Source organism: Cyrtonyx montezumae, unplaced genomic scaffold (genome assembly GCF_038088225.1).
Source record: "Cyrtonyx montezumae isolate F1298 unplaced genomic scaffold, pur_monq_1.0 scaffold_8, whole genome shotgun sequence".
Taxonomy (NCBI): Eukaryota; Metazoa; Chordata; class Aves; order Galliformes; family Odontophoridae; genus Cyrtonyx; species Cyrtonyx montezumae.
In genome coordinates this window covers 67,333,258-67,384,531 of record NW_027072089.1, presented here as the reverse complement: position 1 = coordinate 67,384,531, position 51,274 = coordinate 67,333,258, and the positions used below count along the sequence as shown (strand labels likewise).

The window sequence follows — 51,274 nt, the reverse complement described above, 5'->3', positions numbered from 1 at the left end:
GATAGGGTCTCCTCTGAGACCCCGCTCCTCCAGACTGAACAATCCCAGTTCTCTCAGCATCTCCCCATAAGACTTGTGTCCCATTGCCCTCACACCTTCCTCATCCCTCCATGCCCCAGATGCCCACAGCCGGTGTGTGACCTGTTCCCCATCTGTGGCTGGCTGCCCTCATTCGCCCCTCCTCTGTGCACATGGATGGAGCTTACTTCTCTCCAGGTCTTCAAAAACTTAGGCTGGGCTCCTCATCCCTGCAGGACAGGGAGGAATAGACCCGAGATAAAGGACGTGCTTTCAGATCCCGGCCGCTCAGCCCAGACACAAATCCCTCGCACAAGTGAGACCCGATGCTGACGGCTACTGGCTTTCCAGCGCTGCTTTACGAACACTGCGGCTGCAACAGCCGTGTTTACTCCAGGAAACGTCCACGAGATGGGGCTCCTCTCCGTGGTTGTCATCGTGGAGACCTAGAGAGGTTTGGCTCAGCCTGTGATAGCCAACACTGAGAACGGCTGTGTTCAAACACTGCATTAACAGCGTGTTGCTCTCACAGGCGATCTGGCTTATCAGTAAGAGGGAGCCGAGCTGCTGAGCACTGCCTGTGAATGCAACAAGGCGCTGTAGGCTGCTGGATTTGTGTAAAGTGTGGATTTTCACCTCCTCAAGACTCTATAAGAGGGAGCCCCGGTAGTGTTACAACATCATTACATCTTGTATTACATTTTATGTTGCTGACTGTTTGTTATCTGAAAGATTAGCTTATCTTCAGTACACAACAAAATTAAATTGTCTTGGGACATCATTAAAACTTGATAAGCCAATGAGCTGGAGGAAGCGTGCTTTTGAATGTGCCCTGAGGGCATTCTGTTTGTAATTGCTCATCCTGAGTGTGAGCTTTCTTCTCATACAAACAAGTACAGGTAGCAGTATACTGAGCCACTGAAGGGAACTGTAACCATGTTAAATGGTATGATTTTCAGTAGTTGAGTTTGTCTTATAATTCTCTGTTATATAAACTTGTTTGGCCATATAATGAAAAATCACACTAAAATTACTTGGCAAACTGAAAAGGAGGGAGGATAGACCTTAGGCAACCCAGATACATTTCTTTGACAAAGCAGCTTTGAAAAAACAGCAACCAGTAAATCCAAACCATCACAAGAAAGACACAGAGCTCCTGGAACAGGTGCAGAGGAGGGCCACTAAAATGACCAGAGGGCTGGAGCATCTCCTATGAGGAAAGGTTGAGGGAACTGGGCCTGTTTATCTTGGGGAAGAGAAGGCTCCAGGGAGACCTCATTGTGGCCTTCCAGTACTTGAAGGGAGTATATAAACAGGAGGGGGAATGATTGTTTACATGGGTTGATAGAGATAGGACAAGGGGGAATGGTTTTAAACTAAGACAGGGCAGATTCACGTTAGATGTTAGGAGGAAGTTTTTCACCCAGAGGGTGGTGAAGCACTGGAACAGGTTGCCCAGAGAGGTTGTGGATGCCCCATCCCTGGATGTGGCCCTGGGAAGCCTGTTCTAGTGGCTGGCAACCCTGCCCGTTGCAGGGGAGTTAGATGATCTTTGATGTCCTTTTTCAACCCAGACCATTCTATGATTCTATGATTCTGTGATTCTCTTCCATCCGGCACTATCAAAAGGTAAGAGGAACCTCAGCTACAACCAGCAATTCTGCAAACCACTCTTCCCAATTTCATCTCTGATGTTCTTACCTTTTGGGATAAGAGCTTACTGGGTGAGGAGATGGAGAGGTGCCACCTTGACACCGTGCCATGGAGGAAGCAGGAAAAAATCTGGTGAGTTGTTTCTGAGCAATGGGAAAAATAAATAAAGGGATGAACAGGCTGCTGGGAGATAGAATGGGAGCTGTTAAGAGTCTGTTTCTGTGTCAATACTTGTGTAGATACTGTAGCTCAGGCCCCCCAACAGGTAGCATAACAGCCTAGGTGTTGTGCAGTGGTCTCAGAACTAAAAGTAAACAGATCAGTTGGTTAGCCTAAACTGAGTCTTACCAAAACTGTTATATTGTTTTGTTGTGTCTTTAAAGGGGGCCAGTGTGATATCTTAACTCCTGTATCTGGGTAGGGTGAATCAAGACAATGGAAATGCCAGATCTGGGCTGTAAATATGTCATGTGTGATCTCGATGAAAGTGTGATGAAGTTTCTAAAACTGTGAGACTGTACAGTATTACTGCTTAAATAAGAGTGAGGCACATTGTACTGTAAAGTCATGACAAAATTCACAACTTACAAAGCTTTGAAAGAAAAGTCAAAGAGAGATGCCAATTCAACTGATTTCTTAGGTGGAGATCAAGTTGGTACTTGATAGTACAGAACCACAGAATGGTAGGGGTTGGAAGGAACCTCTGGAGGCCATCTAATCCAGCCCCACTGACAAAGCAGGTTCCCTACAGTGGGTTGCTCAGGAATGCACCAAGGAGAATTTTGAATGTCTCCAGGGAAGGAGACTTCACAGCCTTTCTGAGCAGCCTGTTCTATATGCATCAAGCCATAGACACCTGTTAACTATTTTATATGCAGTTTCAGAAAGAACAGATCTCAACTACAGATGGAAAGAGCTGACCTAAACTGCAGATACAGTTAGCTTCCCTGACCAACAACATCCTTCTTGTTAGACTTGTGGTAGTAGAAATACATATGGAAAATCATAATTCAGTTATAATACAGTGTCAATAATTCTGTGTTCCTAAATTTTGATTTAAATGCATTTTTTCTTATCAGTGCCAGATAAATTCTACACTGATGGTGGTGTGGAGGAAACTTTATATTGTGGTCTAATCAATATATCTATAAATCCCTTGTTCTTACTTGCTTTAAAAATCTACGTCTATGTCAGTATAATTAACAATTCATAGCATACCTTCACTCTTCTCAAAGGAGTGTCAAGCATTTTGGCAAGTTTCCGGTTGAGAATTTTGTCCTGTGAAAAGAGCATAACTGATGTAAAGAATGGGATTTGAGGTAGTTTTGATGTTCACTGTACTTTCCTCATCTGGTCTAATACTATTTTTATTATGTTAAAGAGATGTGTAGCAGAGGAATTGAAGAGGGGAGGGTGTACTGGAAGCATATGAAAGGTCTTATCTGACATATGTTGGAATTAATTAAAAGAATCTAAAGTGGGATACTCAATTAAGATATTTGCCTTGCAATGAGTTAGACATTGAAGAGTGCATTTCGTTTCTGCCTGCACACTGCAGAGAACAAGGAATGTTATTACAGTGCATGCTGTAATAATCTCTCTTCACACGGGAAGAGAGATTAGCTCTTGTTAATAAGCAACCAGTGCCATTTTGATTTGCTAAGAGTGGCGGCAGAATCACGATAAACAGAGGGTGGTGAAGCCAGAGAAGCTGTGTGTGCCCCATCCCTGGAGGCGCTCAAGGTCAGGTTGGATGGGGCCCTGGGAAGCCTGAGCTGGTGTGTGGCAGCCCGACCCATGGCACAGGGCTGGGGCTGGCTGGGCTTTGAGGTCCCTTCCAACTCAAGCCATTCTATGATTCTACAATTCTATAATTTTATGAAACAGATTCCCAAAGGGTTGTGGGCAAGAAGTACAAGTTGAGCATATCAGGGCATATATCTGTAAACCACCTGCCAGCATAGACAAAGCTCTGATTGCGATTCCAGATATATTTGGATAGCTTCAAGCCTAAAGAGGGTATATGTAGGATATAAGGAAAAAATCTTTAACACACTGGAAGAAATTGCCCAGTGTTGTGTTTGATGCCCTGTCCCTCAAGACTTTTAAGGTGAGGATGCATCAGGCCCTGGGCAACCTGATCTTGCTGTGGTATCCCTGTTCGTTGCAGGGGACTAGATGGCCTTCAGAGGTCCCTTCCAACTCTAAGGATTTTATGATTTTGTGATTCTATGATTCTATATATCTTGAATATGATTTTGAATGTACATATGAGTGAGATGTATGTACACATCCCTTTCAGCCTTTCAAAACTTCCATGCTCATCTTTGGTGCTCTACAGGAGTTAAATTCTAAATGCAGCAGCATCTTGTGTTAACTGAGTATGCTACAAGCTTCTCTGCTTGCATTGTGCAATACATTCACGTAGAATTGGGACTGGCCTCCAGCTCCAAAGAGCAAGGCTCTACCTAATTGTGTAGCCATTAGTTTCATAAGATGTTGCCTTTAGTGGTTCCAACCTTTGGAGCATAACAGAAGTAAGATCTCAGTGGACAGTTTCCATGCGATTAAGATCTCTTTGTGGAGCTGAAAAGATCTGAAAAAAAACCAAAACAAAACAAAAGAACATGCTTTCAACATACTTCATTTTGCCATAAGCAAAACTGATGCAATCATTTCTTCATGATCCTTGAGGTACATACTGTGTTTCTGAGCAGGGAAGTGAGCCAAAGGCACTCAGTAAGTGAAAGATAACTGTGGTTTCCCAAGGATCCCATTGCTACCCTGTGGTCTGGGCTTGGCAGAACACACACAAGTATCTGAGGGTGATCCAGTGACGGCAGAGTCCCTGCTTGTTTCCTTTTGCATTCCAAGACTGTGCAATCCCCTGGTGACTGCATCTTTCTGATTCTGCTGCTGGTCATGCAATACATCTCAGCTGAGGTCATCCTGAGTCAGAGTTTGGCTTCCCTCATGGTGCAGGAACTATGTAGTACTGAGTGGACTCTTACTGTACTTCTCTTTTTCCAGTCACCAAATAATGTTCACAGATAAACACTCAGACCATAGTTATTATTTTTTTAAACTTGTAAGTAAGGCTCACAATGTGCTCTGTAGTAAATATTTTCCATGAACGCTTTTCTTTAATAGAGTCTATTAATGATTGATTTGTATGAAATGCTATAATGCAAAAATTTAATGTTTTATGCAAAATATTAAATTATAATCAAGGCCTTGTTTTATCATCTCACATGGAAACACTGAAAAAATCATATATAGGTGCTTAGAAATGTTTTATAAAGCATATAGATGTTTCTGTAGAATAATTAATGTGGTATTTAAACATTATTTTCTCAGGGAAGAAGAAATGAAAATAATATTATGACTTAATAAAGGTGTCTCGTTGAATAAAAGGACCAAAAATTTGGGGCTTTTTTGATTCTGTTTGTGTATGTTTGCAGAGCCATCTGCCCAGACTTCTTTACAACAGAAGATGCTTGGAAGCCTTCTGATGCTTGATCCAAGACTGATGATTGACTGAAAACTCAAGATGCCAGAAAAATAAACAAGATGTTAGGGAGGTGGATATCACATTGCCGTACATTATCTCATTGCCTGCTACTGTCAGATACTGCTTTTTCTTTCTTTCCTTTTTTCTTTTTCTGTTTTGCTTTAAGAACAGATGCATTTAAACTGCTGATGAAGGTGGACTTTTTAATGATTTCTCAAAAGTGAATGGCATCTGTGACTTTTTATTTGGCTTTGAAGTGGGTCCAAGAACAATTGTCTCAACAGTGGCTTGGTGAAAATTTACATCATACTATGTTGATATCATAAACTACTAATTGCTTCACTTGCCTCAAAAACCATGGTTTATAATGGCCAATGACACAAGTGAGAAAGCATAGTATGTAATCGATACTTTAAGTTGTGTAGAAAGAAGATAAGAGTAGTTGATCCCAGCTCTGAATGGTGTCCCTGCCTGGCCCCAGGCAGCTGACATCTGGTTCATCTGTTCTCAGTATCTCTTAATCTCACATTGCTCCTGCAACAGGGACAGGGCAGGCCTCTCAGAACTGATTTGGGCAGGTCTGAAGTCAGGGTGGGAATGCAAATCAGAGGTGTTAGCCACTCCAGGGACAACCAAGCAGGTCCATAGTGATGTAGCAGAGCTGAGACTTATCTGGGAGGACAGTTTGTGGGTTTGTTACCCAGGGGCAACCATGGCTTGGCACAGGAATGACTGCAGCACCAGGAGAGCTGTAGCTCAAGCAAGGCCAAGTGGCAGAGTCTCAGCTGAAAAGCAGGTCCCATGCGAGACAGGGTCTGAGGTCACCACATAGTGCTGCCCAGGAGCCTGTTCCCTTGGTCAGTGAGGGATCAGAGCAACCCACAGCTGTGATGCTTCCAGGTCAGTCCTCAGCACTCCAGCAAGCCCCTCAGGGGAGAGAAGGTATGTGTCCAGGTTCCTGACTTCAGATTTGGCATGCAGTCTTCTTTCACTGTGAGGAGCTTTTAAGACCACATTTGCTGTAATTTCAGTCCATGGTGTATTGACTGAAAAAATGCTAACTTCAGACAGTACATCCGAAGAGTCCTCTGCTGATGCCTTAGAGTCAAACTCTTGGACAAGGCAAAGGTACAAGGCTGTACACACATGCAGACTGTTTGTCCTTGCAGTTAGTGGGATTAAGGGTATCTTCATTAGCTCCTAAAGATATTGTCTTGGTACTGCTGCTGAAGAAACACTGTTAGTTCCAGTTCTGACCAGCTGGAACAGTTAAAATAATAGGCAACTGCTGCTAACTTCATTGAAAAGGTTTTGCCACTGTTTATATGCCAGGTATTGTGTAGTGAACCCAGGCTGCTATAGGATACTGAGGTCTTTCCCAAGCAAAGGTGTTTCTGTCTCTGCAACTTGGACAAGAATCTTTAAACCTTTAAACCCTGGTGTAGGCATAGTGCCTCACAGTCATTTGGCTGTTCCTATGGTAGATGACTGTCATGTCCTCAGGGAATCAGTTCACACTGGGACCACTGCAAAACAGAAGCTGGTGCATAACACTTGAAGGAGTCCTTGAACACAGCATAAGCAGTTGTGTCTACCTGCCCTGGCTTCTGTTAGCTTGGAATTTAACCCGTTCTTTGATTTTAACTTAGCATGTGAAGTGTCCTGTTATCGTGATCTCCTGAGGAGGTCAGGCCTATTCCTCTCACATTTTCAGCACTGTCCAAACATTTCACAGAATCACAGAATTGCAGGGTGTCCAGGCAGGTCTTGAATATCCCCATAGAAGGAGACTCTACAACCAATCTGGCCAACCTGTTCCAGTGCTCCGTCAGCCTTACTGTAAAGAAGTTCTTTTGCATGATATTACAGAACTTCCTATGTACAAATTTTAGGCCATTGCTCCTTGTCTTATCACTCCACACCCCTGAGAAGACCCTCATGCATTTGCCTCTCACCTCTCTTTAGATAATTATAAACATTTATGAACTCCCCTCTCAGTCTTCTTTTCTCTAGGCCAAACGGTGACAGGTTACTCAGTCTTTCCTCATACAGGAGATGCTGCAGGCCCTTTATCATAACCAGCCCTCTGCTGGACTCCTAGTAATTCCCTGTCTTATTTGAACTGAGGAGCCCAGAACCAGACACAGTAAACTAAATGTGGCCTCCCCAGGGCAGAGTAGATGGTGAGGATCAGCTCCCTCAACCTGCTGGCCACGCTCTTTTTAACACACCCCAGCATACCATCGGTGTTCTTGTCCACCAGAGCACACTGCTGGCTCATTACCAACCTGTTGTCCACCAAGACCCCCAGGTCCTTTTCTGCAGAGCTTATCTCCAGCAGGTCAGCCCCTCACCTGCACTGATGCATGTGGTTATTCCTCCCCAGGTGCAAGACTCCACACTTGCTCTTGCTAAACTTCATCAGGTTCCTCCCTGTCTAACTCTCCTGTCTGTCCATGTCTTGTTGAATGGCAGCACGGGCTTCTGGTCTGTCAGCCACTCCTCCTAGCTTTGTCATCAACAAACTTGCTGAGGGTGGGCTCTATCCCTTCATCCAGGACACTGATGAAGATGTTGAACAAGACCAGACCCAGCACCAACCTCTGGGGAACACCGCTAGTCACAGGTCTCCAACCAGACTGCACCACTGATCACAATCCACTGAGCTCTGCCAGTCAGCCACTTCTCAGCCCATCTCACCATCTACTCATCTATCCCATACTTTATAAGTTGCAAAACAAGAATGTTATGGGAGATGGTGTCAAATGCCTTGCTGAAATCAAGGTACACAAAATCCACTGCTCTCCTCCCATCCACTCAACCAGTGATGGAAGGCTAGCAGGTTGGTCAAGCATGATTTCCCCTTGGTGAATCCATGTTGACTACTCCTGATAACCTTCTTTTCCAATTGCTTGGGGAGGCTATCTGTTCCATCACCTTTTCAGGGGTGGAGGTGAGGCTGACTGGCCTGTAGTTTACCAGATTCTCCTTCTAGCCCTTTTTGAAGACTGGATGACATTGGCTATCAAAGACCTTCTGTCTCTAGCTGAGATTCTGCTGCTAAAATAACACTGAAGGGCAAGACATTAGCAAGACAATACCATGAAGGGGCCAAATTAATTAGAAACCAGGCTAACTGACTCACTGGGAGAGAAAATATCTTTCTTAATCTGTTAGGAATAGCTATATTGAAAGTTGCTGGGTTTAGGTATTTAGTGAGAAGGCTGTGGGAGATGTAATTGAGTCATATCCAGAGAACTTCTGTCTCAGAGGGGTCAGTTGTTGTGGAAACTTCTTAGTTTGTAATCTTTACCCACTCTGATGCAATGGGAAAGAAGGGTTGGACTTTGGCTGGCATTTCTTACTGGTAGTTCACATGTTTCAAATGTCAGCTCCAGTGAACAAAACGCTTTGCCATTTAATTTGTATGTATGTGTTGGCATGTGAGGTGGAGTTTGCAAGGCTAACGTGTTGTGATTGTAAAGAGAGTGCATGACCAGGAAAAAGGGGCTGAAAACAGTCTCGAGGTGATATAAAACACTCCTGTGATACTCCTCTCCCACCAGTACTTTCTCTTTACTCTGGCTACATGTTGAAACCTACTTGAGGGGTAAATACTTTCTGAGTACAGTGACTGGGCAAGATGTTTTTCAAATGACACTGTGAATTCTCAAAGCATCTTCCATATCTGTTATGTTGATTTTCCTGCAGTAATATTCCAATAATATCTCAATTTCCAATAATATCTCAGATGCTAACTTCGAGTTACTGTCAACATTTTGACTTTCTAATAAGTAATGTTCACCTGAGAGGCTTTTATTACTTTTTCTGTCTACATGTATAAAACAAAAATTCATTCAAGTCCTCAGAGAATTTCAAGTTTGTTTACCTCTTGGGCAAGTAGTAATCAATAATCCATTCCATCCACTTAGGTTTCCTTCAGCATGTGTTATTCATGTTGTGTTTTTATTTAATTCCATTCATTTTTTTTTTTCTCTATTTGACGATTTCATGTTAGCAACCCTTAATATTTACCTTAAGTAATGATTTACTGTTTTGCTGTGGGTGATTAACTTGCGTTTGTATACATGTTCCAGATGCTGACCCAAGCTGATGCTGTCCTGAGGTATTTAAAGGAATAGTGTGGTGAAAAAAATTAGGGATTGATTTTTTTTTGCTGGTGTGGTATTTCTGTACATTACATAATGATGATATACCCCGAACTATCCCATATCTCTCTATTGCAGGTAAATGCAAGGATATAATACAAGCAGGCACACGTACGTATACATCTCTTGTAGCTTAAGTACTTGATCTATCATTATTTCTTCTAGTTAGATTCTCAGTTGATGGTGAGAGATATTTCCAGTAAAGAAATAAAGCTCTTATGCAAATAAGATGGTGATAAGGAAATTTGTTCCTAGTTTCAGAATGAATCATAGGAGCTGTGTCTTTATTTCAGGTTTGGACAGACATACTTTTCATTGGGTCATCTTCCCAACTCAGCTCCCTTTTCCTGTTACCTAATGTTTTGCAACTGCCTACTGCAGAGCTAGGATGTCACTCTCATGCAAGACAGTGTTATTTTTGATCCAGTTACTCTGTACAGCTAGATTGTAGTTACTTAACATTAGTTTTCCTTTTATGCACTTCTCAAGAAGCTGAGATAGTTCAGCTGTTCTTTGCTACTGTACTCGGAATGTAAACTTTGGACTACTTGTTAAAGAATTAACTTTCCCCATCAATTCAAAAGAACTCCACAGTCAGATATTCAGTCAGTAGCTTAACAGAAACTGACTTAAAACAAGTTTCAATCCTGGGAGGTGTCTTACTTGAAGCCGTGTTTACAGTAGCTTGACAAAAAGCTGATATTTTTGGCTATGTACTGCATGAGACATCCAAACTTTTCATTGCAAAAACAGAGTGATGCACTTGAATCTGAATTTTACCTTAAAAGTTAATTGAAGATTTATTTTTTTAATACTTCCTAAGATTAATCAAGGGTTCTGATATTGAATCCATTCTGCTGAAACCTATGTTTTTCATTTTTGCTGAAAAAGATGGCTTCACGAAGTATGCTGACAACTTCCATCTTCTTTCATTTGCATGTTTAAATTTCTCTCCTGAATTATCAGTTAATGTTCAGCTTCATAATTCTTGAATATACATTAAAAACAAACAAACAAACAAACAAACAAACAAACAAACAAGAAGAAACCATAGAAAAATGTAGCCAAACATAGAAGGACTAATGTAACTTAGGATAATAATGTTTTTTTAAGTCTCTTTCTTTTGTCAAAGTATTGCCAGCAACTCAGGTAGCAAAGTTGTAAAAAATCCTGTTGCTGTGTACTCAGGGAGCAACTCTGTGCAGGATTTTTTTTCTATTGGTCTAGACATGGTTATTTTTTCAGACTTCACACTGAAGAAAATATGTAAAAGTGAGAAGTTGGTGGAGTGAATAAAGTCAAGAATGAGATGAGGAACAGCCTTTTTTTTTTTTTTTATTGCAGCTAACTCTGCTCTAGTCCATATGCTGGAGACATGATACTTACAGAATGAAAAACTCAGTTGTTTTTTTTTTTCTGTGTCTTTGCCTGGTCCTGCATTCACAAATTCTGTTCACGTTGCAATTTTTTTTTCTTTTGTTAAATTTGAGTGATTAATAGAGTGATGGACTTATAGATGAAAGAAGCCATCCTAAGAGTAGCATTATGAAATATAACACAAAGGAAAGAATTAGGGTTGCTGAGGAAACTTTTGGCCTGGGATTTTTGAGCATTTAGTCATTCCATTTTCCAACATTACCAGCAGTGATTTTCTGAGAAGTCTTAATGAATGTCCATACAATTATGATTAATAAGCCTTACTTGTAGATGTCTCCACATATCCTGTGAGCTGAGATCATCACGTGGAATGAATTTCTAGAGAGCTGTACTTGTTCATGTGTGGATTTATCTATGAGTTCATAATTTCTTATGCCACCCATAGAAGTCCAGATTTATAAATGGAGATCTGGTCTACAGAAAATGCAACTTGAATTACTCACAGTTTGCATGCATAGTCTGAAGTAGAGAAAGAAAGATTTTTTCATATAAATTGACTTACGTTCATGATTGATTAGCTGTACCCCAAAATTAACTTCAGAAATCTCAGTGAAGTCAAACTGTACATGGTTTTCACAGTACTACTTAAAGTCAGAGGTGATGCAGAAATGGGTAAAGCAGATAGAGGCAGACACTTTTCAGTGGTATTCAGTGAAAGGAGAAGAGGCAACTGGGGCAAACTAGAAAACAAGAAATTTCAATTACTCATAAGATAAAGCTTTTTTACTGTGAAGGTGCTCTAATATTGGAATGTTGGAGAGGTAGTGAAGCTTTGGTTGTTGGAGATACTCCACTTGGACAAGGCTTTGAGCAACCCACCGCAACTGACTTTTAAGAGTTAAACTAAACAATCCCCAGAGGTCCCTCAATAATTCTATGGCTGTATGAAATATGGAAGTGGCACAATCCTTATTTTCAACAATTTTTACTAAAATTTGGAAAAAAAAAGAAAAAAAGCAAACAACCAAAAAGTCTTGCCATCGTTTATGTGCATTTATGTGTAAACAGTGCATAACAAATTTGTTTGAATTTTTTCTGAACATACACTTACAGAATGTGTAGTATAAGCCAATTTGTATTTACTGTTGTCTATTTGAGGCTTTTAATTCAGTTTCACTGTATTTAGCATTGTGATATGTTTCAAATGTACTTCTCTTGTATCTATATCTTTTCAGGTTGTTGGATCTGCCTTTATATTCTAACAGATTTTCTAGACCATCAGTGCAAGTGTTTCTTCTTAATATAATTTTATGTTTTTTAGTTTCTAGTCTGATTATAAATCAGCTTAATATAATTCAGCTTAATACTTGAAACAAGTTATAGTAAGAAGTTATAGTAGAAGAACTTGTTTGTTTATTATGGCCACTGTTCATCTAAGTCCCATGTAAATCACAGGCCCAAAATATAGAGACACAAATTGATTTTTTGGTGGAGTTCATTTTGAGACACTAGGTTTCTTTGACTGGTACATATTTAACAAGTGACACAACTGTGTGTATTTTATCTTGTTTCAAAATCTGAGGACTGGGATTATTCAGCTGGGGTACTGCTTACTCACGTTACCTTTGGTCCTGTGAAATCCATCAGACAATTTCCTGATATATTTAGAAATTAAAAAGTATAACACAAAGTTCAAACATTGCATTACATTGTGTCTTACAAACACTGACTGCTACTTAAAGAAGGAATGTTCAGTGTTTTTGCATAATGCATCTTGTTATGTAATTGTCCCTTAATGCAACAAAAATCCCTGCATTGCAGCAGCTCAAAATTGCATCTATCTCATTACCCAGCCTCCAGCAGGGCCTGCTCATGGAATTTTCTGTCTTGCTCCATGTCCTGGTAAGCAGCAATGCAGGGGCTTCCAAAGCTTAATTTTGCCACTGGGTCATTGTGTTGAACAATCACCCTCGGTGAATTTGCCAGTCCTGTTTTAAATCTGCTTATAATGTTGAATTCTAGTGCATCCCATGATGGGGACTTCCACAGTTTAATTATGCCTCATGGGGAGAGAGGCATGTGTTCATTACTCTGAAGCCAGCTGCCTAAGATCTTCACCGGATATCATCCCTTTTCACGTTCTCAGTGCTATTGACATAAACTGTTGTATGATTTAAGGGGAAGAGAATGCAATTTAGGAAAGTTTTAATTTTTATAATGTTAATCTCTCACATTAAACATATATCAGAGAAATACATAGTGTATCTCTCTTAAAAAGAAACAGCAATATTGATTAACCATCTCTCAAAGGGTTTTCAATTTCTTTTTCTTGTTTTCACAAAGATTTTTCCCCTTTACTTGCTGCTGGTGCCCCTTCGTCTTTCTCGAAGGGAATACTGTAAAGTTGGCTTGGAGACTTCAAGGAGAACACTAATTTTGGTCTGCAACTGCTGCTTTAGCATTGCTTTTGATAAGATACCATCTGTATGTAATATATTAATAACATATTTTTTTCTAGAACAAGAATGTAGAACAGCAGTTTATCATGTCTTAATTACCCTAGAGTGAAAATTGAGTAACTCCAAATTCATCGGACTTCCATTAACATTACAAGATTATCTATTGTTTAAGAGGATGATCAGGTCATGTATTTAGAGAACTGCAGTCATTCATAAATATTGACTTAGGAAGTAAAACTAACACTGACTAAGCTGTAGAGGAAAAAAAACACAAACCCTAAGACACAGCATTTGCTGGAAGTTGAGAGTGTAAATGCAAGTTGCTGCAAGTACAGCCAAATCTTCATGATAGAACTGCAGCTCACTGGAATTTCAAGATCCAGAACTGATATGTATATAATATAGTACAAAGTGCAAACAACTGCACATACAGAGATCATGAGTTGTAAGTAAAAAAAGTAGAATGGATTGTCCAGCAAGGAACTCAGAAGCAACAGAAATCAAAATAAAACCCATTAAAATTCTAAGGTTTGGTGTTAATACTAAGGTAGTGGAGAACAGTCTTACATACAGAGTTTCCACAGGCACAGTGCTGCAGTTCAGGGGCTAAGCAGCTCCAATGGAGAGGAGGTTCTGTAAAACATTGCTCCAATGGCTCTTCTAGGAATGATATCGACTGCCCATTTCCCTCACATTTGGAGGGAAGTGTTCTTTGAAGTAGCTGGGGAGAATCCAACACTCTATGCAGTATAATTCTATGTGGGGACACTCCACCCCAAAGACTTCCCAAATAACTGGCTTTTGAGTCTTATGACTTCATTGTAGAATTCTTCGGTAGATTTTTGTTTTGTTTTGATCTTTTTTTTCCCCTTCATTTACCTTAATTGTAAGAATTGTAAACAAATAATAATGATAAAATTATTTAGAGCATGGGAAAACAGCTTATGCATGAGTTCTAAATGGCCTCACCCTGCTGATGACTTAGCATTTCTCTATAACGAACACATAAATAATCTGAGGGAATAAAAATGCCAGTATAGTATTTGTAAGTGATACTAGCCCAATCTTTAAAAACAAAGGAACACCCTTAAAGAAAAAAAATATCTAAATGGATTACTCAGATAAGTAAATATTTCCTAAGTTTGAAAGGTCACTTTGCCAAGAAAAAGTGAATTTAGTGCCTTTTTTCAGATGTGCCTCTGAGAAAACAGAGACTTCTGATCATGAATATTCTAAGAAAAAGCTCTTAGAGAATAAACCAAATTATCCAATAAAAGAAGATCAGAATATTCCAGCTTCTCATAAAGGTGTTCAAGAATGGGGAAGGAGGTCACTTTAATTCAAACTGATAAGTCTGTTTGGACATGGTGCTCAGGGACATGATTGTTAGGTGGGTTGTAGGTGATGATTGTAGGTGTTGTTGGGTGGGTTGTTAGGGTAGTCTGGTTAGGTTGCAGTTGATGATCTTTAGGGTCTTACCCAAGCTGAGCAATTCTGTGATTCTACGATTCTATAACACGTCCAATGATATGGTAAGAATGTATCAGCATTTTAAACGTTTGTTATAATGATTGGTAGAACAATCTACAAAAGAGTAACCTTTGTACACTTTACTTGTTCTCATGCTTTTCCACTACTGTGCTCTGTCTCGTATAGAGCTTTGAAATTATTTCTCTGTGTCACTGCCGCACCCTGCTGATGACTTAGCATTTCTCTATCACGAACACTTAATCTGAGGGAATATAAATGCTAGCATAGTACTTCTAAGTGATACTAGCCCAGTCTTTAAAAACAAAGGAACACCCTTCAAGAAAAAAATTGTCTAAATGGATTGCTCAGATAAGTAAATGTTTCCTAAGTTTGGAAGGTCCCATTCTTAATGCTATTTTGTACAAGCTACAAGGAACATTTCATATTCAGACATAGCACAACTTGCCACAGTAGCACCTCATTCTTGTCCTTACAATACAATGAAAGGCCTTAAAAAAGTGAACTTTTGACTTTATGGCTCTGTGTTGCATGCAGATAAAGGCAGTGACTGACGTAACTCCTGTCTGAAGAAACCTGATCCTGGCTCTCACTCCTTCCACTCTGAGTTAGCACTTTCTCTGTGCTCCCATCCAGTGCCTGCCGTCCCTGCTGTGCTCTGCTGTTTGGCTCTGACACCTCATATCTTGGTTGTGCTTCAGGTAGGCATGGCTGGTTGTTTTTTTCTTTAACTTTCACTGCTTTTTCTTGTGAGAATAGTAAAGCCAGTGCACAGTGAGGGCAGACTTAGCATATCTGGGGAACCTGCACGTTGTCCATGTGCCTTTGCACAGAGTTCACACTCATTGAAATGCCACCAGGGTGCTACTTCCCTAACTATTCCAGACAGTGGTTCAGGAAGGCATTACTTTCCTTCTCAAGGCGATGAAGACTATTCAGACTCAGGACAGCAGAAGAGCTTCACAGCACTACCTTTATATTTTTATAATTGTAGGTTCAGGTTGCTGAGAACTGAAGTGGCTGTTTGGCCTTCAGGTGCTCAAGTGCTTGGAAGTGGAGATGGGGGAGCAGAAAGAGCACAGTGGCAGCAGTGGAGTCACAGCTCCTCCCAAACTGCCTCTGTTGGATATAAAGCAGGGGGATTTGTTTTTAAGAAAAGTTTCAATAGCATCTTAGAAATGCAGAAGGATAATACTTGTATACAGCACCAACTGGAGCAAGTGTAGTAACACTGATCTGCTACAAGGCTCACAGGCCTGTGTGGCTGACACACCTTAGAAGCCCCCACAGCACTGCACAGACTTGTGCTTGAAGCTCTTCTACCCACACCTGCACCCTTAAATATTTAATATTTTACATTTTGCAATAAATTCATCAGGCAAGTTCATTAAAAATGTATGCAATTAAAGCCTTTCAGGATATACTGAACTGTAGGGCATAGCACTCACATTTCTGAAGTCTCAAAATATGTTTCTTTAATAATTCAATTGATATTGTTTTGTTTTCTGATTTTAGTCTAATCAAGAAACAGTTTGTGGAATAGTTTTCTATTATATGTTTATACTGTGTTTTGGCTTATAAGCCTGTCTATTAATTCATTTTTTTCCTGGCATATGTATTTTAAATGAGGATTTGTATCTATCAGAATACAGCATGTGAACAAAAAAACACCTCTGGGCGGGTGTGGCTTAGACTAGCACATGTGCCAAGGGCTTATGCAGCTTTAAAATAGAATGTAACTAGTCTTGACATATTCATCAGTGAAAACGAAATCTCACAAGATGTACTAACTCATCTGAGATTTCTGGATCTCTGAAAGTTCTGGATCACTGTGCAGATCTGGCTGTAAGGTTGGTTGGCTGCTGACAGCTGTCCCACACATGCCACAGTGCTTGAAGTCATGCTAGTTCAGGGAGAGGCTGGGAACCTACTTTTCCCATTTCTACTTGTGAGCATATTTGGCATAGTCAGGATCAACTGTTACTGTTTCTATACCAAGCAGAATTTTCTTACACAGTGCTCACAGGCTTTGCAGCTTGTCTGGGGAGAGTTCAGGCAAAGCTTAATCTACATTCTCTCAAAATTCTTGAACAGTTTAGAGATGCTCTTTGCAACTTATTTGAATCATTTTGCAGCAATATGGAGTCAGTTCACCCAGCTGGTTAAGCTAAGGTCAGCGTCGTAAAATCATTAACTTGTGGCAGAAAGAAGCTACACAAACATTGTTAATTTCTGTTGCTGTTTTTTGATCTTTGTGACTTACTTGTTTATTTTCATCTAAGCAATAACTTGTAAAGAATTAATAGTAAAATTTAACCATAACCTTACTGTTCCTTTGTTTGTAAAATATTTGTCTCAATTTCAAGATTTTTCCCTTACATTCAGTTTTCTTTTTTCCTAACTTGGAGTTCATTTTTTAGTACAAACTAAATACAATTTGACACTGGCTACCACTGAGTATATTTTTATTGGCAAATTTCTTAGGTACCCTTCTTCAAAATCTGCAACATTTGAGGCTGAAGCTGTTTTAGAGAATGGATTGTTTGACACTGAAAGGGTTTGCTATGGAACACTGAGTTTTCTAGAGGAAAATACTGCATTTAATATAAATCTAATTGTGTTTTTCGATACACTATTTGTTTCATTTTCTCTCTTTTTTTTAATGCATTCTTAAATGCATTATGCACATTTTAATGCATTTTTATGCATTATGCATTACTGGCAAGGACATACACATGATGAAGGGTAAAAGATTTGCCTTCATCCGTATTTTAATAGCCTTCCTGGTTGCTCTTTGCTGGATTACTGTAGAGCACAAGTTCTAGCTACATACCATAAAATGGCCTAATTTGCTGACTGGCTCACATTGCATTTTTGATCTGACAGCAATGAATATGTTTACAATATTAGTGGAGTGATTCATGAATTCAGCAGTCTATGACACCGCTGTATTTGGTCTTTTTCAGTGTGCTGTGCTGTGATACTCACCAGTGAGTACTCTCTGCTCTTTCCAGGGCGACACTCCAGATGGCGAACGAGTTAAAGCCCTGCCCGTGTGATATTGGAGACAAGTTTGATTATGGTGGCCGTGGGCAGGAAGTACAAGTTGGGCACATCATGGCATATGTCTCCAAACCCTCCGCCAGCACAGACAAAGCAGTGATTGTGATTCATGACATATTTGGATGGCAACTCCCAAACACGAGATACATAGCCGATATGCTAACAGCCAATGGATATGTGTAAGAAGTCCTGTTCTTTGCAAAGTGCCTTTTTAATAAGAAAGCCAAATTACATTTCCCTTTCCTTTTGTTTATAAGCCATAAAAACATTAACAATTTCATAGGTTTCACTTAAAGATTTTTTTAAATAGTCTCCTGTTTGGTAAAGCAGTGTGAGAATGTTGTTCAGTAGTCCTACCATAGTGAGACATTATGCAAGTACTGAGAAGAAGAGGAAAAAACAAGAAACGCCTTATTCTGCATCTTTAAGTGCAAGTTTGGTGTTTTGGCAAAAATTTCAGGGAACTTGAAGGTGATTCTATGGACATGAAGTGTACAAGCTTGTAGCAGACAAGAAACAAGGTCTCAGATATGTGAAAAGCATGGTGGATATCCTCCTCCCAGTATTATTGCATTACCATTTCTTCTAGCCCTAATGAAATGAACCATGTAAATTGTAGTTGGCTTTCTCTCTTTTCTTTTTTTCTAATATGGTAGGATATCACTAAAGATTTTCAATTGCAATTAATAATGTGTCAAATTAATTAATGGGTTTTAGCAGAGAAAAATGTATCTGCAAGTTATGCTGTCTCTGTTTATCAGACATAGAAAAATAATGAAGGTTGTTCGTGTCATGTTTTGAAGGAGATCAAATTCTATGTGTATTCAACAAAACAAATTTGTTGTAGTACACACAGACTTCCCTTTAATCCCTCCTTAGTGTTATGTCATGGGCATAAAATGTTTTCATTTTTCCTACAGAGCCATCTGCCCAGATTTTTTTGTGGGACAAGAAGCGTGGAAACCTTCAAATGAATGGGCTTCCTTCGACGATTGGTTGAAAACACGACAAGCCGGCAAAATAGACAAGTACAATGGTTGTTCATGGTTCAGCTTGTGGACGTGCTCATTTAGTAGAAATTTTTGCCTCAGTAAAGATGCAGGATTAGGTCCTAAATTATTATTGTTTCAAATACAGCTGGAGATCCAGAAACAAAAATTTAATGCAGTTCAGGTGTCAAGCTTACGCTTATATGAGTAGTGCTTTTTGGAGAGCAAAAGTGAAAGTGACCGTTATGTGCTTGTACAGAGAGTAGAAGGAAGATGAATAACTCCAAAGAAAAGAATAAACAAAAGCTGGGGGAAATATCAGGCTTGTTTCACTTCCATTTGGTTCAGTTCCTACAGGCAAGCACAACTTCCTTAGGCTTCAGGCAAGGTGTAGTTGTAGTTCTAACAAAATTTAATTAAGGAACATTAGTCCTGCTCCCCGTCAGATCCCAGCTACTTCACAGCATACTACTTTACCAGTTTTCCTAGTCATATTGTTTACATTTTTATCTGAAATCTCTTCACTCATATATTATTTTATTAATGTTGTGCTATATAGCAAGTATTGCCATTTGTGGAATTAATTGGTTTATTGTTAGTAAAATCCCCTTGGGTTCTAATTACAGTGGCCTGGGAAGAATGAATTTATTTGCTTTCTCCTTGGTTTTCTCACCTACAGTTCATCCTATAATTCAGAAATGAGTAATTGTAGCGCTGTGGGACTTCAGACAGCACCAAGCTCTCACACAACCATTTGCTCCCAAGCAGGACAAAGGAGAGAATAGAAGGAAAAATGTGAGAAAGCTCATGGGCTAGTTTAATAAGTGAAGGAAGGAGTAAAAGCACAAGTGAGGGAAAGGCAGACACCCACCCTCTCCCACAGGCAACAGTTACGCAGCATACTCTTGGCAGTAGCCACCATGGAAACCAGGGGAGCAGAGCTCAAGCCTTAATTCTCTTTCATGTATGTTTCTTAGAGAAGTTGATGTTGTCCTGAAGTATCTAAAGGAACATTGTGGTGCAAAGAAGATTGGTGTAATTGGGTTCTGCTGGGGTGGAGCAGCAGTACAACACCTGATGCTGAAAAATCCTGATTTAAAGACAGGAGTGTCTCTCTATGGTAAGTGTCAGATGGCTGTTGTGTTGTGGGAGGACACAGCCAGAGCAGGAAGCTGTTCTGTAGGAGCACTCCTGTAATAATACTCAGTGTGACAGCTTACTGAAGAAGAAGGTGATGTGATTACAAAATACCATTATGTAATTTGACTACTTAAATTGAGAGTGGGGCAAACCAGTAATGATTCTTCCGTGAACTTTTCAGACAGAGCTGTTCTTTTCATCTTTAATGGCAACCCAAAACATGGGAAGTTCTCAAAACAAAAGGAACTTTCAAACAAAGTGCATTTAATTCCTTTATAATCTGAGCAGCTCTAACTTCTTATGTCTTTTATTTTACTGGATAGCTTTAGTAGTAGTAGTTTAACCTCTAGCTAACATGAGTCACTTCACATGCCTTTCCTTTTCCCCTAGGAGTGATCAAGTTCTTTGATGACAAATGCAGTTTGCTCCACCCAACCTTCTTCATTTTTGCTGAAAAAGATGAAATTATCCCTCTGGAGCAAGTGAGTTTCCCATTGCAGATATCCATCTCCATGCTTTTCATGCTTGTTTTTTAATTTCTTATTTAATTAAGAGAAACCAGAAGATGAATTTGCACTTTTTTACCCTTTCTACACAAATTCATGTTGCATATCTTCTACCCAAAAAGTTTTACAGACACTAAAAATGTTTTCTGCCTCACTTGCAAAATATGGACCTTTTATATGTGAGAACTGCTAGTCCTGCAGAGCTTCTGCTTTCTGCTACACTTGTCAGAAGTCTTCCTTGGGAGAAAGGGTGGAGAATATCTGGAGAATGATCTACAATGATCTACAAAGATGATCTACAAAGGGGACCAAACAGGAGGATGTGTTTTCTTTGAGTGGTGTTTTCCTGGCAAAAATCCCAGTAACTTTGATCTGCCAGTTTTGCATCTGTTCCTCTCCTCCCTCAATTTCAAATGGATTCAAAATATTGCCAGGTTTTATTTCTTGGAGCCTATCCACAGTTACCTGTAGCAATGACTGCATGTTATCCTTCACATGACAATGAGTGATACCTGCTTCTATCTTTACAGGTATTACTAGAGTAACTTACACACTTATTTTGCAGTTTTGTACAATTGCATGCTTTCATTTTACTGGAGAAAAAACAAAAACAAATGAACAAAAAATTAAAAACCTAGTTAAAAAAAGGCTGTAAATACCTACTAAATGCTAACTCTGTGTTTAGCCAAGATGGTATGTTCTCTGTTACAGGTCACCCTGCTGGAGCAGAAGCTTAAACAAAATTGTAAAGTTGAATATGAAGTTAAAATTTACCCTGGACAGACTCATGGCTTTGTGCACCGCAAAAAAGAAAACATCAATCCTCAGGATAAACCTTATATTGAGGAAGGACGGAGGGATATGATCAACTGGCTGAATAAATACATGTAGCAGAAATCATGTGCCCATAAAACAAACCAATGGCATATGAAATCAGAAATAAATATTATATTGACTAAAATGTTCTTAAAATCATCAAAATATTTTGTAAATGCCTCTTAGAATAGCACTACTTATATACACTTATTTTCTAAGGAGATGTATACATTTTTACAAATGCTGAAAGCTGTAACTGTGAAGTTTGTTTTTTTTTTTTAATTCAACTTCTTGTACCTTAAAATGATTAGAATATGATGTAGGGTATTTTCTAGAATCTGAAAGATTCCATTTCTTGTATTCCTATCAGTGTAATAAAAAATTGTTGAAACTCTTTGTCCACACTGATAATGTTCTCATAAAAGCTGTTTAAAGTTGTTGGGCTGTGAGATTTTCAGCTTTGAGCTAAATACAGTGGTGCTTGGCTGCTCTTGAGATGGTGTGGGCCTCAGGAAAATGAGTGCTGTCTATAATTTTACAAATGGCATCTCATCTGAATTGCTTTGCAGAGTTATAGTCTACCATTTTCAAGAAAGATGAATTCAAATGGGAATAGGTATACATTCCCCTGGAGCTAGCATGGTGTTCAGGCCAGGAGCACATATGGTATTGAAACTGAATTGGTTGAATTCTTTGTTTCTTCCTCGTTAATAAATAGGGACAGTTCTGATACTCTTCTGCAAGGAATTTTTATGCCACATACTGAGAGAAGGGGAAGGCAGCTGTGTGTGTCCCAGTCGTCAGACCCTTCCACTAAAAATCTGCAGAACGTCACAGGAAATGCTCCTGGAGGCCCTTGCAGCACAGAAGCTCTTATGCACAACTTGGGAAAAGCTTGTCTCCAAGAGCAAAGAAAACAAGCTTGGTTAGTCTTGCAAAATGAAGGCTGACAAAGATGTACTAATTCAGCCTGTAAATGCATCATGGAGGGAAAGCTCCATCAACAAAGATGGTCTATTTAAGTTTAAATAGCAACAATACCCATTGATTTGAAAAAAGCTACCAATTTTTTTTTCTATCTTTGAAAATGTGAATGCATGCTCTTTTTTTCCCATCTGGAGAGAGTCAAGGACAGGGTGAACTAAAAACAGGATAGGATATTATTTATATAGCAGAGCAGGGACTTCTCAAGGCTGGGCAGTTTTGTTGGAAGAAATGCTACATTAAGAACTCCTAAGTTCTGACTATCATCAGCTATATGTAGAACATGTCACCTCCTCTTGATCTCCTTCACATGCCTTGCAAAGACGTAATGGCCATTGTTTTGGAGAGTTGCTTCAGCACCTCAAGTGAGCTGCAAACCTGCCCACATCTAATTGCTCTAATTTATCTTTCCCCTTCTTACATCTGTAATTCTGCTTTTTTGAAAAAACTAATTTCTTCCAGAATACAGCCAAAAATGACTTATTCTGTGAATGCTGAATGAAATGTGGTTCTGGATACTTCCATTTTTGCCAGAGTTTGTGGGATTAGTTCTTCTTCCAGGTGATAGCCAGCACTTTGCAATTCTTATTTTTGAGGGATTTACAGATTCTAGTTACTAGTAGACACTAGATACTAGATTACAGTTCTCTGTCACTAGATAGCAGTTAGCTACCCTTATGCCTCAGCCTTTCTACAGGGCACATGGTTCTCTTGTCCCAGTAACATGCTGCTATCTCCCCCCTATATGCCTGCTTCTTGATTCTGGAACACTTGCAGGCATATGGATGCAGCTGCAATGATCTCTTGGTACATATATCAGCCTGTCTTCCACATCAGGATCATGTGACATTTAATAACGTCTTTTCCACAAAGCACCAGTGTCCTTCACTGATTCCTCCTTTGCATTATCTCCATAAAAAAGCCCCAGTACCAGCTGAGCTTCTGATGCTGATCCTTCCTTTTCCCACTCTGCCCGCCCCCCCCCTCAAGGAAAACGCATTGCGTGATTTTGTAGTCAACTTGATGCAAATACGCTGTCATCTCACATGATCTCAGGCAGTTGCTCTCCTTCTTCCTCAGTCAGAATTGAGTCTAACACAGCACTGGCCTCAACATAAATCATCACCAATACTTCCATTGCCATCAGGTTTCTCACTACTGCTATTGAATCAGGTATCAGGATGGGTCACGCATAGTTCCCACAACACAGCCTCAGTGACAGGTTAGCTGTGAGATCACCGTAACTGTATTTTTGCTCCTCTTTTCTTCCCCTTTTCCCTCTCAGTGTATTTGTTTGGTGAGACTTTGCCTGCACCTTTGATGCTGGGGAAATAGATGCAACTGCTGTACTAAGCATGGCCAAATTTCCCTTCAGTGAAATTCCAGAGGCCTTCTTCAGCCTTCATGGAGTATTCCCCATGAACATAAAGCTCCATTGCCCCCCATGATTCCTTTTTCCCCAGACCCTCTGTCAGCCATTCCTGGCAGCTCCCTCATGCACGCATCTTCCCCTCGAGTCCCTCCCTCAGCACACACAGGAGGGCAGGGAGGAACAGCAGACACCTCCTTTCACTGGTACAGCCACGTCCCATGCATGTGTCCATGCAGCTCTGCTGAAACCCGAAGATAATGATGTGCCCAAAGGGTGACTTGAGCATGTGGCTCAGAAAGACTGTAAAGTGGGAACTGAGCTCCCACCTGTGGATTCTTGCCCGTTTTATTGGGGTTGCTATGAAAACAGATAGAGCAAATGAAACAAACATCCCACAACCACTGCCTGACACGGATTTTAAATAAAAACCTCTCCATTTCCTTTATTAATGCCCTACCAATATGTTTCACAGAAGGCAATCAGTAATATCTCAGCTGGCCACGCCAGATTGCAGGGTTGGTATTTTTTTTTTGTGTGAACAGGCAGATGTCTCTGAGAACTGGGCTAAGCTTTGCTGAATTTCATTGGAGACATGGCAATAGTGAAACTGTGAGCAGCATTGTTAGTAGAATGTTGTCAAAATTAATCATCGTTGGAGAATTCAGAGTGGCTTGCTCTAGGACAGATGTTGCATTTCATCATGTATTTATATTTGCCGTCACTGGAGGCTGTAGAAATACAGGGCTTGAGATGGAAAATTCAGAATTCTGACAATGTTAAAATTTACTCTACTGAAAAATTCACGTGTTCACAAAACTTTTGAGAAATGTCCTTTGCGTCTGGAAAGCACTGACATATAGGCATATAGGTTATGAAATTACGGAAGTCCTTCTGCCAGCACAGTGTTTTTCCAGATCTATCCAACTCCAACAGTCTGCCCTGCCAATTTAATCACACTGGGGGAGATTCCCTGTTGGCACTGTGCATGTGGAATATGAAATGTTGATCTTCTGTCTTTTTGTTTTTAAGTAAACCCCCTCATACACATTTCTACCTTCTAGGGCTGCAGCATAGAAGAGAGAACGGAGAGAAATTTGAATAGCAACACTGTCAGCTGGTGCTGTCTTTCTCCCCCTTCCCTTGGATGAGGGTGACACAGGAACATCAGAAGTTTTGGCTTTCTGTAAGTAATTCTATAAGCAAAGTTCTTTGTTAACAGCCTTGAATAAGCAGTACTGTATAGAAAAACTTGCAGAACTCTTCCCCACAGGGAACCTACAGCTGTATTTTAGAACACTGCAGGAAGAGAGAACCTAGAAGAATCCTACTCCCACCTTTCACAGACTGAATAGGATTTTATTCACTGAGAAAGTGTTGTACCAAGGAAGGAAATTGAATGGACTAAAGTGAAAGAGAACTTCCTGAGGAAAACAACAGGGACTGGATGAGTTAGGTGAAAATGGTGAAGAACAATGTCCTGAAGATCAAAAGGTCATGTACAGTCCACTTATGGTAACCTCCTGTTCTCAAGAAGATTAAGTCCTTCATGTTAAAGAAAACATAACTCATATCTAAATTACTTGATCCTCTGCCTTCTAAGAAGTTAAATTCTGGGTCCTCATTTCTGTTCTCTGATACAAATATTTTGATAACATCTGATATTTATAATCAGTTTCATATTACACAGACTTCACTGTTAGTTCTCCATTTGCTTCTCCTTTTCTTACTGAGTGGGAAATCTTTTATGAGTTTTCAGTGCAATCTTTATGGCAATAATTGATACTCAGTGAATCTTCAAGTCTGCTCTGTTTTCTCCATTCCTCTCTGTTAGACTTTACTGTTTCTTTTTACCAAGGTGTCTAAAATTGACAGTGATTATTTTATTTTGACCACTTTTCTCAGCTTTTATGGCTTTCAGGTTCCAAACAGATCTTTCAGTGCGCACCTTCTAGTCAGATGGGACATAGAAAAGCACTTCTCTTTCTCAGACCTAGCAGTGCCAAAACTCCCATAAATTAATGTGGGAACAGTATAAATATTTATATACAATATCTTCTGGCCTGTAGGCAGGATGGTATTTACACTTTATGGTAGATTACAGAAGACTGTGCACTTGCTTTAACAATATGCCCTCTGCCCAGTTCCAGCTGCACAATTATGACTAGCAACATTCCTTCCCAGGCTGAATTTGCATTAGTCAGCAGCAACATCTGGCTCCAGGGAACTCTGATGCTGGGTCTCGTGGAGGGGGGGTTTGACTTTGTCATCTTCAGAGTAGGTCCTAGGGAGGTAGCTGAGTGGTAACTGTGCTGGATAAGAGAGGCTTCTGGGCTAAGAGGAGCAACCAGCTGAACCAATGCAGCATCTGGGGAAGGAGAGGGGAGCAAGTTAGAACCAGCTGGGTCCCACCACCGAGCATGAAACCCATGTCTTCTTCTGCTTCCTGAATGCTGTAACCACAGTCTGCCCACTGCACTCCCATGCATGTCCCAGCACTATGCCCTGGGAATCTGAGGGGATGGAAGCTGTTGCTGATGTCCTCTCACTGCAACCAAGCAGCAGCAGCCCAACACTTTTGCCATTATCAAGACCCAAGGACAGCAGGTCTCATGCATCAGAATGTGCCCAGTTCAGTGCCAAAGTCCCCATCCCAGGAGGTATTTCAGATATATGGTCATGACACTAAAGGACATGGTTTAGTCTAACTTATGCCTAACTTCATAAGTTAGGCTGATGGTTGGACTTAGTGATCTCAAAGGTCTTACCCAACCAAGACAGTTCCATGATTTTATGATTCTATGATTTTTTTCAATCTATGGGGAAAATTGTTGGATGAGGGGAAGAGGTGACTACACCACTAGATTCAGTTTTAATCCATTTGACAACTTTGTTGTATCTCATTTTGACCACATCCACAGGCACTCTATACTTGCTATTTCAGACTGTAATTGCCCACACACCAGAGGTTTTAGCAAACTGGACTTTGATCCTTTAACTATTGACATTTCATTGTGTTTCATTGCAGGCAATGAGTAATAGCTTAGCCTTTAGAAATTTGTAATGATGGGACTGTTTTTCAGGGAAGTACGCTTGCCACAGGGACACGAAGCAAACTTGCTTAATTTCACTGAAGACAAGGAGAAATGAAGGTAGCACCACAGAGAGTACTTTGTTGCAGAACTCTCTGAGAAGAGTGATGAGAGTTTGGTGCCTGTCTCCTCTTTATGCCCTTAGAAATCTCCCTCAGCACATTTTGTTTATTTGCCCATTTCTGGTCTTTGTCACTGCAGTATATCAAAGTCCAGCAAATACCAGAAAACATAACTTCAGAAAGTGGGGAGTGTAATGGGCTACTAAAGCTCCAAAACAAAGTTCCCCTTTCACATAAGTGGAGCAGATGGTGACACCTGTGACAACACATTTCCTTTCCTTCCAGCCTCAGCTATATACAGAGCTGGTGAGGAAATTTTGTGTCTGGGCTGGTAGCTTGCCATGAACATAGGCAAAGCTATGATAATGTTATTTGCTAAGGAGATCAAAAATTATCTGCACTATTAAACTGTTCTTCAGTTTTTCTACCAGGTGTTGAGTTTACCAATTGTTGAATATTTCTTGGAGAATCATTCCTTTTTCCAGACTCTTCATAAAATTAAGAAAATTTCCAGAATACCTCAGATGAGTGGCCTGATAACCAATATACAATTGCTCTCAGATAAAAACAAAACAGTACCAACAACAACAAAGCAGTGAGACAAAACATTATGGCTTCCTTTGACTCTTTTGAGCATAAGGAGAAGGTTACTATTTCTGGGACTACCAACAGGACCCAACATAATGACCAGTGCAAGGTGGACTTTCTGGTCTTACTTTTAGCTGGATGAATACTCTGCTGTCTAGCTCAAGCAATGGTTTGTTCTCTGTTCCTGTTATTGGCTTTTCCCTCCATTGTAAAGCACCTGGAGGCAGCTATAAATTCACATCATTAAAATAAAAGCCAGAAGACTAAAAGTAACAATGCCCTTCAGATATGTTATTTATTGTTCCTTGTTTCCAGCCCATGCCTGCTGTTATCACTTTGCTAATACCGTGGCAGAAAGCAAACTACTATGTTTAGATCTGTGAAGGCTGTTGCAAGAAGCCACAAACTTGTTCCCTTTTAGTCTGAGCCAGGCTACAAGCATTGCAGCCTCATTAGCATAGGTGGTTACCACCTTGCTTATACAGTCTTTGCTGGTTATGTCATCTCAAAATTGTTATTTATAGTCAAAAGACTTCCAGGTAGGACTAGGCTTGTAATATGTGCCTGGCAACATGGCTAGAGCTCACTTAATCCTGTTTTCTTGCCTCTACAAAATACTGCTGAGGCCCATCCCTATCTGTCTGCCTGTCTATGGAGGGGAAGGGTAGTGGGAGTCAGGCACTGAAGAGAGTAGAAAGTGGTGATGGCTGCTGAAAGACAGAGTTATGGGAAAAGTAGAGGGCTCATGCATCTCAGATAGAAGGAAAGGATCCACTATGAACAAGAGGCAAACAGACCCAGGGGAGACACTTAAGGTCACCCCTAGCAGTCCAAGTACCTCTTACCTGTGCAGAGGCTTTTTGCCTGCCAAGTATCTGTTGAATGTGTGAAGCACAACAAAAAGGTAAGGGGAAGGCGTAGGTCAATGGTAGGACAGGACAAGAAGAATCTGGTTGTCAGGTTGAAAAAGTCACTGGCAGTGTTTACACTTCCTAAAAGGCATGGGTATCCTTGACATAATGGGCAAGGATAAGGAGATAAACGCTGCCCAGTATAGCAAGTCTTCCTTCATTACACTGTGAGCAATGGCACTGCAAGAGAAAATGGCCTTGTCAAGTTACTTCATGGCTATTGCCAGCTCATTCTTATATCTTCTGCCAAACTGAGAAACTAGATTCCCAGGAAGTGCTGAACCCAGGATAATGGCAGGGAAGTAGACAGCAAGGTTTTTAGGATAGTGGAAATTAATCCTCAGTGAAACAAAAGCAATCTGAGGGAAAATGGTTGTCTCTGATTTTCTGTGGTTTCCCCCACTCTCCTTCCTTGCTTATCTCTTAATGTATTTGTTTCACTGTGCTGATAACAAGTGGTGGGGTCACAGCTGGTAGAAAAGGAATGTTACGATGTTTCAGCAGGACAAGGAGCTAGATATTAATTCTAAAGAGAAGGAAATAGAGAAGGAATGAAAAAAATGAACACATTTTGAGTAATAATTTTCCTCTTCCAAGCAAATTGAGGAATAATCAGTTTGAAGGAGAGAAAAGACATGGGAGAGAAAGGAAAAGAAAATGGCATGCACTGTCTCATGCTACACCATTAGAAGGGGAGGAGGGAGGCTCCAGCAGAGTCCCTACAGGCTGGAGGGGTTGGAAGGAGACCTTTCCATGTCTTGCTGTTCAGCTGGCTTGTTGCAAACTGGTGATTGCTAGTCCCATGATATCCTTGATAGCATGGCTGACATACTAATGAGGAGAAGCTCATGATATATTTGGTAGCATGTCTGATGTACTAATGATGAGAAGCTCCATTCACTACTCAAAAGAGGGATTAGGACTCACATCACCATTCCAGCTTGTCACTCACCAAGGAATTAAAACCTTCTTTGAAAGTGGAATTTACTGACCCCAAGGGAAAGCCTCAAGCTAAGGAAATGATGCTTTAAACATGAGATCACTGAAGTAAAATAATGCATTAGCTAGAGAGCTTTCAGCTTTCCAAGCTGTGGCAGAAAGCCACTGGGCAACATTACATAGAGTCATCTGATTCATACTCCAGCCAGATCATCACAAATGCTGTTGTCATTTCACCCGCTGCAGAGATAGGGAAGATCTGCCGAGACTCCAAGAGATGGATAGCTTTTAAAGAGTTTGTATGTCTAGTATGGAAGAAGTTTTCATGTGCATCTTTCCTAATAGAGGAAAACATGTACTTACTGTTCTGGTTTTATCACTGACAGCTGGCCATTTTGACCAGTATGGATTAGTGGCTGTGGAGAAAAGCACCTGGAACCTCATGAATCAACTCTCTCATGAGGGAGGACTCTGAGCATCCCAAGAGCGAAGCCTCAGTATTCAAGTGATCACAGAGATTGACAAAATCTCCTCTCTGGATTTACTAAATTGGATCTGAGTTTCCCTAAGGATACCACTGTGTGCCCTATAGCTCATGTCATGCCTACAGATCATCCCTCAGAGGGCAGTTCCCTGGATGCACAGTGCAAACTGATGTATCTACAAGGACTGAAAGAGTAGCTCCTACATGGAGGAAAACCCAGGCTAGCAAGAACCAGGGGCTGATTAAGGCAGCCAAGACTGTTTTGCCTTACTTTTCTACGGAGAAAGGAGAATGCGGTAACAAGGCTATTGAAGATGAATTCTCTACTCCCTCATACATGTTCGTCCAATAACGTCTCACCAAGATAATGAATTTTTTTCTTCTTGTTTTGATTCTGCTTGCTTATCTGTGTGTCTCTCCCTTACTTTTGTTACACAACTTCAGGCATTCATGTATAGAGGCATTAGTCTGTTCTTGCACCAGAGATATATCACTGGGCCACAGGGACAAACAAAACTGAAAAGTCTTGGGAAGTCAGGGGTCTTGGAAAGTTACCAATGCAGATAAATGAATGGTTGAAAGATTTAGATGCAACACATCACTTTTTGTGATGCTGAATTTCAAAGCAGCTAAGTGAAACTATACAATAAATATACTTCTGCTTAGTTTAATATCTCCCTCTAGTGTCATGTGTTGTATTCTTCCAGACTAGTCTCAGTTTCTTCCTTTGCCTCTCAATAGTATGACCTTGCAGATGCAGCAGTAGCCACACTACTAGTCATGCTTCCAGGAAATAGACAAGACAAATCTGCTTGGGAGAAGTGGATTTGTCATGACATTATTCAAATGTTTCTCCCAGGGACTTTAGAAAGCTTTCAAGCTCGTTTATTTTATCTATGCCTGGGAGAGAAGCCCTGGGATGCAGTTCCTACTTCTACCAGAGAGCAGGAAGGACCCTGTTTGATGGGGAGATTTCAATTCCTGATGATGCATTTGCAGTGGATTGATCAGAAAAGACAGGTTATTCTTGAAATAAGACCAAACAGATACCTTGAATATATATAAGTCACCATGACTGGATGACATTTTCCTGAAAGTCGTGAAGGAATTCAAATGTGAAACTGTGAACTGCTGGCCAAGCTGTATAACCTGTCAATAATGTCTCTGTGCCAGAACCCTTGTGGATTGCCAGTGTAAATCCTTCTATGAAAAGTAAGGGGGGAATCTGACTTCCTTCTGTGGCAAGACAGTGGTGTCTATAATAAACAGTAAGACTGAAAAGTATGCAAAAACCATCTGTTGAGAAAGAGTTAATGTGGCTTCTGTAAAGGGATATTATGTCCATATTGGGTCCTGGAAGGATGGGGTTCTGGAATGATGTTAATATGTGTGTGGCTAGAGATGAGCTAGGCAAAATAACACATTCAGACTTCCAAAACCCCCTTGTCAAAGTTCCTCACTGAGAATAATTAAATGAACTAAATTACTACAGGGTTAAAGGAAAGGTCATCTTGTGGAATGAAAGATGAGCAAAGGATGAAGAGTGAAGATATTCCAGGAGCTTCTGCTGGAACTAGTTTTATTCAGCATTTTTATGAATAAACTGGGGAAGCAACTGACCAGTGAAATCGGGTCTAAGGCTGATACTGATTTACTTTGGGTGCAGAAATATTGTTCTGATGGCAAGGAACTTAAGGAGAATCACACAAAGCCAAGAGGCTAGGCAGAAGACTTTCAAATGAACTTCAGAATACACAGTAATCAAAAATATAGCAATCAAGAACTTAGTAAATCTAAGTAAGTTTATTTTCTCATTTAGAGAAAATATTTCCCATTTAGAGAAAGTAATCCAACCCATACCTACATGATGCTGATTTCAGAACTCAGATCTCTAGTTTCAAATTAGTAAGGTGATCATGGAATTTGCATTTATTACTCTTTTGGCAATAACCAAAAGAAATGTTGGGCATATTGATAGTAGTAACTAAAATTAGACAGAGGATGCCATTTTAGCTAGATAAAATCTAGCTAAATAAAATAAAATGGATAAAATCTCCATGTATTCTGATCTTCAACTCTGGGGGCTATTGTGGTCTCTATACTTCAAGAAAGACATGATGAAATTACAGAAGGTACAGAGAAGGGCAACAGAGATCAGATATGCAGTAGTTGCTTTATGAGGGATTACTGGAAAGCTCTTCTTTTGCAGAGATGGTAAAGTTGAGAGAAGACATGAAAATCATGAAGATGATGAACAAGGTGGATGCATCTTTCATCAAATTCTGCAACATGACAACTTAGAGGATACACAGTGAACTTAGCATAAGAGGAATTAAAACAAACAAGGGAAGTATTTCTTTACACAGTATTGAGTGAACTTAGGGAACTTGATGCCACGGGAGATGGTGGAGGCCAATGCTATCAGTGGGTTCAAAAAAGGGATGAAATAGATTTATGATATTAAAAGAACTGGGCAGAGTTGCAGCCTCCAGCTTCCATAACACAAGACTTTTAGATGTTGAAAGAGTACTAGGAAAACAGACTGCAGAAAGTGGGTAGGCTTCTGCTTGTAGGAGGAAAACTTTGGGTTAGATGGGCCGCTGGTTTAATGGCACATTTCTTATGCTCTTGATAACTTTCAGACCTGGTATGTTGAAGGTTGATTCAGTGTGGGTACAGCCCTTGAGAATTTCCTCCTGATTAAGCAAGGTGGACCAGAATGCCATTGTCAGAGGAGTAAATCCCTTCCTCCAAAAGGCTGAGAAAAATCGGAGAAATTCCTGAGCTTCCCTCAGATAATTATTATGTAATAACAATATAAATATAAAAGCATATAATATATAATAATTATTTCTAAAAATTGTCTTGCTGCCCACTGCTATGGTACCATCATGAAGACAAAGCATTCACAGATGGCTTTTTAACAGAAAGGACAAATAATCCAAGACACTACTGTTCAGGATTGGTCTTCTCTCCATCTCTGGAAACATTCTGTCCTCTAAGGTCTTTGATCTACCTACCAGGCAAGCTCCCTCCTATCTCCTTAACTCTTATGAAAGCTGTTACCCTGGCAGGGAAAGATTGCAAAGATGGAAACCCAGCCTAGAACAGAGAATCATTCACCAGACATTCAAATAGCAAGTATGTGGCTGTTCTGGGAGAAATGGTAATGTCACCACAGAATTTTATTAGTAGAATGAATGAGGACAGCTGAGCCAGATCAGAATAAAAGACCATTTAACTACATATCCTGGCTGTGAGAACGTCCAGTGGCAAATTCCTTGTGGAAGATACAAGAGCATGGAAGTATGTAGTCAGTCCCTCCAAATATTCTCTTAGCTTCCAGCAGCCTGAGACAGATGTTGAATCTCTGTATTTAATTGTGCTTTTCTTGTGCAGTTTCTCTGTCCACTTATTTTATGAAACCACATGAATGTTTATTACTCACACTCCCCTGAGGCAAGGTATCCAAGGATGAAGGCGTGCTGTATGAAGAAACCTTGTACTTTTTTTTTGCAGGTGCCTCTTGTTCTGATATTTTTTGAAAAGATAGCGAACAGTAATTTATTTTCATCTTTTATTCCATTCAATGTTTTATAATACCTATTTACTATATCTACTACATATTCCCCCCCCTGTCATCTCTTCTCCAGAGGAGGCGCTGTCACAGGCAGTTGGAAGCCTGTATCACTGGGTGTCTTTCAGAGGAATTTGGACAAAAATGAAGCAGGTGTGGAGTGGGCAATGGGAAGCACCAGTTGGCCTCAATAGAGACCTCCCCACACTGTGATCTCAGAATCGTAGAGTCATTAATTGGAGAAGACCTCTAAGATAATCTAGTCCACCTACCACTGATATTGCCCTCCAAACCATGTCTCTAAGTACAACATCTACACATTTCTTGATCACCTCCAGAGACGATGACTTCACCACCTCCCCGGGCAGCTTGCTTTCAGCCAGCTCCAGAGCCTAGCTGTCCATTGTGCCCCATCTATGTGTCCATCCCAGCCCCATAGCTATTCAAACCTGTCAGAAAACAAGTGTTACTGGGACTGTCTCCCTCCCTTCTGACACATGAACTGCCTGCCTGGAAGATGCTGGATTGTGTCTAACACTGGTTAGCAGCATGGAGACTGACTCTGGCCTACAGATCAACTTCTCTGATGGACCTTGGACCTGCTTGTCATCACAAATTTTCCTGACAACCTGGTTTTGCAGCTGAACCTGGCTCCCATCATTGGGCCTGCCCTGCTCACCTTGCAGAGGCACTGTTGTTGGGCAGACCCTGTTTGACAAGCCCCTGTACTGCCAGCCTTGTTATCTCTGTCATCTCTTGGCTCCATTATTTAGGGAGTAGATGGCCTCCTCTCCATCCCCAGAGAGATTTCTTATCAAAACACAGAATCTCTGTGCCACCATTCAAGTTCTACTCCTCCTCTTCATGCCCACTCTTTTCTCCTGTGAAAACCCACCATTTTTCCCTCTCAGTGTGTTCCCTCTCAACACTGGTGTCTCAATGTTGTTCTGACTCAGCCAACTCATCCTGCTCTGTTGGCACCTTTATCAGGCTGGCAGTGGTGAAAAGAAAAGCACAAAGAGAGGAAGTTGGAATGGACAGGGCAGGGTGCTGTGAGGCAAACACAGTGGTCAGTGGGTGACCAGAAGCTGTGGGTGTGAGGGACTTTGCTGATGCTGGGGAGCATGGTTGAGAAGCACCTGTGGGGAGTGGAGCCTTGTCTCAGTGTGAGCCTGCTGTGTTAGCTGGCAGGCGAGGTGGGACATTGTGCTATGCTGTCAGGAAGGTGGCCAGCAGATTCCTTAGCGATGGGGTAGCGCTGAATGACCTCATAGCACAAATGGTCTGTGCAGCTGGTGGACAACTCTGAGCACCCTGCATGTGCCGAGAAGAGCTCAGGGCCCCTGCTCTGTGTCCAGGAGACAGCCCCCTTCTTGTAGCACATGCCTGCCTAATGAGTCTGGAGGGGTGGAAGAGTTAGAAGCTCATAAATTTATTAATAGAAGAAGATGTAGGAAGACAATGGGGAAAATCAAAGACCTATTCCCACTCCAGCATCAGGCACTAAGCTGGTTCTGAAAAGATCTGAGAAAACTGCATGCTGCTAATGAAGAATCCGTGGTTGCTCTGAAAGCTATCATCACTGATGTTCTGTGAAAAGGCTTATGTTCAGTTCAAGTATGTACAGACAACCAGGGTATTGCCATAAACTGAATAAAGAGAGCAGTCATGGTAAAAGGAGCTTGATGTTCATATTTATCAGTCTTCTCTCTCATCTGGCACTCCTGATAAGCCTCTATACTTGTGTGGTGCCAAAGAGTGCTGTCTTGGACTCAAATGGTCTCCAAATTTTCTTTCATTCTATGTGCTCTTTGTGCCTCTGATAGTACAGAAAGAGAACTGATAAGCCGTGTGGGGTCAGGTTACTCTGAAATGAGAGTACAAACCCCACCACCTTATGCAAAGGTTCACACTAGGGATAATAACACAGAAACTGAGTATCCTGCCGGTGCAACGCAAGGTTACAACCTTGCATTGTAACATCCAGTTCCCTCAGTAGCTCCTCTGATACTTGCTGAAGCCTGGTGGAGATATCTATGAAAGGACAGTGATGCTGTCTGAGCACTCAATAGGAATTCAACCTTGAGGCTTTGAAGTTGTGTACAGTGTGTACTTTGAAGTTCTGCTGCTATTCTGATGAGGGTGAAATGGGCTGCAGTGTATATGCCAGTGAAGAGGAACAAGGAAAAAGTCACTGCTATGTCTTTGTGACTCTAGCTACCACGTCTGGCTTTTGGGAATGTTCATATTCCATTGCTTTTCCGGATGCTTCCCCTTCTGGGCCACACATACAAGGGAAAGAATATTTACCATGATGGTAAACCCAACAATTCAGAGGTGAAGAAGGAGGCATTTTTTTAATGTTGTCAGACATATATGCAATATTTGTGTGTCTCACAAAACACAAACATACATCATAAAGGAGTTATTGCAGTAAAAAATGCTAAATCATCTGAACAGAAGACCATTAATACCCATTTGTAAATTCTTCCTTCTTCCATTCACTTCCACTGTTTTTTTCCTGAAGAATGTGCAGATGACTTCCTTTTTCAATGTTTCCTTGTAACTCTGAATTCAAGCAAACACTCTTCAGTTTGACTTTTGATTTGTATCTTAATTGGAGGCAATGGTCTCACTTATTCCGTCCCCCACATGGCTAGATTCCTTGTTCCTGAGTAGCTGTGGCTTCACTATCATATTTATTGAGAGCTGAATCCTTGGATATTGGATAATTTTCTCCTATATAATCCCCCCAGCCCAACAGTAATGTTCCTGGCTGTAGGAACACTGAAGGCTTTTCCCAGTCACTATACATCCTCCAAGTCTGAGTGTGAAGGGGCAGCCTTGAATGGCACAAGACCTTTAGGCTATGCACCATTTCCCACTTCTTATCCAGAAACATGCTGACAGTTGAAAGTTTGGCTATGCTACTCCTCTTACCCATCAAAGCTAGGTCACAGCAGCCTGGCTCTTCACCAGTCTGAATGACATTCCAGTGCATCTCACCTTGCTGCCCACTGGCCAACCAGAGCCATTAGTGATAAGTCCCTGGTGTAACTTCCCTCCCTTCAGAACGCAGACATAAGATTCAGCCCTGTGCTGCTGAACAAAGGGTCTGTTGATACAGACGGCACACTGCTCTCCTCTGTTAGACTCCATCTTTCACCTCTGCCCTCTTTCTTCCTTCCTCACTACACTGTGTCCCCACAGTGGGAATGGAGGCTCATTGGAGCAACTTAAGCCATGCAGGTCCTCTACATGGCCCCAGCTCCAGGGAACATGGAGGTTAGCACTGCGATGCTCCAGTGCCTCGATCACAGCTGCATTCATCACTGCTGCAGATACACATACTAATAGAACTCCTAGAGAGTAAAATCTTGTGCTTTGCAGCCAGTATCTAGGACCTGCAAGGCGACCATGTCCACAGGAGTTTCTTTCCTGTCAAGAGGAAGATAGAGAAGTTTGAGGCTATCTATCTGCCCTGCATACAGGGATCTGTGGGTTCTGGCTGGCAGTAAGCTGAATCTGAGGCAGCAGTGTGCCTGGCAGCCCAAAGTGCCAACTGTACCCTGGGGTGCACCAGGCCTAGCACTGCCAGCCTGGCAAGGGAGGGGCTGTCCCCTCTGCTCTGCGTTGTGTGGCCTCACTTCCAGCACTGCGTGCATGTTGTGTGCCACAGTATAGGAAGGACATAAAACTATCAGTGAACACTCAAAAGAGGGCTATGAAGATGGTGAATTGTCAAGGGGGCAAGATGTATGAGGAGCAGCTGATGTCCCTTGCTCTGTTCAGCCCAGATCAGAGGAGCTGAGGGGAGGCCTGATAGCAGCTGCAGCTCTCACAGGAGCGAGAAAAGGGAAAGTGCTGGTTGTTCACAGTGGTCCTCAGCCCTGCCGTGAGGGCTGTACTGTGACCTGGCATGGCCCCAGAGCAGCTTTGACTGCTCAGCTATAGGGACAGCCCAGGCTAGAGGGAAGGTCTGCAAAGGGTGGATCTGCTGAAAGATCCCAGGGGTTTGTGATGGTCGGACTTGAGCAGAAACAACAGCTCCACCTCAATCCCAGTGACACCTCCCATTCCATGAGCGGGGCGGATGGATAACCCCTTTCCTCCCCAGCACCCCTCTTCTCCTCCCACTGTGAGGTCACCTTCAGTCCGGGGTGGTGTGCCCCTGGACCAGAGGCTGAGGAATGGGCGGAGCGTCACGCTCAGCCCTGTAATGCCTGGCAGCCCCTCCGGCTGCTCGGCACAGCCTGGTCCCAGTCCAGAGGCAGCAGAGGGGGAAGCGAGGCTGCCCACGGCTGTCTGCCCTGCACTGCTGGAGAAGGTGAGAGATGTGGGGGAGAAGGAGAGGGTGTGTGGGAAAACAGGCTGCAGTCATGACATGATGAAGGAGGCTGGACAAGGTAAAGGGGCATAGCTGGGCACCCCTCACAGTCCAGGCTGTGGCTTCATGTGCTGCCATAACATGGAGCGCACACATTCCCGAGATTTGGTGCTCAGCATGATCTCGTTGGTGGTGAGCTCCTTTGGGCGGCTGTGCCCCCAAATGTTTATCTACTTACCTACTTAAAGGAGATTGCGCAGTGGTTGTGTTTGGTGGGACAGTGCTGCAGTACTGGCGTGTTGCTTGGGAAGAGAGCGTGATGTGGCTAGGTCCCCATGAGATCACTGCCGATTTCTGACCGAGAAGACTGGAGGCTGTGCTTTAGGGCTGGTGTGGGGAGGCTGGTGGGGGTCTGTGCCTGAGAAGAGTATTGCACAGTGCTGAGAAGGAGCCAGCCAGCAGTGCTTCTCAGTGAGATTAATCACTAGCTTGCTGACCTGTTTTAGAAAGCAGCTCGTAAATCTATCAGTCAATAAAAAGGCCAGAAACAAGCACTGCAATAATATGTTCCGGTATCTTGCTTGTATCCACAGTTTGCGCTTGAGGGTGACTTTTAGGGGAAAAAAAAAAGCTAACATTCTTGGGTTAGAAGTCCCGAACGTATTGAGATATTCTTGCATAATATTTGATGAGGTTTTTAGGGGTAAACGGCCTTCTTCATAAAATGTTCACCACACTTGAAGTCTCAAACCACCTCATTTTAGCTTCAGCTACTGATTCTTGTTGAAATGCCTCAAATTATTGGGAGAGCCTCTCCAGTGAAATTCTAATACCAATGGAGGTACATACAGAAGACACTGTCTCACTATCTATTTAATAAGCTAAAAAAACTACCCTCCTGGAAATTTCCCCTGCAATTGTCACTACTTTCAACATTCTCGTGGTTTTTCCCATGGTTCTTCTCTGATCCTTTTTCCTCCAAACTGTGGTCAACAGTAATAGTTTGCTGAGTTGTGGTCTCATCAATAGCATTAAAAAGATAGCATCCAACCACTAATTCTGTTGACCTTCAGACTTCAGCCAGCCTCCAAAATTGTTCAGGAAATGTATCCCAGGGAAACCAGGCTTTCACATTGGTTGAGTTTTGACATTCCAAAAAACACCATAAGAAAGAAGGAGATAAAGGACAATGCAAAGCAGAGCGAACTGAAGGAATGCATTTCTAATGAAAACACAAGGCCGGTGGTGCACAATATTCTCAATTTCAGTGCAGAAGTCACTAGCAGGTGGCCAGCTCATTAGAAATACAGCTTTCCTAACTCAGCTGATTTTCAGAGATTAAGTTTCACACTGTCTCAAGGCATATGCATGTAGGAACCTTGCAGAAACGGAGTTCAGTGTAAGAGGCATATTATCTCAGAACAGATACCTTATTTTATTACAACTAATACAAGTAAAGTTGAATGGCTATATCTGGTTTTGGTTAGATTTTGTTTGGTTGCTTGATTGTTTGGCTGGTTTTGCTTTTTTTGTTGTTTGGAGTGAAGTTTAATTTTTGAATTAGTTTCTGGAATATTCTACTTTATCTCTCATTGCTGATGTTTCATGCTTCTGATGCTTTCTGGACATTCTCTTCAGCAGACTGAGTGCAAAGATTGAATCTGTAACATCAGTAACTCCTAGTCACTATTCTCTTCTGCTTGTCCCTGTATCATTCAGGTGTGTATCTTTCACTGCAGTCTATTTCTAATGCAGCTCTATATCTTCCAACACATTAAGGCCTACAAAGGAAGTGAGGGCATGCCAGATCTACATTTCTGAGTTTACGCAGCATTTACTTTATTGAAAAAGTCGCACAAAGTGCTTAGATTATTCTGATTACCATGACTTTTTATTTTTATATTTTTGCCCCTCAGTACTGGACTGAACTTCTGTCTTCTTTGGTAATTTGTAAAACTTTTTGCACATGTTTGTGTGTGGTTGCTTTATCAAGCAACGTTATTTATCTAGATCCATTTTTGTGTCATTAGCAAACATCTTTGATAATTTCAGTGCTTTTTTAAATCACTGTCAAAGGTAAAATTAATATAATGGAGTCAGGACAACAATAAAACATGCTCGTTTTTGCTATTCCAAGTATTTCCAGTTTGCTCGTCTTTAAATCCATTGAAAACTGTGTGTCCTGTTGATTTTGATCAATGTTAGAATGGATTTATGCTGATATTTTTTAGAGAGCACTCACTTGGTGGGATATTTCTAGCAGGTGCTGTATAAAAAAAACCCACAAGGCTGAGAATGGTCAGGACATCCAACAAGGATTTGGTGGTTAATGGAAAAATCCCTGCAGGTCAGTTCCTCACTCAGCCCTGATACAGAAATTAATGTGATGGTTTGATAAAAGAGATACCAAGTGATCTGAATTACTTGATAACTGAGTCCAGTCAAGCAAAATGTGCTTCATTAAGGACAGGGAAAAGTGCTCAGGTAAAGGCAATACCCTGAAAGGGATGCAAAGAGGAAGCAGAGCTTTTTCCCTGCAAGAGCGTAATGTGGGGAAGCTCTGGAGTTGTAATGGATGCACAAGGCAGTGCAGCTCTCAGTGCAGCGTTCCTGCTGAAGGATGCCTGTGGGTCACAGAAAGAGGCAGAAGGTAACTTTGACTCAACGTTTCACAGTAAGCATTCCCACAGAAGCAGTCTGTGTTATAAGATGGGGCAGAAAATCTGGCACTGTTTCAGAAAAAAAGCTGTAAAATGCATTCGGGAGCTGGAGAAAAGGTCTTATTTTGAGAACTGTACAGAAGGTTGTTGGAAGAAGTTTAACCAGTAAAAGGACTTAAAGGTGTCTTGATCTGATCTGCTTACTCAAAGTACAGTGCAACCACAACTTCAGGAAACATTCTCCCTGTTTTTAAACTAACTGCTGTAGACAAAAGCACGCTGTGCCAGATGGTTTGCTGGTTTTATTCATCTAAGTAGATTAAATTTGTGTCCTCATAGGTTGTAGCCATATCTCTGAGCACAATGTCTACAAACCCTGCAGCAGTCAGAAGGAAGGACTCTAGACAGCAGCATCAGGGAGGTAAATTCAAATTAGGATATCATATAGATACACAGACACTCAATCAAGCATGTACGATTTATTGTAGGAGATGCCCCAAATGCTGTTGGTTATTTGGTTTGGATTAATGCTCTGTAGAAAGCTGGACTAGAAAATGGTCCCAACATGCCAGATGCTCAGGGACATTTTTAATGGAGGATTTTTTATATGCAGAGAAACTGAGAAAGCTGAGATTCTTCCAATTAGAGAAGTCTCAGAGGTATATAAATACCTATTGGGAGTCAATGAAGAAGTTGGGTTCACTCTTTTCTCATCAGCCTATTTACAGGACAAGACATGATGTATACAAATTAAAACAAGGAATTCCACTTGAACGTGGTAAAACAGATTTAAAGCGTAGGAAGGATACCGGAGAAATGAACAGTTTTGAAAAGGGCTCTGCCTGCTGCCTTCAGTATAACCCAGCCAAATGGTGAGTGTATCTTGGCCAGTGCCCTGAAGGCCTCCTGTCCAAATCTGATCACTCAGCAAAGGGCAAACAGCATTCTAGAAGGTAACAGCAGTATATGCAGAGCACCCAGGCACACGGTACTCATTGGTGGCCCAAATGTAGTCCTCACTTAACTTCCTAGTGAAATGTCAAACTCACGTCAGTGGTACCTCAAGGATAGCAATGGCCAAGTCCTGCTGTTCTGTAGTGACTGCAGTTGGTGCTTCCTATGTAAGGAACCCTGATCAGACAGATAGGATTGCCATTGTCCCTAAAGACAATTCTAGCCATATTCTATGACTGACCTGCTTGTCCATGCTGGCTAGTTCACTGATTCTTTGCTTTGCATCTGAAGAGTTTACTGACTGAAATATGTTGACTTCAAGAGCTGGAGTGAGAGCCAAGAATATACAGAGAATATGAGAAAATTATATAATTAATAGAATAGATGAATCATATATTAAATAATTCAATGCTAATAAAAACTGATTAATTAATATATAGGTGCTTGAAAATTATATCACTATTGAATGATTCATTAAGTAGATGCAATGATAAGATTCCAGCCTTTGGATTAGATAGTGCTAACAGGTGGCCTGCCTACAGAGGAAGAAATTTCATCTAAGTCAAGGTTGAGAAATTAAGTTATCTGAGAAGATTGTGAACCATTTGCTGACAAGAAGTTGTATAAGACCGTGAATTTGATATAGGAGAAATACTGTCATCAGAAGAAAACTTCTTATGCTTTATCAGAAATATAAATCTAACAAGGCAAGCTGATACCTTTCCTCTTGCTCCATTCCCTAGTTAGTGTGACATTAGCTTATCTAATATCACAGGGAGGGCTATGTGCTTTAAAGGTCCACTACATTTTATTTTTTTCTCTGTATTTCTGGATAGGACTCTTTAAAAGGCTTTCCCAGCTATTCCTTTTAATGCCTAAACAATGACAACAGCAGTTTGCAAGTGTCAGCATCAGGGTGGGTACATGGACAGGTTCTGCAATGCCTTTGCTATTTGCAGTTTTGCAGGCGGTGGTGACTGAGCAGCAAACAGGGGGACATCAAAGCAAAATCTCTAAAATATTTTCCAGAATGACTTTCACTGAGTCTCCCCACCCTTCTTTTATCCCCTCCCATTCACACACTTGTTCAGTGTTGGATTCCCTTTGGACTCTGCTAACTTTGGTTGCTCTTGGCTCTCTCACCAAGTCGAAGCCTTTTCAAAAAAGTAGGGCCAATTACTTTGTACTTAAGAGTTGCATTTAACAATACAAACTAGGTGAGAAGGGGAAGGAAGGGGAATGGTCCCACAAGCAGTCCTATGCTCCTGCAGAAATCTATCCTTTTCTCCTAAATTTAAATAGTTCTGTTGCTACGTTACTGGACTCCACAGATGAGCAGATCTAGCGACACTGGGGGCTGGAAGTTGAAGGTACTGCAATAAGCTCTTTGTAGTAGAACAGTGTAAAACCTAAGAGAAGAAGCTACATTCTTTCTACTCCCAACTCCTATTCCCAGGATACCATCAGTTCGAGATCCTACTCCTTCCTTAAAGGTTTTATGTCAGTTGGAATATTACACGGAAAGAGATTTTGAGTTTGTGGTTTTACACCACATCTGTCCCACTGCATGTTAAGAGGTCCAAGAATACTGCACCCTTCAGGCTCTGCGTTGCACTTTTGGCTGCATTAGGCAGTGTTACCACCAGCTCCAGAAGGGTGAACATTCCCCTCTGTACAGCATCAGTTAAGCCACATCAGCAGTGTTAGGTCCAATTCTGGGCTTCCCAGAAAAAAAGGGACATGGATATATTGGTGAAAGTCTGTCAAAGGGCCACAAAGATGCTTAAGGGACTGGAGCATTTCTCATACAAAGAGACACTCAAGGGAGCTGGAATGGTTTAACTTTGAAGGGATCCTGTTACATGGTGGGAGAGTATAAAAAAGATGCATCTAGAGTCTTTTCAGCGGTACTCTGACAGAATAAAAAGCAGTGAGCACAAACTGAAACTCCATTTCTAATATAAACATAAGGAGAAACTTTTTAACCATAGAAGTGATCAAACACTGGAACAAGTTGCCCAGAGCAGTTTGGATATTTCCATCTTTGAAGATATTCAAAGTCCACCTGGACACAGGCCAGGTAAACCTGCTCTTATTGACTGCTCTGAGCAGAAGGTTGCAGTCAGTGATCTCCAGAGGTCCTTTCTGACCTCAGATGTCCTGTGGTTGTGTGACCTTGTCCTGAAGCCCGGAGGATTTCCCAGGACCAGGATAGCTGTGTCCCTGTTTTCAGAACACAGAGCATAGACAGGACAGAAATGCTGCCATCAATGCTTTGAAATGTTACCTTGTAGTATGCTAGGGGCACAGAAAAGAAGAACTTTTTCTCTGAAAAGAGTCTGAAGCATCTGGTTCTGGCACAAAATGCCACCGATGTCCAAGTTTCTTTCCTGCTTCAGTTTCTTGACTTCACAGATTAGTGAATTTTGGTCAGGAATGTCAGAAGGCATGTGAGTTACTAGGATCCCTTTTCCTGCTCAGTGCACACCACATCTGACTGATCATTGCCTTTTTGTCATGGGTAGCTGTGCCTCTGCCTAAGGCAAATCCATCTGCGCTGCTACCTTAAAGAATTTCTTCAGTAAGCACAAGGGGTGAGGCTCTGTGTGGAGAGACACTGCTTGCAGTAGACTGAGGAGGGTGGGAGAGTTGGGCCTTGCTTCGTAGTCTGCGATGCTGTTGTTTTACTTGCTGATTACCATTATGGAGTGTATAATAAAAAGGGGCCTGGAAAACCAGTATCCAGAACAGATACAGCAAGATAGTTCAAGTATTTGACATGATGGGCCTTGGGCCTACAATTAGAGATAGATGGGCTGGAGGCAAGAAGGGGTTAGAGGTTCCTTCAGTACATGGACCTTCCCTATGATGAGGGCCTTTGCCTAAAAGTGCACCCTAAAAAAACTCAAATTAAACCCTAGCATAGGCAAGAGAGTACTCAGAATCCATGTAGCAGAAATATCCCTTTCGCTGGTATGGTTTGTGGCACATCTGATTCGTTTTTACAGTGTGCATGTTGTTCTGTTTCAGACTCAGGTTTTGGTATTTCTGCAGAGCTCAGCAATGACTGAGAACTCAGCTGTGGCAGTGGCAACGACAGCAGCACCAACCATGCTTGAGGAGCTCCTGGAGATCACGGCTCAGAGCCTGGTGCACACTGAGGTGGCTGAGCACTATGAGGTTATTCGGGAGCTGGGAAGGGGCAAGTATGGCCATGTGGTGCTAGTGACCCACAGGCAGAGAGGTAAGGAACTGGCTCCACACTGTGAGCCATTGTGCCTTGTCTTCTCTCCACTTGTCCAGATGTGTGGGCTGATGGGGGCTTGGGTGTTGGGTGCCAGGAGTGTCAGGGTCTTCCCAAGGGAACCAGCCGGGGACCTTCCCATTGCACCCAGCCAGGGGGTAGGTAATGATGGGTGAGGACAGCCCAAAGCAACAGGCAAGACTGTGGCAATGAGGTAGGTCCAAGGTCAAGCTGGGAAGTCAGTCCACCTGTCAGGATCAGCAGGGCTCATGGCCATGCATAGGCATGGATGTCATACAGGTGGAAAACAGAACCCTGACAACAGAGGGTAGGCATGGAGTGAAGCCCTGGGCTTGAGCTTAAGGTGATCTTCTGGGTGCATGGACTGCCCCAGTGGGGTGGAGGTCTAAGGTGGGGCTGGCCAAGGTCATTAAGGCCTATGAATGCTCTCAGAGAGTTGAGAGCACTCCTCTCCAGCAGTCTCACGTGAAACTGATGAACTCATGTAGCCTGAATTTCTCTTCCCTTACCCAGTGCTCCTATGGCATGCATCAAGTAGCTCAAAACTCACATGCGCAGCAGTGTCTTTTTTCATATGTGGTACCGGTGTGACATACCTCCATATAAAACTTTTGGCTAAAGACACCTGTGGCCCCTGTGAGTTTCCAGACACATTTGTGCTCAGTGCTCTCTCTATCTGATTTTGGCGTGAGTGACTTACAGGGAGAATCTAACTCATTCATTCCATCTCCAGGGACACCTATGGCTCTCAAGCTGCTGCCCAAAGCCAGTACCAAGCTGCACACCTTCCTGTATGAGTACTGTGTGGCACTCTCCCTTGCCACTCACCCTGCTATCATTAGCATGTTTGGAATTGCAATCGAATCCAGTCAATACTATGGCTTCCTCTACGAACCAGCAATGCACAAAGACCTCATATCTATCATCAAACCCAAGGTGAGTTCTGTTACAAACGAATGGGATTGTAGTGTTTGGCCTCTGCAGACTGGCTGGGGCAGAGAGACAAAGTCAATGGGATGTGGGTCTCCCACTTCTGAGATTTACAGTTTTGAACAAGTTGCAGCTTGTAAGACCAGAAACTCAAAGGCATTCCCTAATGGAGAGCAAAAATGAAAGCCCACCACCTTGGTAGGACTGACAAGATGCCACGCAGGTGCAACATTGTTTATCTTTCTCCCTCTGCAGGATGGGATCCCTGAACAGGCTGCCAAGCATTGTGCCAAGCAGCTCGTGAGTGCTCTGGAGTTCATCCACAGCCGGGGGCTTGTGTACCGTGACGTCAAGCCTGAAAATGTGCTGCTTTTTGACCCTGAGTGCCGGCGCATCAAACTGACTGATTTTGGGCTTACACGGCCCAAGGGTACCAAACTCAAACTGGTGGCTGGCGTAATCCCATACACTGCCCCTGAACTAAGCAACACCACTGATGCCCAGGGAGTGCCCATAGATGCCAGCATGGATGCCTGGGCCTTTGGTGTGCTGCTGTTCTGCTTGCTGACTGGCTATTTCCCTTGGGAGCAAAGCCTGCCCAATGACCCTTTCTTTGAGGATTTCATGCTGTGGCAGGAAACGGGACTGGAAGAGAACCTGCCTCACCACTGGAAGCGCCTGACAGCTGAGGCCGCTCTCATGTTGCGGAGCCTGCTGGAGCTGGATCCTGCCAAACGTGGCCCTGTTGGTGGGGCTCTGCGCTATGTCGACTGCCCCTGGCGTCAAGATGAGAGGCATAGTGAGGAGACTGCTGTGAAGCCCTAGAGCCTGCTCCCTACAGGGGAGGGAAATAAGGTCTCGTTGTTCTAAGAGCTTTGGGGCTGAGAGCATCGTGGTGGGCCTCCAGCAGTGTGGCTGTGAGATACCATGGTAACCCAGAGATCAACTTCTCCACAGCACAGTCTCCACCATCATGAAACCAAGCTCCTTCCCCATGATGATTCTCACTCTAGGCTCAGCATTGCCCATTGCGCTTCCTTGAGACTTGAAAGTCTTTCTGTCACAAATGACGGTTCATGTATGAAGCACCCACTTTTGTCCTGGCCACTGGCCCGCCTGAGGTGGTTTCTAGGGATGCAGCACCTGCCTTACCCTTGAAATAGAGCAGATATCTACTTCTTTGTTTCTGTATGTGGCTCTTCTCTTGTAATAAAATATCTGCAGGGGGTCTGTTTACTGCGGGAGAGCCTATAGGTATGACAAAGCCAGTGGTCATCTAAGGACAACCTGCTTGAGGAAGGGGCAGTCTGACTCCACCAGGGCCCTTGAGAGGTGGCTTCAGGTAGGTGGCGCGGAGGTGGTGGGAGCCCACAGCATATCACTGTGGGTGATATCTGGTGATAGATGATGATGCTGAGAAGATGGCGGGGTGTTGGAGTGCTGGCTGAATGACTGTTAGCAACAAGGAGACATAGGAGATGTTCAGAAGGTGATGCAAGGAAATGAGCAGAGGAAAAAGGATGGATAGGAGCCAGGTGTGGGTGAGGACTGAGGCGTTACTCACCTTTGGAACTCCACACAACTATTAAGCGTTCTTGCATTAACTATTTGGAGATTTTCCTGTCATCAGATTTGGACATGCAGTTTAGCTCTGATGTGTTTCTTTGCTGCCTACTCCTCTCACTGTCTCAGAATACATTTGTCATGTTAATTCTACAGTGATTGCAACTACTTGAAATTCTCTTTGCCTACTTTCTTTTCTTCTTGTAAGGTTTCTTAATACCAAACACATAGGTTGCTCAGTAGAAATTTCCCTCTAAAGGCCTCTCTTATTAACAGGAGAGAGCCACAAGGAACCACAGGCCATGTATTTATGGATTTCTTTCCATTTCCCTCCATTGAGGAGCAGGTGACAGCGGGAGTCACAGTTTTAGTTCACGTGAGTCTCCTCCTCTAGTTCCTTTAGCTCAGGAAAACAGCAAGCATTGTCATCCCTGATGAAGCATGATTCACCCCTTTCCCTCCATGAGTGGCCTAAGTGCAATTGGAAAGGGAAGCTCACTGCCGTAAACATCTTGATTTGTAATTTAGCTGAGAAAACAGTAGTGCTATGTGGATGGTTGGTCTGAATTTCACTGGAAAAGGAGAACAGAAGAGCTGTAGTCACACGGCACATTAATTTATCCATAAGAACAATCCTGAAAATACCTCCCAACAGTTTTACACTGCTGTCTTGCTCTCAATCAGTTGGACCATTCCCTCCTCACAAAACCAGAGCTATGCATACCAGCATCTACTACCACTTCATTCTTCCTCATGTCCTGAATCCTCCAGACCTAAGGAACAACTTCCAGTGCCAGCCCAAGAAAATTTCCCTTGTTCTGCTTTCAGGACTTATGACAACATTGTCTATGTTCTTTTGATGCCTGCCTTTCCTTCTAGAAGACCTTCCTTCTCCCATTTCTCATGATCTCTTTAACCAACCCCGTCAACACCCCTCTCCTAATCTCCAATTGTCTTTGTAGGTATACATTTTAATTCTGGAAAAAGATAGCAAGGAGAGAATCAGGAGCTTCTAAGCTATTCTTACCTTCCTACCTCTTTCCTGAGGCAATTGCTGTTGGTAATCCTTTCCAGCTGAAGTCACAGTGCTGCTGCTAGAGATTTCTTCAGCTCAGTTTCCATTTTCAGTGATTATATAACTTCTAAAGACTCAGTATTTGAGCATTGTGTTACCTAGCATTCCACCTTTCCTTTCACTTCAGATCCCTTACTGCACTCATTCTTCTCTTTTTCAAAACCTCCAGCTCTTTCTCCAGCTTCTTCTCACCCACTCAAATTTTGCTGTTACTTAGCTTCCCCCACTAACATTCCCTTCTCCCACTCATCACCTGATAAACTCTCATCTCTCTCTCATCAACATCACCACCATACTATTTTGTCTTCGTCCTGCTCCTTACATTTCTCATGTGTTCCTTACAACTCCCAGCTCTACTTCATCGATCAACGTCATGCTCACTCCATTCGTGACACAGTTTTCTTCTGTCCTTTTCTATCCACCTCTCTTTACTTCAGAACACAATAAATGCTGCTCAACTCTAACCCACTGAGAGTTGTTTTGAATAATGCTTTGACTCTTCTTAGGAATAACAGAAGATTATAAAAATACCAATAGATTTCCTGTATTTAAAATGAAGATGCAGTAAGACCAAGGGATTTACAGGCCAGATAGCTGATGCCTATCCAGTGAGAAAACAAAAACAAAAACAAAAATAATGCAAAATCGAATTAAAAGTCAGGACACAGAACTGAATAGATTGATAAACAGTGACAGTAACAGGCCACTCAAAGAGATGTGGATAACTTAGTGAGGTGGGTGTATTCAAACAAAATGAATATTGCAGATTCTATCTTGCAGATGGCAAAAATGTACTCGGGTAGGAGCACATAGGAATAAAAATAATTCTTTTATGAGGATTCCTGAAAAGCACACAAAAATCTTCGCAGTACCTAGAGGAAATACATGATCATGTGAATTCTCACTGTGGTATTCTGCCAAAAAGGCTGACAGATCCCTTGCAGGGCTGAAGAGGATTAAGACACACAAAGCATTCAAATCTCCAGTAAAGACAGAGAATAAGATTCCAGCTGGCCTAAATAGGAGTGTGGGAAATAGAGGCAAGTGATCAGGGTTTGATACATTGCAGGGCAACACTGGGGATGGTACCATTTACATGCAAACTAGAAACTGGAGACAGTTTAGCAAAGAACCATAGTGGAACCATTGTTAGCTGTAAGAAGGCACTCTTAAAGAAAATAATGAACCGATCTACCAAAAATTCAAAGACTGTGGGGTGATTTGGATATGACATAGAATATTGGAAAGAAAATATCTGCTATAAATGGGCTGTTTTTGTTTGAGAAATGTCCAAGAGCAACCATGAGAGCTGGAGCTGAGCATGTTCAAACACAGCATTGTAGTGGTGAGAATTCTTACCTGCTGGAAGAAATCGTTGTATAAGGACATGCAGAGAAAACTGAGACTGTTCAGCCTGGAGAAGAGAAGGTCCAGATCCAGAATGGATTTTATCAGTATGTATGAGTATCCAGTAGGAGGGTGTAGAAAAGACATTGTCAGAATCTTCTTGGAAGTTATGGGAGACAAGACGTGAGGAAATGTGCATCAAGTGAAATATAGGAAAATCCATTTAAACAAAAGAAAAAAATGTATTTATAGTGAGGGTAAACCAGCTGGAACAGAGAATGTCTCCATCTTTGCAGACATTCAAAAGCTGATTGGACAAGGTCCTGGTCAATCTACTCCAGCAGGTCCTATTTGAACAGGAGGATGGACTAGGCAATCTCCAGAGGTTCTGCTCAGTGTCAGCCATTCTGTGATTCTGCAACATTTTTTCATGCCAAGAACATTCAGTGCTGCATCTGGAGATGTGCATGGCTTCCAGTGTCTCTGCTTTGGAGCTGCTTGGCATTGCAGGCAGAGATCTCAGCAGTGCTGGGCACAAGTTGAAAAACTGACTCGATGAGAAGGGATGAGCAAAAAGGGTGAGTTTATTGCACAAAGCTGTAAAGTTAATTGCAAATTAAAGTGAACTTAAACTGGTGAAACACTGACATCTGTGGGCAACAGTTCAGAGTGCCCAGTTCCATCTGTGTGTTGCAGGAGTACATTATGTTGATGAGGATCAGAGTCTTGGTGCTGCCTGGTGGACAATCTGACAAATGCTGTTGGCAGTGACCAGAGACAATGGCCAGGATTGTTTGCCTGTCTCCTTTGTTACAGTCCTGAAATTTAGGTGGAAGATGTTTCTGCTGTCCGAAAGTTGTGCAATATACAACTTAGTGATGAGATCAGCACTGTAACTGCACCAAGCTCTTGGTGGTGGTGCAGTTACAATGAAGCAAGAGCAGCAGCCAACACAGTGACCAAAGGCCTGGATCCAAGCGCCCAGCCTGGGCTCCTTTTATCATCAGCTCACCCATAACTGCATCTGGATTTCTTAAATCAATGAATAAGCAGACCTGTTGAAGCCTATCCACAGGGGGTCTGAAAAAGGATCTGTTTGTCCCCATCACCCCCGCAGCAGCTGCTGGGAGAGGCCGAATGGAACGGAGCTGCGTGCAAACACGCTGGCCCTTTGCACGCTCCTTCTGCTTGCTGCAAGCAGGCTGGCTGGGTGCCTGGTGCAGTAAAGGGCAAGACTTCAGCTCATGTAGGCACAAGGTATGGGGCGGATCTGGTGTCGTCCCCAAAGAGGCATCAGGTGACTGCAAAGGGGAGGGTAAGATCTGGTACTTCACTCCTCTCTGAGATGGAATCAAGAGATAAATTGTTCAGTTACAGAGCTCACTGCACTATGTGAGTTCTGGATACAGCAGCTGCAGAACAAGAGGTGTGAACACAGCTCTTAGTGCCCTAGTGCGTGCATCCCATGGCTCTTGGAAGAGCATGTATATTTGGATGTTGTGGTCAGTGCCACTTCTCCCTTCTACAAGGAGTCTGAGGAAAGTCACACTATTAGACTGGCTGACACTGTGACAAGAGGAAGAACACAGCTCCAGCTTTCAGGATCTCTCCAATTAAGCTTCTGGACTCATTCCTAGAAGATTGCAGCTTATTATCTTTCTTCTGCCATCTGCCATGTCAAGTCTGACTCTGTGTTACTTCCACCTCTTCCCACTTAAACCCTAAATACCACTGCAAGGACTGTGCCTTCAGTTTCTTAGTAAAGTTAGTGAAAGAGTAATCCTCTGTATTCCTCAGACTTCTCTTGTAGCATTGTCTCCTGAACAGTGCTCCAAGTTGACCTTCCTGTGATATCAGTTCTTGAGAGTGCCAAAGAATTGAGCAACAGAGCCCAGAAATGAGTGCAGGAAAGCATAGCAAGCCAGGGAATATAGCACGGCAGACACGAAACTATATAT

The 51,274-nt window shown here is 42.0% G+C and overlaps 2 protein-coding genes across 3 annotated transcripts; both read left to right on the top strand.

Moving 5' to 3' along the window:
- Positions 1-15,152: 15,152 nt before the first annotated feature.
- Positions 15,153-21,583, top strand: LOC136058533 (carboxymethylenebutenolidase homolog). Its single transcript, XM_065752061.1, has 6 exons — positions 15,153-15,376; positions 17,690-17,917; positions 18,659-18,766; positions 19,705-19,847; positions 20,258-20,349; positions 21,085-21,583. The coding sequence occupies exons 2-6, from the start codon at positions 17,703-17,705 to the stop codon at positions 21,262-21,264; spliced, it is 738 nt and encodes a 245-aa protein (XP_065608133.1). The 5' UTR covers positions 15,153-15,376; positions 17,690-17,702; the 3' UTR covers positions 21,265-21,583.
- Positions 21,584-37,288: 15,705 nt separating this feature from the next.
- SBK2 (SH3 domain binding kinase family member 2) lies at positions 37,289-46,880 on the top strand. Of its 2 annotated transcripts, none has more exons than XM_065752057.1 (4): positions 37,289-37,522; positions 44,191-44,380; positions 45,135-45,337; positions 45,587-46,880. In XM_065752057.1, exons 1-4 carry the CDS (start codon positions 37,289-37,291, stop codon positions 46,154-46,156), a joined length of 1,197 nt encoding a protein of 398 aa, XP_065608129.1. In that variant the 3' UTR covers positions 46,157-46,880. The 2 variants fall into 2 exon arrangements, with proteins under 2 accessions (XP_065608129.1, XP_065608128.1); XM_065752056.1 differs by having other exon boundaries at positions 44,167-44,380.
- Positions 46,881-51,274: the final 4,394 nt, after the last annotated feature.

What these genes read in the sequence shown, in the direction of transcription:
- SBK2 (XM_065752056.1), top strand. Translation starts at nt 37,289, where the DNA reads ATGGATAACCCCTTTCCTCCCCAGCACCCCTCTTCTCCTCCCACTGTG. An exon ending in AGTGACCCACAGGCAGAGAG is followed by an intron (nt 44,381 to 45,134) that starts GTAAGGAACTGG and finishes TTCCATCTCCAG; the next exon opens with GGACACCTATGGCTCTCAAG. An exon ending in TATCTATCATCAAACCCAAG is followed by an intron (nt 45,338 to 45,586) that starts GTGAGTTCTGTT and finishes CTCCCTCTGCAG; the next exon opens with GATGGGATCCCTGAACAGGC.
- LOC136058533 (XM_065752061.1), top strand. Translation starts at nt 17,703, where the DNA reads ATGGCGAACGAGTTAAAGCCCTGCCCGTGTGATATTGGAGACAAGTTT. An exon ending in CTAACAGCCAATGGATATGT is followed by an intron (nt 17,918 to 18,658) that starts GTAAGAAGTCCT and finishes TTTTTCCTACAG; the next exon opens with AGCCATCTGCCCAGATTTTT. An exon ending in AAATTATCCCTCTGGAGCAA is followed by an intron (nt 20,350 to 21,084) that starts GTGAGTTTCCCA and finishes TCTCTGTTACAG; the next exon opens with GTCACCCTGCTGGAGCAGAA.